At 34.0% G+C, this 66128-nt stretch overlaps 12 protein-coding genes and 3 long non-coding RNA genes across 20 annotated transcripts; 6 read left to right on the plus strand and 9 right to left on the minus strand.

Annotated features, from left to right (window-relative positions):
- The first annotated feature begins 883 nt into the window (after positions 1-883).
- Positions 884-4338, plus strand: LOC120280536 (protein PTST, chloroplastic). Its single transcript, XM_039287392.1, has 9 exons — positions 884-975; positions 1109-1149; positions 1287-1611; positions 2021-2110; positions 2630-2698; positions 3374-3479; positions 3732-3820; positions 3906-4018; positions 4112-4338. The coding sequence occupies exons 2-9, from the start codon at positions 1121-1123 to the stop codon at positions 4209-4211; spliced, it is 921 nt and encodes a 306-aa protein (XP_039143326.1). The 5' UTR covers positions 884-975; positions 1109-1120; the 3' UTR covers positions 4212-4338.
- LOC120280537 (uncharacterized protein At2g34460, chloroplastic) lies at positions 2719-9248 on the minus strand. Of its 3 annotated transcripts, XR_005542353.1 has the most exons (7): positions 9104-9248; positions 8819-9019; positions 8617-8733; positions 7390-7662; positions 7084-7275; positions 5882-6122; positions 2719-3180 (listed from the first exon to the last, which is right to left on the minus strand). XR_005542353.1 is itself a non-coding variant. In XM_039287394.1 (6 exons), exons 1-5 carry the CDS (start codon positions 9197-9199, stop codon positions 7111-7113), a joined length of 852 nt encoding a protein of 283 aa, XP_039143328.1. In that variant the 5' UTR covers positions 9200-9248; the 3' UTR covers positions 5605-6122; positions 7084-7110. The 3 variants fall into 3 exon arrangements, 2 of the variants coding, with proteins under 2 accessions (XP_039143328.1, XP_039143327.1); XM_039287394.1 differs by lacking the exon at positions 2719-3180 and having other exon boundaries at positions 5605-6122; XM_039287393.1 differs by lacking the exons at positions 2719-3180; positions 5882-6122 and having other exon boundaries at positions 6850-7275.
- Positions 9249-10178: 930 nt separating this feature from the next.
- LOC120280783 (P-loop guanosine triphosphatase YjiA-like) lies at positions 10179-16821 on the plus strand. The gene is made up of 10 exons (XM_039287729.1): positions 10179-10494; positions 10559-10650; positions 10973-11139; positions 11983-12305; positions 12871-13021; positions 13372-13615; positions 14800-14871; positions 15277-15355; positions 15514-15631; positions 16384-16821. Exons 1-10 carry the CDS (start codon positions 10224-10226, stop codon positions 16409-16411), a joined length of 1545 nt encoding a protein of 514 aa, XP_039143663.1. The 5' UTR covers positions 10179-10223; the 3' UTR covers positions 16412-16821.
- Positions 16822-21160: 4339 nt separating this feature from the next.
- On the minus strand, positions 21161-23758 carry LOC120280565 (cytochrome P450 CYP72A219-like). Of its 3 annotated transcripts, none has more exons than XR_005542356.1 (5): positions 22740-23758; positions 22133-22657; positions 21792-22036; positions 21335-21721; positions 21161-21252 (listed from the first exon to the last, which is right to left on the minus strand). XR_005542356.1 is itself a non-coding variant. In XM_039287436.1 (3 exons), the coding sequence occupies exons 1-3, from the start codon at positions 22292-22294 to the stop codon at positions 21634-21636; spliced, it is 495 nt and encodes a 164-aa protein (XP_039143370.1). In that variant the 5' UTR covers positions 22295-22320; the 3' UTR covers positions 21593-21633. The 3 variants fall into 3 exon arrangements, 1 of the variants encoding a protein (XP_039143370.1); XR_005542357.1 differs by having other exon boundaries at positions 22133-22353; positions 22740-23756; XM_039287436.1 differs by lacking the exons at positions 21161-21252; positions 22740-23758 and having other exon boundaries at positions 21593-21721; positions 22133-22320.
- Positions 23759-24256: 498 nt separating this feature from the next.
- On the minus strand, positions 24257-26510 carry LOC120280564 (cytochrome P450 CYP72A219-like). Its single transcript, XM_039287434.1, has 5 exons — positions 25985-26510; positions 25691-25911; positions 25362-25606; positions 24904-25291; positions 24257-24819 (listed from the first exon to the last, which is right to left on the minus strand). The coding sequence occupies exons 1-5, from the start codon at positions 26259-26261 to the stop codon at positions 24394-24396; spliced, it is 1557 nt and encodes a 518-aa protein (XP_039143368.1). The 5' UTR covers positions 26262-26510; the 3' UTR covers positions 24257-24393.
- LOC120280567 lies at positions 25811-27761 on the plus strand. Its single transcript, XR_005542360.1, has 3 exons — positions 25811-25936; positions 26014-26183; positions 27687-27761. It is a non-coding gene; the product is annotated as an uncharacterized LOC120280567 (long non-coding RNA).
- LOC120280563 (cytochrome P450 CYP72A219-like) lies at positions 27645-29756 on the minus strand. Its single transcript, XM_039287433.1, has 5 exons — positions 29435-29756; positions 29140-29360; positions 28811-29055; positions 28353-28740; positions 27645-28270 (listed from the first exon to the last, which is right to left on the minus strand). Exons 1-5 carry the CDS (start codon positions 29709-29711, stop codon positions 27845-27847), a joined length of 1557 nt encoding a protein of 518 aa, XP_039143367.1. The 5' UTR covers positions 29712-29756; the 3' UTR covers positions 27645-27844.
- Positions 28471-28898, plus strand: LOC120280568. Its single transcript, XR_005542361.1, has 2 exons — positions 28471-28612; positions 28737-28898. It is a non-coding gene; the product is annotated as an uncharacterized LOC120280568 (long non-coding RNA).
- LOC120280566 lies at positions 28911-30161 on the plus strand. 2 transcript variants are annotated; one of them, XR_005542358.1, is made up of 5 exons: positions 28911-29045; positions 29134-29224; positions 29313-29386; positions 29464-29578; positions 29972-30161. It is a non-coding gene; the product is annotated as an uncharacterized LOC120280566 (long non-coding RNA). The 2 variants fall into 2 exon arrangements; XR_005542359.1 differs by having other exon boundaries at positions 28922-29045; positions 29162-29224.
- Positions 30162-33084: 2923 nt separating this feature from the next.
- On the minus strand, positions 33085-35582 carry LOC120280794 (cytochrome P450 CYP72A219-like). The gene is made up of 5 exons (XM_039287740.1): positions 34785-35582; positions 34490-34710; positions 34109-34353; positions 33646-34036; positions 33085-33545 (listed from the first exon to the last, which is right to left on the minus strand). Exons 1-5 carry the CDS (start codon positions 35053-35055, stop codon positions 33120-33122), a joined length of 1554 nt encoding a protein of 517 aa, XP_039143674.1. The 5' UTR covers positions 35056-35582; the 3' UTR covers positions 33085-33119.
- Positions 35583-35745: 163 nt separating this feature from the next.
- Positions 35746-36312, minus strand: LOC120280097 (11-oxo-beta-amyrin 30-oxidase-like). The gene is made up of 2 exons (XM_039286827.1): positions 36256-36312; positions 35746-36171 (listed from the first exon to the last, which is right to left on the minus strand). The coding sequence occupies exons 1-2, from the start codon at positions 36289-36291 to the stop codon at positions 35746-35748; spliced, it is 462 nt and encodes a 153-aa protein (XP_039142761.1). The 5' UTR covers positions 36292-36312.
- A 4263-nt stretch (positions 36313-40575) lies between these two features.
- Positions 40576-44115, minus strand: LOC120281384 (probable folate-biopterin transporter 4). Its single transcript, XM_039288228.1, has 7 exons — positions 43920-44115; positions 43018-43145; positions 42674-42895; positions 42117-42578; positions 41809-42006; positions 41133-41270; positions 40576-40990 (listed from the first exon to the last, which is right to left on the minus strand). The coding sequence occupies exons 1-7, from the start codon at positions 44001-44003 to the stop codon at positions 40726-40728; spliced, it is 1497 nt and encodes a 498-aa protein (XP_039144162.1). The 5' UTR covers positions 44004-44115; the 3' UTR covers positions 40576-40725.
- Positions 44116-56908: 12793 nt separating this feature from the next.
- LOC120280057 (transcription factor bHLH149-like) lies at positions 56909-57725 on the minus strand. The gene has a single exon (XM_039286763.1). The coding sequence runs from the start codon at positions 57635-57637 to the stop codon at positions 57080-57082; it is 558 nt and encodes a 185-aa protein (XP_039142697.1). The 5' UTR covers positions 57638-57725; the 3' UTR covers positions 56909-57079.
- Positions 57726-59026: 1301 nt separating this feature from the next.
- LOC120280056 (probable indole-3-pyruvate monooxygenase YUCCA10) lies at positions 59027-61495 on the minus strand. Its single transcript, XM_039286761.1, has 4 exons — positions 60542-61495; positions 59849-60082; positions 59496-59618; positions 59027-59369 (listed from the first exon to the last, which is right to left on the minus strand). The coding sequence occupies exons 1-4, from the start codon at positions 61160-61162 to the stop codon at positions 59178-59180; spliced, it is 1170 nt and encodes a 389-aa protein (XP_039142695.1). The 5' UTR covers positions 61163-61495; the 3' UTR covers positions 59027-59177.
- A 1434-nt stretch (positions 61496-62929) lies between these two features.
- On the plus strand, positions 62930-65895 carry LOC120281016 (pentatricopeptide repeat-containing protein At5g46460, mitochondrial). Its single transcript, XM_039287968.1, has 3 exons — positions 62930-65268; positions 65417-65549; positions 65622-65895. The coding sequence occupies exon 1, from the start codon at positions 62930-62932 to the stop codon at positions 65021-65023; it is 2094 nt and encodes a 697-aa protein (XP_039143902.1). The 3' UTR covers positions 65024-65268; positions 65417-65549; positions 65622-65895.
- The last annotated feature ends 233 nt before the right edge of the window (positions 65896-66128 follow it).

Here is a 66128-nt window from a genome sequence, read left to right on the forward strand (position 1 = left end):
TAAATCTTTAACTTTAATTATTAGTTATTATTATTTCATTTTAATTATTAATTATTATTAAAATTATCTACTTAATTATTATATTTAATTAAATTTTTATTGTTAATTTTATTTTAATTAATAATTATTTTTATAAATATTTATTTATTTATTATTTAAATCAAATTATTATTTTAATTATTAATAAAAAGATAAATTGATCATGGAGTGAGGGGGGAATGAGCAATCTTTTTATTTTTGGGAGGATTGCTCACTCCCCACCCACTTCTCTCTCATTCTCATTCATGGTCATCCAAACAAAGGTTTGGGTTTACTATATTTTCATTTCCATTTCAAGCATGTCAATTAAACACCCCTTCTAAATCAGTTTTTTTTTGCTGAGGTGCAAATTTCAAATTCTGGGAAAAAAGACAATTAACACTATGACATATCCGAAATTAACATAATTTAGAATACTACTCAATTTATAACATTCAATTGAATTTCCAACTATTTCTGCAGACTTGTAATTCAGACGTATCCTTTTCAAATATATATATATATATATAACTTCAAAAGCAATAATATTTTACTGACAATCAGATAACTTAATAATAAACAACTTTTTTATTTTCCACCTTACTCAATTCAATCTCTATCACCATCAAGAATACCCACCAATTTTGATGTTTTGCACGTACATCTCCAACGAGAGAATTTAGAAATTAAATTGAACGGTTGAGATTTGCTGCGCACTGTAGCACTCATGATTTGGTTAAAAAATTTGTTTTTTTATTAATTTTTTTACAATGCAGTACTACTTTATACTATTAAATATAATTTAAAATTTAGCAAGGGGGTACATATAAAATAATAAGATCTTGAGCAATCTTTTGAGGGCCCTCTCCGACCGCAAATGAGTGAAACACTGGAAAATTTTTGTGGTTGCTGCCTCTCTTTTCTGTTTCACTTTTTGGTTCTCAATCCCCACAAAAGGTTTGCAATTACTTCGAAAATCTCATTGTAATTTTTCTTTTATGATTGCCATCCATTTTCAGTTGTTGTTGCAATTGCTCTGTGATTTGGAAAGTTCTAGTTTTTGATGTAATTTGATGCTTCTTTGCTGTAGGGTTTGTTAACCATGGAATGCTTGAATGGAAGCTCTTTGAGGTAATATTTCTCAATGATTTGTTGTGTGTGTGTGTTTTTTTTTTGGTGCAATGCTGAAATCTTGCAAAATGTAGTGGATTTTTGTTGTTGTTTGTGTGTTATTTCAGTGTTCATGTTGGAATTGTTTCACAATTTAGGAACTTGGGGTGGGAGCATAGTCCTATTCTCAATTGGAATGCTCATGCTGATAGATTGCATTTGGAGACAAGAAAATTAGGGTTTTTATCATGTGCTTCAGCCAGCTTTCCATGGAGTGGTAAAATTAGGGTTTCAATGTATCCGATCAACCGGTTTTTTGGAAAGCAGTCATCTTGGAGAGTCTTTGCTGCACATGTTGGCTTGGATGGGGATCCTTCCTCATTGTCACATGAAGATCAATTAAGTAATATTGATGAGCATGCACAAAGGGATGATGATGATGCATCTAATGGTGTCCTCCCAAAAAAATTGGGGCCCGATGAGGTAAATCATTGTTTGAGAAAGCATATCAAATTCATGGTTTGTAATATCAACGACTTAGTATTCGGGTCATTATTAGAATTATTCACAAGCGGTGAAAGTTCGAATTTTGGGTGAAGGCATATTTCTAAGAGTGTGAGTAGTGGTTGTGTGTGGGTGATATATCCTGCCCCCACTTACTTCACTGAGACTCATGCGTAATCCTGTTTTGTTCAGCAGCGAGGTCACTCATCTTGGCGAAATAAAAAAAAAAACTTATGGTTTGGAATAGTTATTGTGCGCATTTGTAACTTGAGGATTCCCCAAAAAATGGTTTTTTGTGAATCTAGGGCAGAATTTAGATTCTGTTAACATGCAAGCATGGTGGATTAATCTCATTGATACTTGACATTGTTTTAGGTTTTCTTGACAGTTGAAGTTGCTGCTTGTTGACTCTGAAAGAGCTAAACTCATAAGGAAGCTCAGTGAAGCTAACCAATATAACAGATTTCTCAAACGTCAGGTTGCAGTGATTCATTTATTTATATAGCTGCAATGTTTTATCAGTTTAAAACTCTCTAGATTTTGTTCCAATATAACAGATTTCTTAAGCAGCATGTTTGTGGTTATTCATTTATTTATATATCTACAAACATGTTTCATCAGTTTAAAGCTCTTTAGATTTTGTTCTGAATGTGATTGGATGTATGCTAGATATGTTTATTCATAAGAACATTCATGCAAATTTGAGTATTCTATGCATAGTTTATGCATGTTAATTTCAGTATCATCTTCAGTTATAATATAGTGATTGGACTGTAATGCATATTTTATTTAATTGTTAGTATGTTATCTTTTGTGGTTTAGTTAAGTTGGCATCTCTTTTCATTTAAAAAGATACATAATTCATCTCTCTTTTTGTAGTATAATTTCTCATTGGTCAAATGATGATATGATGTTACAAATATGACAATGGGTTCTTTATGCAGTTAGGGTTTTGTTTTATTTACTTTTAATTCATTTTTCTTCATTTGTGCTGCAGTTGCAAATCAATGACACTGCTCTGGTGGACATCAAAGATAAACTTGCTTCTTTAGAATCTGAGCTTCAGGTTATTTGTTTATTTATTTCTGATAACTTGTCTTTTTGTTTTCCTGCTTCATCTTTTCATGAATGCTCCAAACTGAAGTGTTCGGTTCCAGCAGTATATGATCCAATTCATAATTTGAATTGAGGCAACCATGAATTGAAATAATTGAAACAAAATAAAATTCAAGCACTGTGGTCAACCATTAGAAGAATGTGTAACCATGTACCGAGTTTACGAGAAACAGAGATTTCAAAGAGAGGATATTGTCTGTCCAATAGCATTTGTGCAGATTGATGCAGCAAACCACAGTGGCATTTATAGGATATCATATTTTTTGATATTTCTGAATCCATAGTTCATTTTGTCACTGTGGTGTCTAGGAACAAAAGCTTGTTCTGTTCCATTCGCCTCGACACCTCATTAGCGCCAAGTTTACTTGAAGAAGTTTGAGGTCCTCTTGGTCGAATTTCGGATCATATTAGCTTGATACGAAAATAGATTCCCTGAAACACCATTTCATAAACCAATTTAATGAGTAACCATAGTTTCATCGTATACTTCTGAAATCATCATCCAGAAAAGATATACTTAAGTGTTAACTATTATGAGACAAGCAGTACTGCCTATTTTCGACGTTGTTTGCATTAATCTAAAGATTTGCTAAAATTTTTTAAGATTTTGATTCTTTTTCGACAGGTTTTGGTTGCTCTCGCGGAAGAGATTGCTGATTCTGGTGTTCAACCTGGTACTAGAAAGATTAGTGGAAAATACATTCACTCTCATCTTGTCTCCAGACTAGAAGGTAGCATTTCTTTTTCATGCTTATACTGGTTTCTGAATTCAGAATTACCTCCCTTGATGATATTTGATAACCATATCACCTACCGGTGTAATTATGAAAGAGTGATCAGACCTTTACTCACATCAAGTATGCTCATTATTCGAACATATCTCTTCGAGAAGGCATACCTATCTCAATATATTTGCACTTAATTAAAGAAAAAACCTATTTGTCCTTTATTGTTCACTATGAAATGCCGAATTTCTGATGCAGCTATGCATGAAAAAATAAAGAATGGATTGACTGCCGTAGACTCTGTAAAAGTTGAGGAAATTTTCTTGTATTGGATTGGCATGGCTGAGGTATGTACAGTCTACTCTCGACCGGAGACCGCGATTATGTTCTTTACTTTGCAATTGTTATGATTTTTTGTTCGATTTCTATCAGAGTGTGCAAGTGATGGGTTCCTTTGATGGGTGGTCTCGCGGAGAGGAAATGTCACCCGAATACAATGGCGCCTATGCTCTATTTTCTACTACTCTGAAACTTAGACCCGGACGGTAATGCACTTGTTACTTCTCGCATTTTTTCCTTTCGATATTGAAAATACGACTCACAGCTACACGCCATTCTATTTATTTTTCTCTATACAGGTATGAGATAAAGTTCTTGGTTGATGGAGAGTGGAAGTTATCACCTGAGTTACCTACCGTTGGTGAGGGCTTACTCAAGAACAACCTTTTAATTGTATGATAATATCATGGCTTTATCAAGCAAAGGGCTTTTTATAGCTAATGCTTGCAAACTCAAGTTCTATATATATCTCTCTTAAATTTTATGAGATGCTGAGGTTTATATATATGCATAGATTGTTTCTCTATTTTTGTATATTTTTTTTTTAAACATGTAAACCATATAAAATTATGCAGTTAGTACTGCACTTTTGTATCATATTAAAATTTTTCTTTTCATGTGCCCACCTACAAAATTATCCTTTGAATCAAGTAAACCTTAATGTCACTTAAACATATTTTTTAAATTACATATTAAGGTTCCCCGGGATGACCATGGGTTAGCAAGGCACTGACAGAATACAGCTGAGGTTATATTACCAAATTTTTTTTTTTGCAAATATGAATTTTACAAATAAACATTTAATAATAATTTTGTAAATATAATTTTAATATTAAAACATAAATTTTACTTCCTCCGTTTTTTTTACTTGTCACATTTATCTATTTTACACCGATTAAAAAAAACGGATTGAAATTAATTGGTTACTTATATTTTATAAAAAAGTTCACTACTTTTAAAAGCTATTCGTATTTAAATCTCCACTAAGTGAAGTGTATAATTTAATAGTTAGTTGATTGTGATTTATTGAAAATAGTACAAGTACATTAAATTAAAAGATAAATTAAAAAAAATTATTTAATGTTGCATAAGTATTCTTTGAAAAAAAAAAAAACTACAAAATGTGACAAATAAAAAGAAACAGAGGGAGTAATTAATATCAATTAAACATCCAAAGCTGGCCCAACACCCTTGATCCACCAACTAGACATAATCCTATATATAATGTTTTGACCATTTTCTTTTTAGCATTTTAACCCCTTCAAACAAACATTTATATTCTCAGAATATGTTATCCATGCTGTTATATTTTTACCTATAATCATAACATATGAGAGCATCATGCATTTTCTTAAAAAAAAAAAAGATAAAACAGGAGAAACTTCATCAATGCATACATCAGTTCACCCAGTAATAATATGAAATCATTTTGAATTCTACAGTAAAACATAAAACTACATATATTGTTTTGCATTCTTTTGGACTCAATTAGGCCAGGGAAGGTGGGTGTGTATGAATGCAGAGATAAGCTTGGACCCAGTGCAGTTCATTGATAATTAGAGTCTAACAAGCAAATGTAAATAAATAAACAAATAATGTAGTTAAGATGCTCATATGCAAGAATCATAAGATTGAGCAATGGCACCAAAATATTGGTGGAACTAAGGTTTTCAAATACCTCTTAAATACACACTGCACCTACCATTAATTTGTATCATTTCAACAGGTTGAGCTGCATTCATTTAAGATGACCAACACAATAATCTAACAAATTGCACAAACATGTGTCATGTATTAGAGTAAGTTATGGTCCACATCTGTTACACCCGAAAAATAGATATGAGAATCTAAACCTGGGTCTCTCATCCTAGCAGCTTATAGCTTATCCTTTTGAATCAAGTCCGAATTACATATATCACCACAAACACAAATTCAGTGCAGAAAGAAGAAGCATTTAGCAATTAGTGTCTTACCGCCACAAGATAATATTGTTTGTTGGATGTCTCAACATCAAAGAGTTGGCAAGTAATGCATTCCTTGATCTTATAAAGAGAGTTCTGAATGCTTACCTCTGTGTGGAAGCATGAAGAGTCTCATGTTGGCTGTGGTGTTTATTGTCTGCAGCTTGTTTTTCCTCAGCTACAGGACTGCAGCTGCGGTGGTGGAGTTTGACAACATTGCGCCATCCCCGGCCATGGGTAGTGGTAGCGGTAGCGGTGCTGCTGCTTTGGCTCCACCCATCTTCATTGCTGTGTTGGCCTCTTTCTTTGCATGGTTCAATTGAGAGTTTTGATATCTCTGATCATCTCCCTAAACATTTAAACCATATTATGCTATAATGTGTGTGCTTTTGTTTTCAGTGAGTGTCTTCACTGTCTTGGCATACATGACTATGTAATTTTTGTTTCAAGGCATGGAATTATTTCTTATGTTGGTCATCATCAATCAGTTTGGAGTCATCAATCAAAAGAGTAAACAATGTACGAAAACTTTTATGGAGATACAACTCAGGGCACAGGCTACAAATATGGCAGATATTTTCAGGTGCTAATCTACAACATCCTCGATTAAATTCTATGCTTGGGGAAAAAGGCAAAAACATAGACAACATCAACTGAAAAGTAGTTATCTTCAAGAACAGGAATTCTATTTCTCCCAAACATACTACGAGTATCATTAGATAATACAGAATATAAAATTTAAAGGGTTGGTGAGTATAGACATAATACCAATGTTGTACTTTATATTGATAGGCATGCCTTAACATAAAAAACTTGAGCAATGCATAATGCTAAAAACACTTAAAGAAAAAAAAAATTGCAACCATAATTACATTCAGAATAATTGAAGCTTTAACAACTGAAGAAGTAAAGAATTATATTTCAAAAACTCCCTTGTTCTTATTAATTGGCCACCTGGATGAACATGCTTAGATGACTAGGAGCCTATGCTTCCATACTAGGTATCACTTCATTTTTACATTTGATGCAAAGAGAAGGAACTTACAGGTAAACAATAACTGAAGGTAATTATCACAGATCACATTCCATTATCATCATGGTCTTCATTCATTAGAAGTTCAATCCACATTTGCAACAACAACAGCTAGCCTAGATTTTATGTGGACATAATAATGTAGATAAGATCTCAATATGTGATGGTCAACATTACATTTTCCTTTTTCAAGAATAAGACATGGAATTTACAAATTTAAAAGAACTGTATATGATAAAATTTGTTTGAAAAGAATTAAAAACAATATAGTGAATACCCTAGTTGGGGAAACCTCATGCATAAATTACTTTTGTTGAATTGCACTAAACAAATCCTTGATTGGACGTCTTGGGCCATCGGAGCGTGAAACAATCTCAACAACTTTAAAATAAGACTCGGGGCAGAGAATTGCTTCAACAGCAACTTCTGCAACCTGATCTCTAGATACAGAACCCTCATAAAGAGTATCCTGCAAAACACATTCAAAGAAAGAGAGTAACAAATTAAAAGAAAGAAAAAAAGTCATCTGCATATGTAGCTGCAGATAAAACAAAGGCACTAGGTCAATTATCAACATTGTTACCTCTGGCTCCATGATTATATTTCCACTAGGTGGATCATCTCGCAGTCCACCTGGCCTTATAATTGTGTAATTAATGCCGGACTTTCTAATATATTGCTCTGCCTGTAGCTTTGCTATCAAAGTAAGTCCAAACGCGTTGAGAAGCACGTAAGCCGGGTTAAGGATTTGACCCATTGCAGCCCCATTTACCAAAATGGAACTTATAAGTATAAACCTTTTCACCCCAATCTTGCGACATGCTTCAACAAGGTTTACAGTACCAAAATTGTCAACCTGCATTACAAGGCATTTAAGTTACTGAGTCACAAGAAAAATGCTGATGGAATTGGAATCTAAAAAAACCTGGCACGAAGAAGAATTAATGAGATTACATTTTAATATCCAAATTTTAAATATAAAAAAGGCTGCCAGGAGAATATGATAGTACACTAAAACATTTCAGCCATTACTAACAACATTATTTTCCATACATGCCCAGTTAAGTTAAAATGATGAGTGAGGTTAATCATGGGGCCACAAACAGTAACTCAAATATTCAATTACTTAATAAATAAAAGTCAACAGAAAATCTAAACCTAGAAGAGAATAGAACTCAAGGTTAACAAAAACAAAACTGTTGCAATTTTATTAGCACACTGCACTAAATCAAGCATAAGTGATTTGCACGATGATCATATCTTAATGATTCAAAGTCCAAACTTTGAAGGAACCACGTAAACAAGAAAACCTATCATCAGCATAATCTGAAAACCTAAAGATCACGATGATCTTCAAGTAAATTATAATTTGTAGCCTCTTTCCAAGTGCATGCTTTTTCAAGACCTGATGCTCCATGATAAGTTTCATAAATTTTCTACATCTTGTAAAATCCTTTTAACACTAATACAATCCTGAGATGTTAATCTTACATTTCCTAACACTATGTATTACAATTGTAATATTGTACACTAAAAGATCAAAGCAATACATTGAGCATTTGTACCTGTGAGAATTAAAAATCACACAATGCATGTAGGATTAGAACTAGTAAACTCTTACATGAATCAAGTGTCTTATGAACTGAGTTACCAACCAAAGAGAAATGATTGTATGACTTGCAGTAGCTAATTCATAACACATTTTACTCATCAACAAAACATATGTATAAATTCCACAACATTTGAATGCAATGAGTTGAAAATACCAAACAAACAACCCCAAACAGAGGAGGAAAAAGAGTCATTAAACCTTCCAAGGCGCAAAGACATCCCACGAGTACCGAAATCCCGTGGTACATATCACAGCTTCAGCATCACCAATGGCTTCCACTAACTTCTCCGATCCCTCAGTAACATCAGCCTTCACCTGTAAAAAAATTTCAAACTCACAACACATCAGACATGAAAACCAAACCAAAAATCCAGATAAAATTCCTCATGTCTCCACTCACAATATCCAAACTAGAACCTAAAGGCAAACTTATCCTCGCCTTCTCCAAATCAAGAGCACCAGCCCTAACAGCAAAACCCTTAGCCAGCAACTGCTCAACAATCTTCTTCCCCGTTCTTCCTGTAGAACCAGCAACAAAAACCTTCTTTTTCCCATCATCTGATGAAGCCCCCATCTCCGCGCTTGTGCTCGCTGAATCCATCTGAGAAGCAGCAACAAGAGCCAATGGTAAGCAATATGATCGGAGAAACCGAGAGGAATGGGGTGAGAATGCTTGATTTGATACCTGGGAAGCTGAAATGGAAGAAGAGAAGAGATTTCTTGCTAGGGTTTTGAGAGCCGTGTGCGGAGGAGAAGGGACTCTGAGGAAAGACACCGCCATTAACGTCCCACGAAGACGAAGCTCTGAAGTGGATCACGTTTATTTACAGTGGTCTCGTGGAGTTTTTTATCCGAAAATGGAAAAAAAAGAGTTTTTGCACAGGTACCCCCACATCTTTTTGAATTTAAATGTTTGGTGTTTTACCCCCTTTATATTGATGCCTAAATAGTAAATAAGTAATTCATTTGAATAATCTGGAAGAAAAAAAATACTTAAATTGATAAATTGAAACTTTTGAATTACGGACTAAATATATTTAAATTATATAGTTGCTAATATTATTTACCCTACATTGTAATTTGTAATATTTATGTTGATCACTGTAATTTTAAAATATTTATTATCTTTTTATACATCCTTAAGTTTTATTGAAACATTTATTATCATAAATATTACAAAAAAAGCTACATGCCATGTCAATTGCCATGTTTGATTTTTTAATTTTTTAATTTTTTTAGTTGATGATTTCTGTTTTGTACTTCAGTTAATGATATAATTAAAAAAATTACAAAAAATTAGAAAACATGTTGATGTAGACAAACATGGATATCAATGGACTTTTGACCTATTGGTATCGGATCCATTCTCTAAGTTCTTATTTTGGAGAGATCCAAAATCAAAATCTAAACAATGTGAGGGCATGATATTGTTGAGCTTACGGATATGCTCCACATCAGTGCATTACTGACTATTAATCTTAAAATAAGGATGGTCTAATATAAAAGAAAAAACAAGCACATGCTAATAAATAATTTCATCAAAACATAAAAAAATCATATTAAATATTTGGAAATTATATATTGAAATAAATATTACAGTAAAATTTAAAGATGAATAGATTGGTGCCTTTAAACAAAAAAAAAAAAAATATATATATATATATATATATATATATTAAAAAAAGAAATTTTATAAGGGTGTGTATATAATTTCTCAATCCTACAGGGTGTATTTGTAAATTTAACCAGTGTTCACTTTCCGTTGAGAAGTTCTCTCACACCTTCGATAGAGAGAAAGAGCATCAATGGAGGGCAACGAGATGAGCGTGGCGTTCGAGAACCGCACGTTCAACCGGCGCTCCGCCCTGGGCGGCGGTCGGATGGCCTGCACCCTAGTGACGGGCTTCCTCGGCAGCGGCAAGACCACGCTTCTCCGCCATATCCTCGACAACCGTGGTGATCTCCGCATCGCCGTGCTTGTCAACGAGTTCGCCGGCTCCGACGTTGATTCCCTCCTCCTTGACTCTTCCCGCATCAATTCCGCTTTCAATCTTTCCACTGTTGCTCTCACGCATGGTCTTTCCAAACCCTTGCTTCGTCTTCTTGATACTTGTCTCTAATTTCTCTGATTTGTTGTTAGGTTGTGCTTGTTGTGATGTGAAGGGGCCGTTTAGGGATGCCTTGCAGCGGATCGTTGATAGCAAGCATAACTTCGATTGTCTGCTTATCGAGGTCTTTTAGTTTCAAGCTCGTCTCCTATGTTTCATTTATTGCAAGTCGTTTCATAATTTTCGTGAAAAGTTTATAGCTAGATATTCCTTCAGGAACACATTTGTAGGTTGGTTTCGAGGAAAAATGTTTCTTTTATTTTTTTTGTTATGAATTTTGAACTCTGCTTCTCTTCCTGAAGTTCACATGTGATATATTGATATGCTATGAAAAGGGATGAAATTCAACTTTAAAGCATTGTTTTAGTATCTAAAGTTTTTCTGTTGCATCGAATTGCTTACTGTTGAGTTGTGTATGATTTTTATGCATCAAATTTGTCATGTAGACTTCTGGGTTGGCAAGACCAGATATGTTTGTGGCACAACTGGAAGAAGTAGGCATACATTTGGATCTCACCATCACTGTGGTTGATGCTGAGTCACTTGATAAGGTTGTAAAAATTGATATTGTGAAGAAGCAGTTGGAGCATGTGGATCTTGTGTTATTAAACAAGTATGCTTTCTGAATATGGCATTTTCATGGTTGAGACATTATGCTTGGTGGAGTTGAGATCATTGTAGTAACATGTGTTATATTTTTATTTAGCATGATACTTCCCCAATCTATATACTGTTCTTGTGTTTTGCAAGATATTTTCTGCCCAAAATGTTGCTAAATAGAAGATTGTTTAGTAGACATGTATCTAGAAGAGAAGCTCCTTGCACTGATAAAATTTATGGGTGAACCTTATAGATTTGATAGGAAGGCCATTTCCTATCAAATCTATAGCCCCTGGTGGACAAGTTCCTTTCAAAGCTCCTTGCACTGATAAATTTTATAAAGTGAACCTTATAGATTGTTAGGAAGGTCACTTTCTGCCATCAGCCTATGGTGGACAAGTTCGAATGCAAAGTTATCACACGGAGCATGCCAGGCTTAAGGAACTTATATAATTGTCTTGATGACAGCAGAAATCTATAGCCCTTGCTTCATACATTCCCATGACATTGACCCAGAACACACTTGTACAAATTGTTTTTCACTTCAATGATTAGCTTAAATTAATTTCTGTTTGATTATGAAGTAATATTTGGCTGCTAAATTTTAGATATGTGAACTGCCAAATATTGTCAAACTTGTGGTTCTCAAGTGCCTTTCATCCATATGTTATTACAATATTGGAGGATTACATTTTCTTGTGCTTACACAATCACCAAAAAGAAGAAAAACCTTTGATGTCTTATTTAATTTTTGAAATAAAATTTGACCTCTTGCTTTTTTTCTTTTTGTATCAACTATTCATGAAATGAAGATAAATTCTATACTTAAATGAAAATTGTGTTTGATCTCTTGCAGATGTGATTTAGCTACACTGGGACAGATCTCTGATGCAGAAGACATATTAGAAAGGCTAACAGGGAATGCCAAGGTTGTTCGATCTCAGTTTTGTAAGGTTCCTTTAGATCTTGTGATCGACTGTAGTAAAATTGAAGCTCTAAGTCTTCCTGAGGAAGAATGCAACAGTGTTTTGCCAGTCCTTTCTCATGAAGCTTTGCCTAAAATGAGGTTCCGGAGAAATGTGTTTGGCAACACTTCAGTGGCAGTTTCTTCTCTTAACAACACCAGCAACCACCCTGCTGTATCTAGTGATAAAAACAACGCTGATGATTCGGGAAGTGGTATGACATATGGCATATAAATTTCCTTGAAAATAAACATGTGGCTTGGTCTGAACATGTGTTCTGCAAATTGGCCAGCAAAGATCTTTGGTTTTAGTTACTTATCTTTTTCTTCCATGATCTGAAATATATGAGATACAAAGTGATGGCACTGCTGAACTTTTAGTTACTTTATTGTCTATAAGATTCTCTGTGACAAGTTATTCATCGCTGCAACCTTGTTTTCTTTTACACACACACACACAAAAAGAATTTCAGAACTAGCTAACAAGTATTTTAGCTGCATTGATCTGAATTTTGCCAGACATAAAATTCTGTAGCCTTGGTGTATCCTACATAATTGGCACTATCTTAATATCACATACTTGAGTCCTTTCATGGGAAAACTAGGGCCAAGAAATCATGCATTAAATTTCATGATATTTTTTGAGCTCAAGGCACAAGAGACATCACTCGTGCTACCAATGAATCTGCATCACTTTCAAGAAGGCATACCACTATTTGGCATGGTGCAAAATGTCTTCATTTCAGTTGCTGAGTTTTTTTGACTCCCTTTTGCTTTTAGGTTTGTCACATGGGGAATTCTTTTCATCTGTTACATTTCAAAGTGAGGTTCCCTTGTCTTTGGCCATGTTTCAATCTGAAGTCCTGCCAAGGATGAGAAACTCATGCAGGCTTCTTAGAGCTAAAGGCATTATATGGTTTGCTGAGGATAGGTAAATCTTTCTTTTATTTTAACTTGCTATCTTGGCTTTGAGCATCAAGATTATAATATTGAAGTATCTGAGACGGTAGAGAAAAAGTCAAATTCTTGTTGGAGAATGTCATTTTGGAAACCTGTCTATATGAGATCAATAATTTTGAATGAATGACTGCAATTTTGGGAATCACAGTCTTCCTCATTGTGCTTATCCACTTTGTTATGATCTTTTCTGTTTGATTCAATTATTTCTGCAGCCATGCAAATTGCATTGCCATTCATGGAATCAATTTCTAACTGCATCAATCTGTTTCTAGGTTTGTTGAATATTGACTAAGGATGCTGCTCATCTTTATTTCATTTCAGAGGAACCCGCTTTGTTTTCCAGTGGAGTGGGGTTAAAAGGATAGAAGCTGTTAGTGGACAGCCTTGGGATACTGTGCCAAAATCTTGTCTTGTACTCATTGGAATCGATAGTTCTGAACTTGAAGATATCTTTGTGTGCCTATCAAGGTCAACTGATCCTCCTAAAATATTTTTGGATGGCGGTCTTGCTAAAGAATATGCTAGACAATTCTTCCAGTTGATTTCAAAAGATGGAAGATTTAAGGTAGAAATCAATTAAAGTTTTCATTATTTGTTACTGAAGCACATCCATTCTCTATTGATGTTATTTCAAGAATTTTTGATTTTGGGAATTTGTTGGAATGAAAAGAGGTAGGAGTTTTTATTTCAAGATTCAAGGTAGGAATTTTTTATTTTTGGAATTTGTTGGAATGAAAAGAGGTCTGGAAACTGGACCTGTCGAAGTGTATAAAATAAAGAAATAGATCTTTAAAGGTATGAATTAGATTAATAGCCTTTCATATTCATTACTTTGTGACATAGGGGTGAATGATCTTCATGGGATGGTGTCCATCAAGTCAATGAATTTTGTAGAAAATTTCAGAAGAAGTGAAATGTTCCTAAAATTCGAGGGAATTGAGGAATATAACACATACTCTTGCTAATAAAGAAGTTTCTCGATAGGTTTCTTTGTAATGATGGACCTCTTTGTAAGGCTCAAGACTCAGTTTTTACCACTTTTGTTCTGTTGAAATTCATTCTGAAAGAAAATAATTGTGGGAAGATTTCGTAAGCTAGATAACCTTTGTCTATTTGAATTAATCTTTATTGACTTTTCAGTTTTACTAAAGAATGTTCCAACCTGCATACAGACCTTCTTGCCCAAACACATGAAGCTTACTTTTTTGTGCATTTGTATCACTGAGCTTGTGCTATATTCAGGAAGGATATAATCAGGACACGGCATGTCTTTGGGATGTCAAAGCGAGTTATTTCATATCTTGGCGCAACATTCTGTAATATATTAGTGACAATGATCAGAATCTTGACAGAATATTTATTCGTGTAATATAGATGTTTTGTGTTTATAGTTTTATTTTGCTTGTTTTTGTAGTCCCAAAAGATGTTTTAGCATGCATAAGACGATATTTTATCTAGGAACAGTTTGGATTAGACTCATGATCTCTGAGTTTTCTGCTAACAATTACAAATAACTTACTAGAACTATCTGATTTCATGCTGTATTTTATTTATTTAGTTATATTATTGTTTTCATGTGTGAAAGATTTATACCACTTTTTTTTTTTTTTGTGAGGAAGTGCCTTTCTTCATTTTCTTATTTGTAACAATTTAGATGGAGCCTGAGGTTTGTAACGTTTGTGAATCTTTACATTTTGGAAGTTTGTTAGTATATTTACTATGTAGAAGTTTTTTGTGATTATTTTGCAGGAGCCATCTCTTGAGAAGGAACCTCTTGTGATATTTGGTGTGAAAGGTTCACCCTTGCGTGGAATAAAAGAGGTAAATGATTACTGGACATTTTCTTTCAAGCCCATTGTTTATGATTTATGATCATGCTTGCCTTATCAGATATTGGATAGTGTTCACCTTCTTTGCGAGAGCATGATGCATTCTTGAACATCATAAATTGAAAGCCTTTTTACAGTATGGAATACAACTATTTTAACCTATTTTTTATTTTAACATCCATGTCCCATAGCCATATTTGACATGCTTTGGATTTATCAATCATTTGTTTGTTTAAACTGTATATATCTAGAGCCCATGGTCTATGGAAACTATAGATTGTTTGTTTTATTTAAATAATTAACATTTCTTTAAATGTATCACAAAATTTGAATAGCTATATCTATCTGCCTTTTGTTCTCATGGATTTCCTGGTCCCTTTTTTGAGCACCATTACAGTCTCAACTCAGTGGAGCTTTGATGCGAATTGTAAATGCTAAAGGAAATATCTTCCTAACGGCCACTACCTCTGCCGAAGGTAATTGTCTCATTGTTTTGATTTCAATTTCTCTTCACTTTAAAGCAACAATGTTTGATAACTTTGGCTAGGCGTATAAGATTGTTCATACTGAATTTTTTGCAAGTTTGTTCATAGTTGATCCATTTTCCTGAAAATCCATTAAACTTTGTTTTCAGAATACAATTTGCAGCTCTTTTTTGATGGGGTTTCCGACCCTCAGAAAGCGTGGGATGAAGTTCGATTGGCTGCCAGCGCAGTCATATCCAAGCTTTGTAAAAACTTTTGCCCCTGCAGGTAATTTCCAAATTTAATTAATTTATACAAGATACGTCAAAATTTGTTCTTCCATGCTGTGACTACGTCATATAAGTTATAATTAAGGTTTTCTTCATATAACTTAAAACCTTCACTTGATCTGTAGATACCTCAGTGGGTTGGGAACATTCTTCCAAAATGTTTTCTGACATAATTAGATTGATTTCTTTTTCCCTTCAGAAACTATACCTGATGTGGTCTTATTCTTTCGATATAGACAATTAAGACTAGGGGATCCAATTCTTACCCCCAAACATCATAAAAATTTAAGAAGACATCATATTAAACATCATGGCAATGCTAAAATTTATGATAAACCATAGCAATTAAAGCAAATGCTTCAATTCCTATCATAAACATTTTATTGTTACCTTTATTCACTTCTCTTCAAATTCAAGATTATACGCTTGGCTCAAGCCTTTTAGTGTCATTTTCTATTTCTAATTCAAATTGTTGACATATTTCACACCTCTCTGAGGGTTCTAAACTAGGGAGGTACTTACAATAACAGTAAAGATTTTAAAGAATTATATCTAATTATGGAGAGAAAAGGAAGTTCTTTGCAAGAACAGATCCTTTCCATTATCTTTAGAAAATATTTGTTAAACTGTGTCATAATGATGGAAGAGCATAAAAAAAATCAATACTAAAGTGTTTCTTCACCACTGGGTCTTTTAAATTTTAAATTTTAAATTTTGATGTATTTGTTTTGTGTGAACATTTATTTTCAGGTCAGATCTTGCTGCTCATGTCCATTAGGCAGTAATTTTCCTTCTTAGACTGATCGGAGGCACCAGGTTTAGGCAAGAAGATAAGTTCTAATTTTATTGCAGGCTTTTGGTCTAATGATGTATGGTTTGCTTTTGCAATCTTATATTGAAGACATGTACCTGGCTGGCAGTGTGACATAAGCAATATATATATATATATTTATGAATATAACAGTGTATCATGGTGAAGATAGGTTTTACCTTTTTACATATACTTTATTTTGATAAATATGGACAAGCCACATGTTAGAGTCGGACATACATACATAAAAGGCTGAGCTCTGTAATACTTGCGGTTTTTACCTGCATTAGCTGGGATTTGAACCTGTCTTTTGAGCAGGATGAACATCTTATCTTGGCATATACAAGAGTGGGATGAACACCTTAGCTTGGCATATATATATATATATATATATATATATATATATTATTTTTGTAAAGATGAAGGATCTGAATACAAAGTTAATTTTTATTTGGTTGGGGGCTAAGACTGTTGGGCTAAGTTAATTCTTTTTTGTAAATATTGGTTAGAGGGAAGTTTTTATTTGAGATAACTAAGATTTATTTAATTAATATTAATAAAATTTAAATGTTTGGAAATTAAAATAAAATGTTTATTGATATTAATTTTTTTAAAAGTAGGTATTAAATGTATTTATTTAAAAATAAAAATTTTATAAATATATATGTTTATAATTTTTTTGATTGAGTACTAATCTTTGCTCTTATTTCAATTTGAGTACTAATTTTTAAATTGTATTAAAATGAGCATTAATTTTAAATTTGATTACACCGATATGATATTTAGGGCTTTTGGGTTAGGATGCGATGCATTAATGTGGATGTTAGAATGCTTTTGTGGCTACTAATAATTTACATCATTTGCACCCATAGAAGGCATTATGTCAGCATTTTAATGTCCATGTCAATGCATTCTCACCGAAAAATCTCAAATGTCATGTTGGTGTAATTAAATTGAAAATTAGTGCTTATTTTGATATAAATTGAAAGTTAGTGATCAAATTGAACTAAGACTAAAAGTTAATACTCAAAAAAAAAAAAAAAATCACCGGTATCTACCATTTCCCTTGAGATTTTGCAATAATGCACAAACTAAATGTGATTTTTTATTTAAAAAAACGTTGGTGGTGTTTGTTTCACCGGATTTGGAACTTCATGTAGTTAGAATTATAAAATCATTGAAAATTCTTTGTTTGTTTAGATGGATTTAAAAAAATCGAATTACAAAATCATTGAAAATTCTTAAAAAAGTCGAATTACAAAATCATTGAAAATTCTTTGTTTGTTTAGATGGATTTAAAAAAGTCAAAGGAGTTTGAACTCCAATGAAGTAAGGATTTGATGGATTTTGAACTACGTCCAATTTGGGCCTAGTTCTAAATGCGGGATTTTAATTTATAAAATATATCCACATGATTGTCACAGTGAGGTTTAGATGTTTGTTATTTGATCATCATTATAGCCACTTATCAAATATATATGTAGCAAATATTCTGATTTTGTTAACAGTTTAAATATATTTAAAAGTGTTAATTTAAATTTAAATCCTCTACAAATAATATCCAAACAATTATTTTAATTTTAAATTAAAAAATATATAGTTTTTTTTATCCTAAATTAGTTAATTTATCATTTTTAATTATTTAATTATTTTATTTTTTAAATGAAAATATGTTATGGATTATTCAAAAGAAGATATTTATTAATTTAATATATTTTTTTTATCATAAAATTACACAATATATGCTTAAAAATATTTTTTAGGGCTAAACTAAATTAGAGGGATAAGCATAATATATTTAACATAAATATTAGACAAATGAAATATATTTACTAAAAGATACTTATTTCTCTATGGTTTGATATTTTTAAAAATTATTTTATTGGTTATAAAAATATTTATATAAATTGAACTAATACAACCAAAATTTAATAATAATAATAATAATATATATATATATATATATAATTTATAATTAATAAATACTACTTATCATTGAATATAAGGTAATCTTATCTTAGGTGACCATATACCAAATCCATATTTATAAATCTCTCCAACCAAACACAAAATTTTATAATCCAACATTCCAACTACATCAAACCATAAACTAGATTTAACACTCCTCATATTTTTAAATACAGTAATTACAACTACATTATAATTTGAAATCCATTGTATTTTTAACTACATTTAACCAAACGCTACCTTAATAATTTTGAAATTTTTTATAAAAGTTGATTGCAGTTTTGCAAAAACAAAGTTTTTTTTTCTACAAATAGACGAGAAGCACCTTCCATATAAGAGAAGTAAAAAATGTTTATACAAATAGACGAGAAGCACCTTCCATATAAAAGAAATAAAAAATGTGTATAAACGTGAAATGCAACTGTAAATTTAGCAAGCATTTTATATTCTCATCTTGCGTAGATTTTGAGGTGGACAAAATTTTATGCAAGTTTTGCCTAAAAAAAAACCAGTAATTTTTAAATTTATTATAAAACTTTCCCGGGTTGTTCCTTCAAATTTCAGAAATATGATTTTAACCAAGTAAAATTCTTGGGTTATGTTGCAAAATCACAAATTGTTGAAAAACAACTCAGTTTGAAAAATCTATATTTAAGGTATCATGGGCTAGCCAAACGGTAACTATTCGTGTTTATGATTGAGAGTCTCTAGATTATAATTCACATTTTGGGTTTTGTATAGAAATTTTGTGTGAGGAATACCTCTAATTATTTTCTCCAGGGTTGCATGGCAGAGAGGTTAATGCTTAGTTTGATACACTTTCGTACTCGTTTATCCTTCGTTTTGTCGCTTGACTTCATCGGAAAAAAAAAAATTAATGTTTAATTTTCCAGGTCTGTTTTTGCAAAATCATACAACTTTATAGGATTTTGGCGTAAACCCAATATTTCCTTAATTTTATATTTAATTTTTTAGGAGTGTTTTTTTTGTAAAAATGCACAATTGCACGCCACTTTTGCGAACTCACCCTGCGTTTATTACCAATTATTTCGGCGAAATCAATAACGTTTATTTGCCAAAGGATTCAAACTCTTCTTGCAAGGTGTCCGTGCATCCAGCTCCGGCGAACGGCCGCGGCCAGCACGTCCTCACGCTTCTCAAAACAAATATGCCCTAATTCCAATCCTGGTCAGTGCTATATGTGCGTATTCGGATCATTTGAGTTCATCTCGGCTTTTTTCTTAGCTTGTTTGATTGTGTTTGAGCTTTATTTGGGTACCAATCTTTTCCGCATTAATCGAAGTGTTTCAATTGAATTATGAATTTGAAATTTGATGATTGAATTTAGTTTGTAGTTTGTTCACTAATCAATTTCTGATCTTGAACTCATTTTGGTGTGGATTGTGGAATTTTTGTGAATGTGTGATTGAGATAATTATAGGGAAAGAAAGAGTCTTTTATCAAAATTTTTTTTTCCTTTTGGCTACTTATCATTGATCTTATTTTATTCACTCAACTATTTGCAAGGAAACAATTTTGCTGACATGATTTTCATTTTCTTGTTCTGGATAAAGTTCTTATCTTGATTATTCCTTACTGCCATTCTGCGGTACCTTGGTATTTTCATTCTGGTGCTTAAACTTGAATGCATCGCGTGATCATGCAAAGTGTTCTCTTCTTCATGATGGATGTCTTCCTTTTGTACTACTTGAATGAGAACCTTCATTAAAAGAATCAAATAACAAGTTTGTTTATATTTTATCCTATCATGGCTGCTGTTTATGGTTTTTGGGCTATTGCTTTATTGAGAACTTGCAAGAGAGGTGATTTATGATGTATGAATGCCACACAAAATATGCTCATCTTTTACGATTCCAGTTTGGAACACATGGATGAAAACTCAGCATTTGTGTGGTCAATTTAGTAAATTCTTATTGAGGAATGGATGTGCATATAAGATCTGTACCGAGCTTGTTGGTGTATGTGTCAATTCTTTCTTTAGTTCATCTTTGTAGTTATGTCGCAACTGCATCCTAAATAGAAAAGTGTAATAAATATTTAGAACTTAATTTTATGTTATTGTCCACTATATTCACTTGCTCGCGAGTTTTCACATACAAGCCTTTTTTTTTCATCATTTTAATGTTTTGCAATTTTATTGCTGTGCTGCTTTTCAAGTGCTGGTGGTGGATGATTTGAGGATCTTGTTTGGAGACACTTATTCTATAGAATTGTATAATTGATAGGACCAGGATTACATATACTCTGCAAAATAGACATACTTGCTTTCATATACAAGGGCTCACCTTTACCAACACAATACCGTCAGGTATTTGTTTTTGTATTTTATTTATTTCAGGAATTATTATAAGAAGCAGATGTAGTATATGGCGGCATATAAGTTTATACTCCATGACCTTAGAGTTGATGTAGGATAAGGTGTGCTCCATATTGCGGCTCAAGGGTTATTACAATGAAAGGAGCATGCACATAGGAAGGTGAGAGCTCAAAGGAGAAATGTTGAAGAATCATTGCCTGTGCTAGCTTTGCCTCTATCATAGCAAATGTTTGCCCTACACATATTCTTGGGCCCCAACCGAAAGGAAAGAATGCATTCTGTTTTGATGCATTTGAGACCCCTCTAGAAAATCTCTGTGGGTTGAACTCTTCCGCATCATCTCCCCAGAAATCTGGATCATGGTGGACTTGTAGGACAAGTATCATGACTTCAGCTCCTGCAGGTAATGCTATATCTCCTAATTTGATTTTTTGGTCTATGCGTCAAAATAGTATGACCAGAGGCAGATACAATCTCAGTACTTATGTAATATCATGTTTACCTGTAATTGTAAAGAGCATATTTCCACATCAGTTAGGTTAATAAATATGCATATGAATGTGTAAGACTACTCTGGAACTTACAATCTTAAGGTGACTGATGGATTCGAAGTCAGGTATGTTCTTCCCATAGACATCAAGGACTTCCTCCCTTGCTTTTTGCTGCCAATTTGGGTACATTGATAAGAGAACCAATGTCTAGGTAAGCAAAATCGAAGTGGTCTCTTGACCTGCGAAGTGGAACAACTTGCATTCCTCTATTATATCATCAATTGCAATTCTATTGTTCTTGTTTTTATCGTTGGAGGTAGCGTTCGGGTTATGGGATTGCAAAAGTAAGCCAAGTAAGTCATCATTAGCGCTTCCTCCCATTTTCATTGAATCTAGCTTCTTGTGGAGATCTCTCTCAATATCCTTTTAACTTGTTTGTCGATTAATGTTCTTCTCTTATTCTTTGCAGTTGGCAGGAATCTATACAATGTAAAACTATCAAGTTGGAGCATTCAGTTACACACAATAAATATTGAAAGATGGAATGTACCTCAAGCCGGGAAGATATATTGATCGAGCGGCTTCAATGACAAGAAGAGTTTGTTCCTTTTGAAGTTCGAAAATCCGTTTTCCTTCTTCGAAACTGCTACCAAATGCTGATCTCCAGATCACATCTCCTGTTAAATTCTGAAATTCAGGCCAGATATCCAGTTCATAACATCCTTTGGTACTCACTAACTTCTCCCACCTTTCCTCTAAACCAATGCAACTAATTTGAAAAGCAGGTACCATCTCCTGTTGTAGCCAATAACTTTGTTATATAACCATCAACATGTGCAGGCAAAAATAAATAAATAAATAATGAAATGTATCACAGGTTGCCAATGGGACCTTGAGTTTGTCCAAATGAAAGGCGTGATTGATCAACTTCCTCCTCTGTGCCCATGCTTCTCCGTCAAGAGAAGAGATTCCCGTTGCAAGGAGCTTTGTCAGAGGGTTCGATTTTTGCTGGATAAGGTGACCTGGCCTGTTAAACAGGATTTCCCTCATCATGTCTGGATCCCATATATTCGCTTCCAGGGTTGTTCCCTTCCATTTGAACCATATCTAGCCTGAACATAATGATGAATTTCTCCAGGTAAATAAACTAGCACTCTTAGACATTTAGAATTCATTAATGGACAATAAGGATACAAATAGAATTATAGAATGGAAGAAAATACTTACCGACGAGATAAATGAAAGGAAGAAATAGTTATGGGTGACTAATTAGTCTTCTTAATCTTCTATTCATGTATCCAAAAAAAAAAGATTTTTTCTCTTCTTCATCAAAGATGACTATTCCTTCATTTCCGGGTCTGCTGGGACTTCTTTCTTTTGTAAAAAGTATTGGATAAATAAATTTTTTTTCCTGATCTGGTTAGTTGAAAACTATATTCAATTTTATGCAAGGGCTTTATAAATTGATTAAATTATATGAGCAAATTATTTAGCTTACCTTATCTTTTAACCATATGGTGATGGTCGGGAATCACACAAGGCGCTATCTTGTGTGTAAGTTCCATCAGTTTAGACCAAGCGTCTCTGAAGGCAGCTTTCTCATCGTTCATATCCCCTGTCAACAGCCGGTACTTGTTCCCGGGGATCTTAGGCTTCAACCATACCAAGTATAACACTCTGCCTAATACTCCTATAATTACTGCACATACACACACTAGCACAAGTGTAACTAGACTCCTTCCCATTGCTTCTATGATTAACAATTACTACTGATTAACTAGAATCTCAATCTGTAGTTATATATATAGAGAAGTGAGCTTGTCTTTCTAGCTTTTCAAGTTGGCCGGGCTAGAGCCAAAGGCATGGAAATATCTATGTAGATTTTGTTGGCTCCGAATCTTTCGTAGTGTTCAAGGAATTAGAGATGTGGTTCTAAGTGTTACCAGGATTTTGGTTCCGCTTTTCATGACTTGGCATTCAATGGCTTGACAGCCGAGAGAAGACATGAATGAGTGATCAATGTTTGGTGCTTATCCATTAAGGTCCTACCCTTGATGTTTCTGTTCTTCATTGTCATTATTATTTTATGTTTACCTTTGATTTTTTTTTTTTATTTGCATGTTAATTTTTGAAATATTATAAGCGATTGTTTTTTAGATCAGTGAGCTAAAAATTCATAATCGGTGCCTGAAGTACACCCAAAAATATAATTTTTTGCTCTCATTACTTATAAGCGTCCAAACTGCTCTTCCCTTTATCTCATCTCTTTCAGAAAATATATTTATTTATATTCTTATCCAAACGAGTTATATAACTCCAAAAATACTTGTAAGTAATATGAGGGCTATTTAGACTTTTTTTCCGATGTTTTTTTTATATAAAAAATATTTATATAACAATTCAAGGGTACTTGGGTTGCTTTGTAGATTTTATTTATTTATTTGAGAAGGTATCATTACGGAGTTTTGGAAAAAAAAATACTCATCTAATTTTTTTTTTGTGATGGCTAATGTTCATGGTTCTTCAGCGAAAGATTTCTTGAGAATTTTCAAGAGAGATGATTTACGATGTATGCATTCCGCAGGCAAAATGCTCATCTTTTATAATTCAAGTTTGGAACAGGGATGAAAACTCAAGCCTTTGTGTGATCAATTTCGTAAATTCTTATTCAGGAATGCGAACGCATATGAGATCAGTACTGAGCTTGTAGGAGTATGAGTTTATTCTTTCTTTAGTTCATCTTTGTAGTTATGTCTCAACTGCATCTGAAATGAAATCTATAATAAATATTTAGACAGCTATTTTTTGTTATTGTCATTTATATTCACTTGCTTGTGAATTTTCACAGAAGGTTGGCAGTCTGATACAAGCCTGTTTTTCTCATCAGTTTAATGTTTTAAAACTTTGTTGTTGTCCTGCTTTTAAATTGTTTGGAGGCTTTATATATTAGAACGGTGCTTCAGTTAACCTTGTGCTTAACTGCATATGTAATGTTCTTGATGTTTAACAAGAACCTTCACCCAAAAATTTTCTTTATCTTTCTCTTATTTGATAAAACCAGCATTACATATTATCTGCAAAATAGAAATATTTGCTGACAGATAAGAGGACTATGTAGTATACCACAGCTTAAAATTTTATAGTCCATGACCTTAGAGGTGATGTAGGATAAGATGAGCTCCATATTGTGGCTGAAGGGTTATTACAGTGAAAGGAGCATGAGCATAGGAAGGTGAGAGCTCGAAGGAGAAACGTTGAAGAATTATTGCCAGAGCTACCTTTGCCTCTATCATGGCAAATGTTTGCCCTACACATATTCTCGGGCCCCAACCAAAAGGAAAGAATGCATTCTGACCCTTTGATGCCTTTGAAACCCCATCAGAAAATCTCTGTGGGTTGAACTCTTCCGCATCTTCTCCCCAGATTTCTGGATCATGGTGGACTTGTAGGATAGGTATCAAGACTTCAGCTCCTTCTGGTAATGTTACATCTCCTAATTTGGTTTTTCCGTTTACAAGTCGAACCAGATTGATAGCAGGTGGATACAATCTCAGTACTTCATGTAATATCATGTTTACCTGTAATGGTAAAGGCCATAATTCCATATCTCGGTTAAATTAGTAAATATACATATGTATGTAGAGGTCTAGTCTGGAACTTACAATCTTAAGGTGACTGATGGATTCAAAGTCTGGTAGGTTCTTCCCACAGGTATCGAGGACTTCCTCCCTTGCTTTTTGCTGCCAGTTTGGGTATATGGATAAGAGAATCAATGTCCAGGTAAGCAAAATCGAAGTGGTCTCTTGACCAGCGAAGTAGAACAACTTGCATTCTTCTATTATGTCATCAATGGTAATCCCATTGTTCTTGTTTTGATCTTTGGAGGCCGCATTTGGGTTATGGGATTGCAAAAGCAAGCTGAGTAAGTCATCATTAGCACTTTCTCTAATTTCCATCGAATCTAACTTCTTGCGGATGATATCTCTCAGCATTCTTTTAATTTCTTTATCTATGAACATTCTTCTCTTATTCTTTGCTGTTGGCAGAAATCTATACAATAAAAAATAATCAAGTCAGGGCATGCAGTTACACACAATAAATATAGAAAGATGGAATGTACCTAAAGCCGGGAAGGTACAGCGATCGAGCTGCTTCCATGACAAGAACAGCTTGTTCCTTTTGGAGTTTGAAAATCTGCTTTCCTTCTTCAAAACTGCTACCAAATGCTGATCTAGAAATCACATCTCCTGTTAAATTCTGAAATTCAGGCCAGATATCCAGTTCACAGGATCCTTCAGCACTCAATAACTTCTCCCACCTTTCAGCTAAACCAATGCAACTAATTCGAAAAGCAGGTACCATCTCCTGTTATAGCCAATAAGTTGGATACTTTAACATTGACATATGTAGATTAAAATAATGAAATATATCACTAGTTACAAGTGGAACCTTGAGCTTGTCCAAATGAAAGGCGGGATTGACCAACTTCCTCCTCTGTGCCCATGCTTGTCCTTCAAGAGTAGAAAGTCCCATTGTAAGGAGCTTCATCAGAGGGTTATCTTCTGGCTTGATAAAGTGACCTGACCTATTCAACAGGATCTCTCTCATCATGTCTGGATCCCATATATTCACTCTTGGAGTTGTTCCATTCCATTTGAACCATATCTTGCCTAACACAATAATGAAGTTTTCCAGGTAAATAAACTCACACTCTGAATTATCTGATCAAATTATTCAACTTACCGTAGCTCTTAACCATGTGGTCATGGTAGGGAATCACACGAGGTGCTATCCTGTTAGTAAGCTCCATTGGCTTGGTCCAAGCCTCCTTGAAGGCGGCCTTCTCATCGTTCCTGTCCCCTGTTAACAGCTGGTACTTGTTCCCGGGGATCCCCTGCCTTCTTAGCTGCATTTCCAGCATCTTAGGCTTCAACCATACCAAGTATAACACTCTCCATAATACTCCTATGATCACTGCACATACACACACTAGCACAAGTGTAACTATACTCTTTGCCATTGCTTTTATGATTAACAACTATTGCTACTGATTAACTAGACCCTCATCTATAGTCCTATATATAGATAGACACACACACACACACACACACACACACACACACACACACAGAGATATGTATATAGAGAGAAGTGAGCTTGTCTTTTTTGTGGTTCAAGTTGGTTGGGATGGAGCCATAGATATTAATTGAGCTTGTCTTTCTTGTGGTTCAAGTTGGTCAGGTTGGAGCTATAGACATGGCAATATCTATGAAGAATTTTTTTTGTCTTTGAAACTTCAGTAAGTGTTGTTTAAAGAATTAGAGACGTGTTCTTAGTGTTACTGTGACTTTTGTTCATCTTTTGATGGCTTTGGTCTTTGGTGTTCATTGGCTTGGCAGCCAAGAGAACAGATGAATGAGTGATCAATGTCTGGTGCTTCCATTAAGGTCCCCACCCACCATGATGTCTCTGTTCTTCATTTTCATTATTATTTTATGTTAAACCTTTGATTTTTTTTTTATTTGCATGCTAATTTTTGAAATATTATAAGCTGGTTGTTTCGAGATTAGTGAGCTAAAAATTCACAATTGGTTTCTAAACTATACCCAAAATTATATTCTCGTGCTCTCATCACTTGTAAGTCACCAAACTGCTCTTCCTTTCATCTCATCTTTTTAGAAAATATTTTTATTGTTATCATCCAAAACAATTATATAACTCCAAAAATACTTCTAAATAATGTGAGGGTTATTTGGATTTTTTTTTTTCTGATTTTTTTTTATAGAAATATTTATAAAACACTTCAAGGGTGCTTGGGTTACTTTGCACATTTATTTATTTATTTTAGAAGGTACAATTTTGGGATTTGGGGGGGAAAAAAAAGACTCATCCAAGTGTTTTCATGGTTAATGTTCATGGTTTTTTGGCTAAGGATTACTCGAGAATTTGTAAGATGGATGATTTATGATGTATGAAATCCACAGGCAAGATTCTCTTCTTTTATGATTCAAGTTTGGAACAGTTTACAGTTGGATGAAAAATCAAACATTAGTGTGATCAATTTAGTAAATTCTTATTCAGGAATGGCTGTGCATATGAGATCAGTACTAAGCTTGTACTTGTATGTGTCCATTCTTTCTTTAGTTCATCCTTGTACTTATTCTTGCATCTAAAATGAAATGTATAATAAATATTCAGACATGCATTTTATATTATTGCCTGTTATATTCGCTTCCTCGTGAATTGTCACAAACAAGCCTGTTTTTCTCACCATTTTTATGTTTAGCAATTTTATTTTTGTGCTGCTTTTAAATTGTTTGGAGGCAGTTATATATTAGAATAGTGCTTCAGTTATCCTTGTGCTAAATCGAACAGGTAATTTTCTAGGTGTTCAACATGAACCTTCACCCAAATTTTTTTTTTTTTTCTTATTTGATACAACCAGGGTAACATATACTACAGAAAATAGAAATACTTGCGACCGATACAAGGACTCACCTTCACCTACACAATACAGTCTGGTATTTGTGTTTTATTTATTCCAGTATTATTATAAGAAGCTGATGTAGTATACTGCAGCATAAAATTTTATAGTTCATGACCTTAGAGGTGATGCAGGATAAGATGAGCTCCATATTGTGGCTGGAGGGTTATTACAGTGAAAGGAGCATGAGCATAGGAAGGTGAGAGCTCAAAGGAGAAACGTTGAAGAATCATTGCCAGAGCTAGCTTTGCCTCTATCATGGCAAATGTTTGCCCTATACATATTCTCGGTCCCCAACCGAAAGGAAAGAATGCATTCTGACCCTTTGATGCCTTTGCAACCCCTTCAGAGAATCTCTGTGGGTCGAACTCTTCAGCATCTTCCCCCCATATTTCTGGATCATGGTGAACTTCTAGGACAGGTATCCAGACTTCAGCTCCTTCAGGTAATGTTATATCTCCTAATTTGATTTTCTTGTTTATTTGTCGAGCCATTAGAGTCACAGGTGGGTACAATCTCAGTACTTCATGTATTATCATGTTTACCTGTAACAATAAAGAACATATTCCATATCGATTAAGTTAGTTAAATTTGCATATAAATGTATAAGTTTACTCTAGAACTTACAATCTTCAGGTGACTGATGGATTCAAAATCAGGCGGGTTCTTCCCACAGGTATGAAGGACTTCCTCCCTTGCTTTTTGCTGCCAATTTGGGTATATGGATAAAAGAATTAATGTCCAGGTAAGCAAAACTGAAGTGGTCTCTTGACCGGCAAAGTAGAACAACTTGCATTCCTCTATTATATCATCAATCGTAATCCCATTGTTCTTGTTTTTATCTTTGGAGGCCGCGTTCTGGTTATAGGATTGCAAAAGCAAGCCGAGTAAGTCATCATTAGCACTTGTTCCCATTTCCATTAAATCTAACTTCTTGCAGATGATCTCTCTCAGCATTCTTTTAATTTCTTTATCAATAAACATTCTTCTTTTGTTCTTTGCTGTTGGCAGAAATCTATACAACAAAAAACTATCAAGTCAGGGCATTCAGTTACACACAATAAATATAGATAGATGGAATGTACCTAAAGCCGGGAAGGTACAGCGATCGAGCTGCTTCCATGACAAGAACAGCCTGTTCCTTTTGGAGTTCGAAAATCCGCTTTCCTTCTTCAAAACTGCTACCAAATGCTGATCTAGAAATCACATCTCCTGTTAAATTCTGAAATTCAGGCCAGATATCCAGTTCACAAGATCCTTCAGCACTCACTAACTTCTTCCACCTTTCAGCTAAACCAATGCAACTAGTTCGAAAAGCAGGTACCATCTCCTGTTATAACCAAAAACTCAGATATTTTAACATTGACATATGCAAATTAAAACAATGAAATATATCACAAATTGCAAGTTGAACCTTGAGTTTGTCAAAATGAAAGGCGGGATTGATCAACTTCCTCCTTTGTGCCCATACTTCTCCTTCAAGAGCAGTAAGTCCCATTGTAAGGAGCATTATCAGAGGGTTCACTTTTAGCTTGATAAAATGACCTGACTTGTTCACTAGAATCTCTCTTATCATGTCTGGATCAGATATATTCACTCTCGGAGTTGTTCCATTCCATTTGAACCATATCTTGCCTGAACACAACAATGAAATTTTCCAGGTAAACAAACTCACACACCGAATTATATGTTCAAATTATTCAACTTACCATATCTCTTAACCATATGGTGATTGTAGGGAATTACGCGAGGTATTATACTGTGAGTAAGCTCCATTGGCTTGGACCAGGCTTCCTTGACGGCGGCCTTTTCATCGTTCATGTCCCCGGTGAACGGCCGGTACTTATTCCCGGGTATTCCCTGCTTTCTCAGCTGCAATTCTAGCATCTTAGGCTTGAACCATACTAAGTATAACACTCTCAGTATTGCTCCTGTAACAACTGCACACACACATACTAGCACTAGTGTTACTAGACTCTCTTCCATTGCTTTTTCTGATTAATAACAAGTGCTACTGAGTAACTAGATACTCATCTTTAGTGGTATATAAAGAGAGATGTGAGGTTGTCTTGCTTGTGGTTCAAGTTCATTGGGATAGAGTCAGAGTCATGGAAATATCTATGAAGGTTGTATTGTTGACTTTGAATCTTTGTTAAGTGTTGTTTAAAGACTTAGAGATGTGTTATTAGTATTACTGTGATTTTGGTTACATTTTAATGGCTTTTTGGTCTTCATTGGCTTGGCAGGCAAGGAAAGTATTGATGATATGGGTCAGGGATCAGAGCTCAGTGTTTATGTCGGTGCATTATTTTATTATTATTATTATTATTTTATTTTTAATATGTGTGATTTATTTTGTTTGCATATTATATCTTTCAAATATTATAAGCGGATTGTTTTGAGATCGGTGGGCTAAAATTCTTCATTAATTTTTAATTATACTCAAAAAGTATTCATATGGTAAGTCACTGTAACAAGTATATTTTTATATTTGTTTGTTTTTTTACCACTCTTAAAATTTGAGTGCTTGTCGTTATTTGTTAATATATATTTGAATAGTATGAGGGTTATTTGAAATATTTTTTTATTTGATAGAAAAATATTTTTAAAACAATTCAAAGGTGTTTGGGGTTGCTTTGTAGAATTTTTCTATGGGCATATCATTTTTACATGTTAGAAAAAAAGTTAGTAAAAGATTAGTCAAAATGATAGAGATTTAATGTTAGGGATTTGGATGGTTAATAATTGGTTTCTAATTATGTATAAAAAATTATTTAATTTGAGAGATATACTTTTCTATAGAGCATTCAATATTTTGTCATGGTTGGTGTAAAACATGTGGCTCATATGCCTTTTAAATTTAAATAAAAAAAAACATTTATGTGGTCACTCGTCAAAACGCAAAACTGTTTTATCTATTCAAATAATTTTTTATTTAAAACTTTAAGTAAATGTTTTCTTAAAAATCATAATCAAACAAAATTTCTCCTTAATTAAAAAAAAACCTCTTAAAATATGTTCTTTTGGTCAAAAATCAAAATACAACTATAAAGTTACCACCAATTTGACCAAAGTGCGTCATGTGGTGCCGGTGATGCCAACAACCATTTAATCTATTAGTATCGGGTCCCTTGTGTAGGATATTCGTCTCGAGTTTCGAGCGTGGCTCCCCGAGTTTGATCCCCATCTTGCGCAAGGTAAGGATACGGTTCGGTGTTGAGCGCGGTTCCCCCACGTGTTCATCCCTGGATTCTGGCGTTTGTCGTCTTTCTTAAAAATATGGTGCCGGTGATTTATTTATTTTTCCAATTATTCTAATTAAAAAATATTTTTATTGGGACCCTTGTTTATTGTCCTTTTAAAGGATTAAAATAAAAATAAAAAACAAAACAAAAACAAAAGTTGAGGTGAAAATCATTAGATGGTCTAGCTGTAATTTATTCAAACGGAACGGAATGGTGGGTGAGTGATGCAAAGTAAATTTTTTTTTAGTAATGTATAATTTTACACAAAATATTGTATATATATTGTATAAATATTATGGTGGATTTTTTGTGAAAAGAGTTATTTGATATGGTTCAAGAAGTCCGAAAGAGAAGTTATTTCTAATTTTCTATAAATTACATGTAGTTTTAAAAAAATTATATTTTTAAAAAATATTTACAAAAATTTATTATTTGGTCACCATATTTTTGTAAATTTGTATATAAAATAAAAAAAATTATATTTTAAAAACATATTTATAAATATATTGTTTGATCTTTATTTTTTACAAATTTAAATATATGTAATATAAAAATTATTTTTTTAGAAAATATTTATGAAAATTATTATTTGACCCCTCATATTTTTTTTTTTAATTTGACCCTCTTAAAATTAACTTTTACCTTCGCCCTTGCAGTTCATGCAGAGAGATTTATTTGTGTAAAATTATAGTTTTCCATATATTATTTTTAGTACATATAACATATTATTATTATTTTACGTGTTAGTCCAGCCTACATATTAAATCTATAAAGAGTCATTAGGTCATTGTAACTAATGTATCACGGATTCACGGTATTTGTATATCTTTTCAGCAATCCTCTTGTCCTTTTATACCAAAAAGTGAGGGACTAATTCATTATTTCTTGATTCGTGACGGGGTTTTAGTAAAAAGTACCTTCGGAGCTCGAGTCCTCCATGGGAGGCCTCGCCGGCGAGGACCAGGGCACCTTCTCTTTTCCTCATTCTCCGGCATGCGATCGCTGGTCTGTGATTCCCCAATCTTTGAATTTTCCTTTTTCTTTGTGTTTCTTTGTATCATTTGAGTTTTTTCTCTGTGGTTAATTTGAATTGATTGATTGTTTTTGTGATTCATTTGGCTACCAATCTTGTCCTCATTCATTCCTGCGGAGGGGGATGCCCAATCTTGTTTTGCTAAATTTCTTCATTCCTTTTGTTTTAATTGAATATTAATCTTTAATTTTGATTTGTTTGGGATCAAAATTCGATCTGTTTAGCATCAAATTATGTTATTTTAGTGGCTGTATTAGATCATTATTTCATAACATTTGGTTACTAAGCTTAATGATTTTGGCTTGGAAATTTTTTGGAAGTAATCTCAAGACAGATTGTGAGCTGTATTTGACTAATAAATTAGTATGTCACTAATTTTAATTGATCATCTTTTAGTTAATGTTGAAAGATGACACTTTGGAAACTCAATTCACTGTTCTGTATGATTATTTCATCTGATTAATTGACAAAGTTTTATTCTTGACTGTGATTTTAAGGGAATTCTTGTGTATGCTTGCCTCTGGATAAATGACCTCTCTTTGTATGGGGCTCTGGTGATGATGGTACCTATCATTTTTAAGACTTTGGGTGATTAGTTCTATGGCTAGCATGTGTACATTTCTGGTTTTCTTTTGCTCATCTTTGTAGTTCTGTTTTAACTGCATCTACATTGAAATATGTATATCATTCGATCACTTGCTTGGAACCTTCCAGTAAAGATGTCAGTCTTAAAGAAGCTTGTTTTTCTCTCTTATTGTTGCTGCTAAATTGTTAATCATGTCATAGTGAATAGTGATAGGTGAATGCTATTCTTTTTGGGAGCATATGTGTTTTAATGTATTTGGTTCTTCAGTTATTGTTGTTCTTAATCAAATAGATTCTTTGCTTGGTCACCAACATGAACCAGGATTACATATGCTTGATAACTTATAATGCTTGCTGACAAAGGCAAGGATTCACCTTCACCTTCACCTTCCCCTTCACCTTCACCTTCAACTACACAATATAGTCAGATATTTGTATTTTATTTTTTCTTGGTATCATTAAGAAACACACATAATATACTGTAGGCTAGTGGGAAGCTCAGTATGGGCCAGAACTCGCTAGTTGATGATCTCACAGTTGATGAAGAATAAGATGAGCTCCATATTGTGGCTGAAGGGTTACTACAGTGTAAGGAGCATGAGCATAGGAAGGTGAGAGCTCAAAGGAGAAATGTTGAAGAATCATTGCCAGAGCCAGCTTTGCTTCTATCATGGCAAATGTTTGCCCTATGCATATTCTTGGGCCCCAACCGAAAGGAAAGAATGCATTTTGACCCTTTGATGCCTTTGAGACCCCTTCGGAAAATCTCTCTGGGTTAAACTCTTCAGCATCTTCTCCCCAGATTTCTGGATCATGGTGGACTTGTAGGACAGGTATCAAGGCTTCAGCTCCTGCAGGTAATGTTATATCTCCAAATTTGATTTCTTTGTTTACATAGCGTAGCAGAAAGACGACTGGTGGATATAACCTCAATACTTCATGTAATATCATGTTTACCTGCAATAACGAAGAAAATACTTTTTTTAGTTCGAAATATTTGAATCAATGTGATGGTACTCATAATATGTATGGTTCAAGTTTATGCGCCTCAACTTACAATCTTGAGGTGGCTGATAGACTCAAAGTCAGGTGTATTCTTCCCACAGGTATAAAGAACTTCTTCCCTTGCTTTCTGCTGCCAAGTAGGGTGCATGGACAGGAGAATCAATGTCCAGGTAAGCAAAACTGAGGTGGTCTCTTGGCCAGCTAAGTAGAACAACTTGCATTCCTGTATTACATCATCAATTGTGATCTCATTGTTCTTCTTGTTTTTATCTTCAGTCGCCAAATTCAGGTTAGAGGATTGCAGCAACATGCTGAGTAAGTCATCATTGGCGCTTCCACTCATTTTAATTGAATCTATTTTCTTGTGGATGATGTCTGTTAACATTCTTTTGACCTCACTGTTGATGAATATTCTCCTCTTATTCTTTGCAGTTGGCAGGAATCTGGACAGAAAGGCTTTTAATTCGATAATTGTATTCTTTTACATCATCTTTATCTAGCAAGAGAGAATGTACCTAAAGCCTGGAAGATATACTGAACGAGCAGCTTCAATGACAAGAGCAGCTTGTTCCTTTTGAAGTTCAAAAATCTGCTTTCCTTCTTCAAAACTACTACCGAATGCAGTTCGAGAGATCACATCACCTGTTAGATTCTGAAGTTCAGGCCAGACATCCACTTCACATGATCCTTCACTGCTCATCAATTTCTCCCACCTCTTGACTAAATTAATGCAACTAGTTCGGAAAGCAGGTACCATTCCCTGTCAGAACCAATTACACAGTTCTTTTAACATCAATATCTTAAACTTTCAGGTTTGAATTGAGTCCAAATAATATGTTCGCATTTGCATTTAACATAAATGAATCATGGAATTCTGCAAGAACATGCAATGGGACCTTGAGTTTCTCCATATGAAAGGCGGGATTGATCAACTTCCTCCTATGTGCCCATACTTCTCCTTCAAGGCTAGCAACTCCCATCACAAGAAGCCTTATCAGAGGGTTCACTCGTGGCTTGAGAATTTCTCCGGATTTGTTTTGCAGGATCTCCCTCATCATGTCCAAATCCCAAATATTCAGTTTCGGAGTTGTTCCAGCCCATTTGAATGCCATCTTGCCTGAACACAAGAACACATTTCTCCAGATGAACAAAATCACACTCTTAATTTTATCTGCAAATTACTTGACTTACCATGTCTCTTAAACATCTGGTGATCGTAGGGAATCACACGAGGTATTATCTCGTGTGTAAGCTCCATCGGCTTGGACCAAGCCTCCTTCAAAGAGGCCGCCTCATCCTTTATGTCCGCCAACGGTCGGTACTTGTTCCCTCGGAGTCCCTGCCTTCTCAGTTGCATCTCCAGCATCTTGGGCTTCAACCATATAGAATATAACACTCTCCCCAGCACTCCTATCACTACAAATACACACACTGTCACTTGTATAACCAGACTCTGTTCCATTGATTTATGATTAGCAAACACCAGACAGTGAGTTTCTTTCTACTTTCAAGCCAACTGCTAATTTATATATAGGTGGTCATGAAGTTTGGTTGTCTTGAAGTTTGAGTTAACGGCGATGGAGCCAAAGTTCATGGAGCCATGTATTTGAATTGTGCCGGCTTTGGATGAAGTTTTTTCTGTAAAAAAAGCTTCTGAGAAGGCACTACGTACAAAGTTGAACATTGGGCATCTAATTGGATTCTTTGTTTCACAGGATTCTTCTTCAAAGTCTCATTCATCTTGTAGTTTATTATTATTGTTTTTTTTTTGTAATATTTGTTTGTGTTTGTTTCACAGGATTCATCGGCTCGGCAACCACGAGAAAATGATGCAATGAAAATGATGTTGTGCATCTTCAATTGCAACCATGGAGATTCCTGTTTGTTTTCTTGTTAACTATTTTGTGTTCAGTTGTATGTACTTTGATGTATTCATGCAAGATATGTTAGTATATTATTTTGTATATATTTAATGTTTTTGGCTTTATTTCAATACATTCAATTCTACATGGTAGTTTCAATACATTTTCATATTTTTTATGAGAACAAATAACTTGTTAACAAATTAGAATGAAAACTCATCTCAACTCGAAGAACTTAATACTAAAATATATCGAACAATCCAAACATATTTCAATATTTCGGCAACTCATTAAAGTCGACGAAGAATAATATGAGCTCCAAACTGAGGCTGAAGAGTGATGCTAACTGAAGGAGCATGAGCATAAGAAGGTGAAAGCTCAAAAGAGAAATTTTGAAGCACCATTGCCAACCCTAACTTTGCTTGTATCATTACAAATGCTTGCCCTAAACAATGCCTTGGACCCCAACCAAATGGAAAGTATGCATTTTCACCCTTTGATGCCTTGGAAACTCCTTCTTTAAACCTCTCTGGATTAAACTCTTCAGCATCTTCCCCCCAAAATTCTTCGTCATGATGAACTTGTAAAGTCGGTATCAAAACATGAACTCCGGCCGGTAATATCATGTCTCCTAATTTTGTCTTCTTTTCTGTGTGTCGAATTTGTGCGATGACAGGCGGATATAATCTTAATACTTCATGTAGTATCATATTTACCTACGTATAAAAAACAATATATAACTATGTAAAATAACGATCTAATATAAATAGTAACATGATAAAAAAAAGTACGAAACTCACAATCTTGAGACGGTTGAGTGATTCAAAGTTAGGCATGTTTTCTCCGCAAGTTTGAAGAACTTCATCCCTTGCTTTTTGTTGCCAAATAGGATGCATTGATAAGAGAATTAACATCCAAGTGAGTAAATTTGCCGTGGTATCTTTTCCGGCCAAGTAAAATCCCTTACATTCCTCTATAACATCATCGATAGTGATCTTGTTGTTCTTCGTATTTTTATCTTCTCCGGCGATGTTAAGGTTAGCCGATTGCAACATCAAGCTTAGTATGTCATCGTCGGCATTTCCTCCCATTTTCATAGAGTCTAATTTCTTGTGGATAACATCTCTCAATGTTCTTTTGATCTCATTGTTAATGAACTTAATCCTCTTATTTTTTGTAGTCGGCACAAATCTAACAAAAGATTAAAAGAAAAAATTACATAAGCAATTGCATGATATAATAAAGATACATTAAAAAAAAAAACTCTTATCGAATTGTAGACATGCCACGAATAGGATTTGAACCTTCGAATTTTAAGTAGGAAAGAGAATAAAATACTAACTACCAACAAGGATGAGTATGAACCTGAAGCCGGGAAGATAAATCGAGCTTGCAGCTTCAATGGCAAGAGTAATTTGTTCTGTTTGGAGTTTTAAGACCCTCTTTCCTTCTTCGAAATTAGTACTGAAAACTGTCCGGGAGATTGCATCTTCAGTTAAGTTCAGTAACTCAGGCCAAACATCCAATTCACAAGAGCTTTCTTCACTCAATAACTTTTGCCACTTCTTGATCAGTTCAATGCAACTTGTTTGGAAATTAGGAACCATTTCCTGTTTTAACCAAGAACTCAATCATTTCAATAATCATGTGAAATTGGTTATAATGAATCAATTGAGATTCCAAAAATGATGAATTTCATAATTTATCTTTAAACAATACTCAAATGTTAATTTTAGCCCTAGTATACGAAGAAATCATGTCTAATAAATTATTTTAGTATTTAATTGATCATTAATGATGTAATACCTGGCACTCTGCATGTTTTTTTTTACAAAATAAACAAAACATGTTGGAGTATGCACATGCATGGAGTTAATACATCAACATGTATGTATGTGCTCTCATCCTATATGAGTTGAGATTCAAACCCGTCTATTTGATAAAAACACCAACATGCTATACATAAAACTCAATGCCAACAGACCAAGACTCTATGTTGAAATTAATAATTTAAAATAAAAGAAAAGATCAAAGTACAAAATCAACATTTTAGTATATTGACCAATTATGGATTTTATTTTTTTTGATAAATAGTGTTTATTTTATTCAGAAATGATTTCCTTCTAAATCATTTTGTTTGTAATTAAAAAATTAAAATTTAATCTCTTTTATTAACATTATTTAAATAATAATAATAATAATAATACTAATAATAATAATAATAATAATAAATTTAAAGGATGAAAGAAAAAAAGAACCTTGAGTTTGTTAATATGAAAGGCTGGTTTGAGCATCTTCCTTCTTTGTGCCCATTGTTCTCCTTCCAAACTATTAATTCCATTTGAAATCATTTTTATTAGAGGATTCACTTCTGGTTGAACAAAGTTCCCATCTTTGTTCAATAAGATCTCTCTTAATAATTTTGGCTCCCATATGTTCACTATGGGTGTTGTTCCAAACCATTTGAATGATGTCTTTCCTGCAAAATATATATATATATATATATATATATATATATATATATATATACAAATTCAATTGTCACCAAAGCTTGGAAATATTATATGAAGCCAAAGTTCAATGAATCTTAATTTTTTTTCCCAATAGATTTTCATAGTAAATTATGAAAAGTAAAGAGCTTGATGTCTATACACAAACACAGATATATGAGTTTGTGCAAAATAAATAAATTTAAATCTATTAATTTATCAAAAAGTGTTTAAGTAATTTTAGAATAAAAAACAATTAAAAAACACTTCAAGGAAACATTTTTTATTAAAATAATTCAAAATTTTATTTTTATAAATAAATACAAAAAATTATTATATCTTGAAAAACATATAAACCAGTCATAATTAAAGAGTTGAAAAGTATTTTAAACTTAAATTTTTATGTATATAAAAAAGGCTAATTTATTAAAATAATGTTATTTTTTTTTATTAATTCCCAAAATACGCATTTCTGTAACTATTTACGGAAATACGCATTTTGTATTTTTTTATTATTTTTTTTTTAAATTAGCGGGTCCCACGGTCATTTTTTAATATTTAAATTTATTTTTTTAAAAAAACAGAGGGCCGTTATATTTTTTTAATATTAAGTTTTTTATTTTTTAAAAGCTGCGAGTCGATAGTTTTTTTAAATTAAAAACATTTTACATCAAACCCTTATAATTTTTTTATTAATTTTTATAATCACTTCTATTATGTTATTTTTTTATTTTCACTAATTATGTAATTATGTTAATAATTTAAATAAATAATTTTTAATATTTTTTTCATAATAAGGGGTTGTTGAAATAAATTATTAGAGTGGCGTAGTAGCCTAGCCTATTCATGAGAGCCATTGGATGAAATTAATACTTAGTGTGTTTTAGAAAAGGAATTTGGAGAGTTTATACTCCGCACTCAGCTAACAAATGGATGGTAGTGTGTTTTAGAAAAAGAATTTTGGAGAGTTTATATACTGACTCCACGCTATAAATGGATGGTAAGATTAATTTCGTCCGATGGGCATGTAACGATAGGGAGTAGGGTCTTGACGTCTGCCGATAATTCATTTCGACAACCCTCCCTTTATGTGAAAAATATTAAAAATTATTTATTTAAATTATTAACGGAGGTTCTGATTAGTGAAAGTAAAAATAACATAGTAGAGCGAAAATTATATTAATAAAAATTATAAAGGGTTTGGATCTAAAATGTTTTAATTTAAAAACTGCAGGATTCCCGTAGTTTTAAATAAAAACTTAATATTAAAATATAACGGGCACCCTCTGTTTTTAAAAAAGTTAAATTTAAATATTAAAAACGACTGTGGGATCCCGCTAATTTAAAAATAATAAAATATGAAAATGCGTTTGCAAATAGTTACAGAAATGCGTATTTTGGGAATTAATAAAAAAAATAACATTATTTTAATAAATTAGCCTATAAAAAACATTTGCTACAAGAAAAAACATTTAATATCTCGTCTCTTGAACTAGTTTAAAGCCGGTAACTTTTAAAAAATTAGTGGGTCAAGAAACCGGAAAGAGATAAAACATAAAAAATAAAATAAAATAAAAATATATACCATAAGTTTGAAGCATGAGATGAGCATGAGGGAGTACACGAGGGACAATATTGTGATTGAGATCCATTGGTTTGGACCAAGCTTCATTCATGGCTTCAACTTCATCCTTTCCCCAACCAATATCTTATACTTAGTACCATTAATCCCTTGTCTTCTTAACTCTTTATCCAACTTCTTTGGCTTCCACCATATCCACCATGTGACTCTCCCTATCACTCCAACTATTAATAATAATAATAATAATATTATTATTATTATTATACTCACAAACAAGGCCATGATGATTAGATCTTTTAATTGATTAGAAAAATATTGAGACCTTCGTTCTCTTTATGTAGGGAAAGAAATGATGTATTTTGTTTTTCTTTGAAGTTTCTCAAGAACGCCTGATTTTAGAGTCTTGTTTGACTGGTTTTATCAGTTTGACTTCTTTTTATTTTTATTTTTTTTGTTGTTCAAATTCTAGTTTTCATCTTTGCTTGTTTGACAACTCTTGTGCTTGATTTGATTCCTAATTGATGTTCTATGTTTCCTTCTAGATATGGCAAAACTTCCTTGCCACCTTTGGAAAATAGTTAATTTAATTCAAGATAATATTATGATGTTTTTAACTTGAGTTAAAATGGTTTTTAACTTCTATGTTCATATAAAATCGCTTTTGTGGTTCGTATCTTGTTGAGGAGATGAGCTTAAACTTTAGTTTCCACATAATGATAAATTAATGATACAAATATATTGAAATAATAACTTTTTTTTTTTTTTGAAATAATAACTCTACACTTGTTTTGACATATAGCTTATCTACATTTTATTAAAAAAATTAAATAAAAAAATCTGAAGTTAGTCAAAACCTCTGGATAATATTTATTTGGTTCCAGGTTGATTATGTTAAATAATTTTAGCCCAAAGTGCACACTTGTCAGTATTCAAAAAGTTTTTTAATGACTTAAATTAAAAAGAACATGTTTTTTTTATAAAGAAAATGTCCAGATTCCTTGCATTGTCCAAATCATACATTCAAACTAATGAGTCATTCTGACCAGAAGTGAAATTCAACAAATTTTGTATTGTGAAAACTCTCAACTGTTCATAAGCAATTAATCCCAAAAAAAAAAAAAAACATAGTTGATACATCTTGTGATTTCCTTTAATCATGAATTCTATGACAATAAAGTGAGAATCAAATGGTTTTGCAACTAAGATGATGCTTGCCCTGTTGCATCCTTTGGTATCAAAAACAAGAAGGCAACAGGAATGAATGTAGAGATTAGTTGCACATTCAAGCCAAGCACAAGTTTGTCGAAGGATTCCGATGAAATGTTCAGCAGTGAAGCCAAAGCAGCTCCCAAAAATGATCCAAATGTGTTGCCGAGGTTGTTTATCGACATGAACAGAGCAAAGAGGGTTCCTTCGATTCCCGGCGGGCAAAGTTGTCCAGAAAGAATCAGAAATGGCATCATCCTACAGAACAAGAACACCATGTGTTAAATCGACGTCTCTCGTTTCAGTGCAAAAGGTTATTATCAACAACCAGTTAAAATGGTGATGCAATGATCACATTAGGTGAAAATTATACATATGTTCCGAAGATTAGAAGACATACTTGAATTGGTTAATTGCGTCTCCCAGAGCTGAACCAAAGAGAACCATGTACTTGTCAGGAATACCAAACTGAACATGCATTCGAGATACTAAAACTATATCCAGAAAATTCATGACGGCAAGTCCGATATGAGTCCACCTATAGCATGAAACTGAAAATATAAGTCGTGAACAGAGATACAAAATACTTGAAGCTTAGTTTGAAAGGATAATGAGATCAATGGCATATCGTCGGTTGTCATTGAACATGAGCTGTATGGAAAAACAAAATCTAAAACAGTAAAAATCTCCAAGAATGCATAGTTCAATGAGAATATTGCAAATTCAGTTACAGAAAACAAATGCTAATCAACAATCTTCAGTTCTAGTTCCCAATCCAAAAACCTGAAACCATGCAGACAATATAGAAGGTTTCACCAGATGCCAATTGAACCATAAATAATTTGCACCATCCTTAGCTAAATTACTTGTTTGCTCCTTCACATTTACTTCAAGCTTTAACTAGTACTGAATAAATTGATGAGCATTTGGATGATTTCAATACTCCATGGTCATGACTACCAAAGTTAACCCAGTATAGCTTTCCAATAAATTGCAAAATGCTATAAATTCATAAGCATAGGAGTTTTATTAGTTTAGACTATCAAGTCAAAACAATAGTGAATCAATTTACTCACATAAGGATTTTTCTTAGTCTCAAGTGCTTGAAACAGCGGTTGTAGGTGTATGTACCCACCATTAGGCCAAGCCACCCAACCACACGTGCATTACCCAAAAAGGCAGATTCCAGGTGCAAGACATCAGTCTGGTAATAGAACATGACCGTTGAAAGGTTTGGAACTGTAACGTGTGAAAGAAAAAACCATGCCATAGGCCTGGCATCACCGTTAGTTAACATATGGCGATGCCTTAACAAGAACTGCAAAATTGAATCTCAGAAGGAATAATAGAGACAGTAATAACAACGGAATGGAGCATCTGTTACCTTAAGATGATTGGCTTCTTAAATGCTTTGCACAAATCAAAAATAGATGTCTTAATAGATATAAAGCTCCTTGCTATGAGCGATCTTCGCTTTTGCTCAGTAATATTAGGCTTTGTGGTGATAGCTTGCCTTTGACCATGTTGTGGACCATTCTTTCTCCTCCTCAGACTTTCAGGCTTTGACTTCTCATGAGACATATAGTTCCCATTCGAAGGTCTACCATTCATATCATCTTTTAAATAGCCATTTTCTTTTCCATTTACAGTCTCAATATCTCCTGAAGGAACCTCACTGACAAAAGAACATGAAATCAACTGTATAGTTGGGAGAACAGAGAAAAGAAGAAAGATTGTTTCTATTTTAAGGTTGGATAAAGTGTATCCTCCCAATAAACTCCCACATATCCCTCCAATGGCCATTGCTGACCAAGACAATGACTGAAGATCACCAGCAAATGCTGCTCTGTCAAAAGAACAGGCTTTACCAAATCAGATTTAAGAATACAACTGCTATGAGAGAAAGAATAACAAAAGCACAAAGGCAAAAAGAGAACTTACAACTCAGACCGAACTGCTTCTGCAATCATTGCATCAATAACAACATCAGCCATTGCAGATCCTATATTTTGTAGTGTCAAGAGAATGGTAAGAAAATTGCGTGAGCTTCTCATAGGAGTTGGTGAACCCAAGATAACCCAAGGAACAAGTGAGAGTGAAGTCGCTATGACAAGGTAGGGCACTCGCTTCCTTCCTTTGATAGGTATACTATCAGACAGAATTCTGTACAAGTGAAATGCAGTGATGCAGCTATAAAATTGATGCATAATCAAAACAAGACAAATATAATGACCTTTTCTGTCATATTAACAATATGGAAAGTTCAAAAATAGAAGGCAAACTACCCATAAAGTGGTTTTATACTCCATGGAAAATATGCAATGGAAACAACAAATTGAGATGCCGAAGGGGATAATCCCAACACATCTTTCATCTGGTATGAAACTGCAGTCCATACAAAGGATCTGAACCCCTGTAGCCAAAAAATACAAATAAAATTAAAACATGTCAAAGGAGAACAGCGTTAACAACATGAGACCAACAAGCAAAAAGGAAGACTGAATACTGTCAAAGACTAGTAAATATGTTTAAAAAATTCAAATAACAACCAGCAAACAAGAGAAAAATTCTATTGCTTAGTTTTATCATGGGATTGTCTTTCTTTAACAAAAAAAACACAAACAGAAACCTTATTTTTGTCATCATACATCCTCAAAGCACAAAGTATGAATTGATTAAATTTTCCACCTTACTAATCAAATTCCTCCATGCAATTTCTGGTTCTAAGTTCCAATTTATGTATATCGCTTGCAAATAAGTTCCAAGATACAGATACTGTCATTTGCCCAATTATTGCATCAAATGAAAAATTCGTACATGTTTAAGCACCAAAAGATGCAAAACCTACAATCAAATTGCCAATTTGTGATAGAATTCAAGCTCTAACACTACTTTAAGTAAATTTCCTCTCATTACAATTCATAGAGGCATCTCTTGATTCAACAAATGGCTTATTTAAAGAAATCCTTTAGCCAAAACAAGTTCTTTTCAGACAAAAATGCTTTCTTTAACCTATAATCAAACAGCATCAGTGAAAATGGAGATCAAAATCCCTAATTTTATAAATTAGATCCGTTCTTTCGACCTAAAACAACTACGAAAAACAATACATCAAATCGAATCCCTAATTAAACAAATTCAAATAAAAAACCCCAAATTTGAATCCAAAAGAAGAGGAATTAGAAACCTGGGTGAAATAGATGAGACAAACGAGCCACAGAAACGAAGCACCGAAGTTGGATTTCATCTTTTTCATCCACCCGATCGCCATTATCGTCCTGGAATGCTTCTCTTCGAGATGCTTATCAATCAAATCGAGAATAGGAGCAGAGATTCGTTGCCGGGAACGGAGAAGAGTTCCCGCATCTTTCTCGCGCACCTTCTTTCCTTGATGCGTTTAACTTTGACCATTGGGGCACTATAGCGTTGACTTTTCTTGACTCGTTGACCAAATTTTTTTTTTGGTTTTTCTCCTTTTGTTTTTTTTTAAATGCACTTTTACTATTAATTCTTCCCTTGTTTTGCTCAACCAGCAAATTTAGTTAATTGATTTTTTTTTTAATTAATTTTTGAAATTTCGGGTTGAACCTTGTTGTTTTTGCTGTTTTTATAAAAAAATTTATTTGAGTGTAATAAAAAAATTCAAAATAATTATTCAAAAAAAAAAAAAATTTCAAAATAATAATTAAATATAATGATTTTGTTTCTTTTATAGTTTGATGCCAACAGAAAAAAAAAAAATGCTCCATGTGTATCACCTAAGTTCTAAATAAAAATGACCTAAATGATCTCCTCTCTCTCACATGTTTATATTGTATTTAAATATGAAATTATTTCAGTCATATATTTAGTATCACTGATTCCCCAAACTCTCATTATATTATGGGGTTTTGTTTTGGAGATCCAATCTTTGTACCTGTCTCAAGGAAACTTGATAACTCTTAGTTAATGCTATTGTTTAGAATATTTGATTGAAATAAGAAAATTATAATGCTGTAAGACCAAAATTAATCACATAAACAACCACTATTTGATGTATTTGGTGTAGTAGAATATTATAAGGATGGTGATTGGATAGACCCCAGCTCGAATCCCTGAGTTAGTAGTGATGTTACAGTATTGTTCATACACTACAATATACTAATTGTTTATAAGAGTATTTACCTTGTTGTTTATAATAAGTGCAACAATGATGAGGATGATAAGGAGGATGATGGAGACGATGATCCTAATTAAGGCTATGAAGATTATTACCCACATGCCGTAGATACTATGTGTATTAATCGTACAGAAAGTTTCATACTATTTAAACTGGATCAAGAAAAGAACTAATTCGCTGAGCTAAAAAGTATAAATAGTCATGTTTTATTTTGGGCTCTAGTCATGCAATGATATTCCAACATCTACGACAAATGAGACAAAAAATAATAATATTTATTTCAATAATGATTATATTTATGCAATTCACATATATGATTACAGGAATTCAGGTATCTATGATATAAGAGATGACAACATCACATTATTACCTTCATGCATCAACCAATTTTTATAGATGTCAACGAATGTTAATTTCACATTAGTTTGAATGCAAAAGAAAACACAAATCCATTTATCTTAACATATTTTCTAGATTTTTTTTTATATAAATTTCTTAATTTTTTTTAGTAGCTTGAAGCAAAACATATATTATTTATCAAATCTTCAAGATTGATTTGATTTTAAACTTCATTTAATTGGGTAAATGTCGATATATAAATTAGGATTATTTGATCATGTTTTCATAATATTGTTGTATGGATATCTAACTATAATATTTTATTCTTTTATGAAACTTAAATAACAATATTTATTCTAAATGTTTGTTAAACAAAATTTAGCTAATTTTTTTTTAATATAACAAAATAAATTGAATTATGACATCATTTGTGTAATGTGTAAATGTCTCACGGATAATGATTGAATATTTCAGATTATATTAAAAATTTTAAAACATTACTCTAAGTCATTTTGAATTTCAAAGTATTAAAATTAAATCATATCCCAAGCCCCAACCATCCCCCAAAATTTATTTGTTTATTTATTTATCATTTTATATTATACATATTAGCTTTCTACATTGTATTTCAATAATATTTTTTATTATTTTTAAAATATAGGGTTATGTAACTGAACTTAGCGTTTTGGATGCTTTCACACATTTTACAAAACATAATTTTTAAAAACATGTAAAACATACAAACTTCCTAGTTATTAAATTGGGGAGAATATTATTTTTATTTTATTTATTTATTTGAGGTAAGATGACAGCTACTAATTTTTAGAGATATACTCTAACAGAAATTACCACATACCCTCATCTTTATGAGAATGAGGTACTGTTCAAAGAATTGAACTCGTGTATCCCAAATGAGAGGATCTAGAATATTGTTGGGTTAGAAGTCTTTAGTTGATAATAAACGTATGTTTTTAATTGTTTCTCTAGTTAACTACCAAAATCTCTTTCCCTTATAACATTTTTTTTTTTATAATTTTCATATGGAATTCGTATTTTATTTCCTTTCTATACAGGAGATGTAGGTTTTTTCTCTACATTTTAAAAAAAAAATTATTCTTATATATATATATATTAACTTAATATACAAAACAACTTTTTCAAGAGCAAAGGCAGATATAATTTTGGATTTTTCTGCAAACACACATATAGGGATATATTGGTTAATCCAAACTAGTATCAATTAAAATTGGCTGTAAAAAACTAATATCAATTAAATCTAACACAAAGGGGAAAAATATCAAACAAGTCTGTTATTTTCATCAGTTAATGTAATTCTCAATTATTTTAAGATGAATAAATGAATGAATACAAATTTTTGTAGCAAGAAAGACATCAACATGTAAGTCTAGATTAAGAAAGCAATTGAATGAAACCATTTTGAGTAATAATAAGCATCAGGCAAGCTAACATGCATGAAGTAAGCTATTTTAGAAATAAGAGAGCCATTTGAGTAATTACACAAGCTACTTGCAAAACAATTGATTCAAAAAAGAAAAGAAGAGTAAATTTTTTTTGGGATTACCCAGGTTTGCGCTTATTTCTTTCAGGTAATCCAGCTTTAATTTGTATCAATGAGGATACCCAAGTTTGGTTTATGTTACTCCGATAGACCACTCTAGCTAATCAGATGAACCTAAGCTGATGTGTCTTGGAGCATGAATGTGCTAGGAACCACACCAATAGACATGTGCATGCAGATTGGATAACTAAAAACTATCTTGAACAATTTAGGGCAGATCCTAACTAGAAGATTGCTGGAATTGTACAAGCTGCCAAGATGAATCAAGCTGTGGACATCAACAGATTAAAAGCTTACAAGGCAAAATGTATTGCACTCAGATAAAGGGTTTTTTTTTAAATGCATCTTGTGCTTATTTTAATGGTGTTGTGCGTGTTTTTTGTATCTTATGGAAAACAACTGATATACAAACCCTAATTAAATCCTAATTTCAAATTAAATCTAATTCTAATGGGTTTCATTAGGTCAATTAGATCAAATTTAACTTCAATTACTAAATCCAGCCTTCAATCTAACTGAACTTGTCCAATTAGGCTTAAATTAACTTTAATTGAGCTTAAACCAACTCAACTTACGTTAAACCAGCATAAACCAATTCAAATGAACCAAACCAACTCGAACCAGATTCATTTTCGGTTCAAATTACTTGAACCAGATTAGTTTGACTAAACCCAGCTCTATTGAACCGGTTCAGCCCAATTAAGTCGAACCAAGCCCAAGCCAACTTGTACCACTCAAGCACTTACATCTAAACCCAACCATCAATTAAGATCTAACTCAACCAACCACTCAAATCCAAGCTTAACCCAAAGTAATTAAACTCCAACCCAATCAACTTAACACCAATCCCCTTTGAGCGATCACCGGACTGTCTCTTAAAGCCCACTTTTCCATAAGTCCTTTCATATTAGTCCTTGAAATTCAACTTTAGTTCTCCACGTCTAGAAAAACTCTATCAAAATAATCCTCAAGAAATTTCACAATAAGTCCCTCGAATCTAGGATGTTACAAGCCTTCTCATCCATTTAAATCAACCGCCAAAATCTTTGAAGTCGTTCATCACTTGCAATTGAGATTTCAGACAAGCTCTTGCCTTTCCTGCTTCCAAGCTGCCTCTTACATCTACATCATTAGATCTCTAAGGGCCTGTTTGGCTGCAAAATAAAAAAATATGGCATAATTTTATTATGTAAGAAGTGCAAGTGATTATTACAGAGATTGTGACATAATTTATTTTTACAGAATGAGTGTTTGATTAATAATAAAAATTACGGAGATTGGGCGATCGATGACCAGACCACCGGTGGATTGGTGGCCGGTCGTCGGAGGTCATCTGGACCATCGGCTGATGGTCAGACCATTGGTGGCCTGTCGTCGGAGGCCAGCCGGTAGGCGACCAGACCACCAGTGGACCGGTGGCCGGCCACCGGAGGTCGGCTAGACCACCAGTGGACAGCCGGTGTGTCACCGGAGGCCCCCCAGACTAGTGGCCGGTCGCCGATCGCCGCAAGCCAGCTGGACCGGTGGTCGGTGGCCGATCACCGGAGGCCGCCTGGACCGGTGGCCGGTCACGTGAAGGCCGGTCGGACTGCCGGTGGCCGGTCGCCGAAGGTTGGCCGAACCGTCATTAGACCGATGACTGGTGGTTGGATCAAAAAGAAGAGAAAGATTTTTTGCAATGAGAAAATATTCCACTCTTGGTGGAATATTTTTTTTTATGCCATAATACCTATATTATGCCATAATTTTATACTCTAAAATAAGTACCCAAACAACCAATATGACATAATTCTTAGAAAATGTTAAATTATGCCATATTGTACGGATTATGCCATAATTTCTAGTTATCCAAACATGCCCTAAGTGTAAGTCTTTCTACAATTATATATATTGGAGTTTCATCTGTTTCTTGATTTCTGTCATTTAATTTAATTTGTTCTTAACTTTTTCTTTCTATGGATATGTAATGTGAAAGTAATCCATGATATTCCACACTTGGTTACGTTTTTCATTCCAGAAGCTCTGTAATAGTTACTTATCTCTTTGATTATAATGCATTTCTTGGTTTAATTCAGATGCATTTGATGTTTTTTTTTTTTCTTTTTGATTTGATATAAATGTTTAATGTGAAGATTATTCATGTCCACTTGGTTCTTCAAGAAGCACTGCAATAGATCCTTATCTCTTTGATTTTCATGCATTTTTTGCCTATGAATGCATTTGAACCTTTATTTATTTATTTTTCATTATGTTTTTGTATTGTGGTTATGGATGAATGATGTGAAGATTAGCCATGATATTCACCTTGTTACCTTTTTATTCATTTTGAGCTGTATTAGATGAAGAATATTGTTAATATTGTTTTTATATGTTTTTTTAAGAACTTATTTAATTTTCTTTTCTTCTCTTTTTTAATAAGTTTTGAGCTTTTCGTTCTCATATATTTGGTAGATGTGAAGATTAGTTTTCTTGTTCAAGAATCTGCTTGATTCAATTATATTGAACTGATGTTGTTTTATTTTATTAATTTTTTTATTCTTTTTTAATTCTTTGCATTTTCATTTTTTTAATTTTTCTATCGATGCTTGATCAGATGATTTTCATAATATTCTTCTCGGTGATCAAGAAGCTTTTTGTGATTAATAGATTTGCAGTTCTTTTGAAGTGCATTGTTTTTTTTAATGTTTTTGGTGATTAATAGATTTGAATTTCTTTTGATATGCATTGGTTTTTTAAAACTTTTTTGGTGATCAATAGATTTGCAATACTTCTTTTGACATGCATAATTTGTTTTAAGCTTTGGATATCAATAGATTTGCAATACTTCTTGTGACATGCATTGTGTTTTTTAAGCTTTTGGTGACCAATAGATTTGCAGTTCTTTTGACATGCATTGTTTATTTTAAGCTTTTGCTGATCAATAGATTTACAGTATTTTTTTTCAGCATGATTAAAGAATTTGGATTGAGAGTGAAGTTTGGTTGAATGCTTTATGTTGAAGTGTTTTGAATGTATATTTGAATGTCTATTGAGTGTTTGAAGTTTTAAATATGGTTTAAAACATAATTTAGTCTTTTTATTACAGTCAGTCCGTCCCTTTAGTTCATCTATTATAATTTGTCCGCTGTCAGTCTCTCCTATTTTCACATTTGGGAAATATCAGTCCCTCTATTTTAGAAGTGATTTGCGCTACGTCAGCGTTTTGGATGGAAAAAGATATGATCATCTGAGAGAGGGATTGACATTTTTCAAATATAAAAATAGAGAGACTGATAGTGGATAAATTATAATAGGGGACTAAAAGAGCATATTAACTATAATAGAGGGACTAAATAAGATATTTACTAGTTAATCATGTTTAGAGATAAGTATATAAACATATGTGAAATATGAAATATGCAGTATTTCTTTTAACGTGCATTGTTTATTTTAAGCTTATAGTGATCAATAGATTTGCAGTACTTCTTTTGACATCCATTGTCTTTGACATGCATTGTTATTTTTAAGCTTTTGTTGATCAATTGATTTGCGGTTCTTTTGACATGCATTGTTTTTTTTAATACTTCACTTTATGGTTTTTTTTTTACTTGTTATTCTCCAGAAGCCACGGGTAAAGAAATTAAGGGTCTAAGATCATATGATGGTGATCAAAGGAAATGGATGCACCGATGGTGCTCAATATGCAATCAAACATTTGATAAAGGAAATGTCTTTGAATCCCATAAAAAAGTCGTGCATAAAAAAGAAAAGCATATATGTGGCAAATGCAACCAACCAATGTTAAACAAGGCTTCTCTCGTAGCACAATACATAGGTGTTGGTTTGTTTCTTTTTTTAGTTTTTTAAAATTAATTTCTTATATATTTTATTTGTGTTTCTAACATCCATTATTATATGTTTTTTTTTTGTCTATTGCTCATCTATACAGGTACCAAAAGACCATCTAGATACTTTCAGAAACTTGGGGCTGATAGAGTAGGTGCTCATATTCGCATGCAAATTTCTATCCATAAGAGTTGTGCAATGAAAATTGCCAAGTGAATAGATATCATTTATAGTATGGTATAAACATTCTCTAGCTTTACATTTGTGTGAGACATGTGTCTCACTCGCATTGTTCATGAATAAATTGCAGTGCAATGCTTTGAAAAACAAATGCATTTAAATTGATAGAGCTTTGGTGCAAATATCGGCGAATTGCTCATTTGTGCTGCAGAATTATAAACATATTAACCCATATGAGATTAAATTTCTTAAGAGTGGTACTTAATGTCAATACGCTTCGTTTAACCATGCAATGCAAGGTTCTTAGCAATGGAGATTGCTGATTTATTATCACATAAGATCTGAGTAGGTTTTGTTGATTGCTTTCTCAATCGCCTATCGATCTTCTCATCCACAAAGCTTGGCATGTTGTACTAGATGCAACCATAAGCTCAGCTTCGGTGGTCAAAATAGTTGTGATGTTTTACTTCTTTGAACACTAAGTGAGTGCACTGGACCCAAGCGTAAATACACATCTTGAGGTGCTTTGCTTATAGTCAAGAGATCCTCCCCAACCATTGTCCTTGAACACGATCAATTTGAAGTCCTAATGTGAGAGACTGCCCTTCTCAAGAGCGACAACCTGTCTCAATTGGTGAGAGGCGCTCGCCTTAAAAATGAGACAAAGGGTAGGTTGCGGGTTCAATCCTCAGAGGATGATGAATTTGGCGACTACCAAACAATACCTAGATTGTGTTAAGGGGGTGAAGCCCAATCTTCGCTCTTGAGGAGGACAGTCTCTCACACCTAGACATGTTCATAATGAACCCCAAATTCTATGCTTCTAACAACATAGTGCAAAATGTACTTCACTGCACCAAAGTGTTGCATTGTGGGCTGATTCATGAATCGAGATACAACCCTAACTGTGAAGGCTATTGATAAGTGCTTGAGTGAACATGTTTTTATGCATGTTTTACATACATTGAGCATCATATTTTATACGGTTTATGTCTCATTTCGTGTATTGGGTGTTCTTTTATGCATATAGGTTGTGAAGGCATTGGGATTTCAAAAGGGAGCGAAGATAGGCTATTATGGCATAATATTGGGAGTTCTTGTACAAATCAAGTTGGAAGACACAAGAGGAGTTCGTGTATGAGGAGATGTGTGCCAACTTCCATAGTTTTTGCAAGCCAAGTTATTAATGGAAGGGCACAAAGGCATCCATGTCTCCACATCCCTCCTCTTTGTAAAGATTTCAAGACCTTTCAAGACGCATTGATGAAGGAAAAGCCGTATAGCCTACCATATGATCGTGTGCCCGATCGTGTGGCCTTAAGAGGAGAATGTTTATCGTTGTGCAGCAGAAATACTGTAGTGGAATTACTGTAGCCGAATTACTGTTCATGCGCCCGCGCGGAAATTCCGCGCGACCGCGTGGAAATTCCTGCAGCCCACGCGGGCGCGTGGAAAATCCACGCGGGCGCGTGGGGGCACTTGACAGACGCGTTGTGAGGCTATAAATACACCTTTTGGCCGATTCTAAGGGGACTTTTTGCGGAGCTTTGAGCATAGACATTGAGAGAGAGACGGCTAGGGTTTGAGGAGAAGGTCTTCGCCGATTGATAGGGAGTTCTTCACCAACTTTGATAGATTCCTTCGACGTCATAGCATTTTGGGGAGCCATTGGCAACCTAGCTTCGGAGAGGAATCCTTCAAGACGAAGAACTACCAATCAAGGCCAATCCGCGCGAATTCGAGGGGGTTTTCTCTATGGGTTTTATTGCTTTTCATTGTATTGATTATTGTTTTGTAACTAGGCCCATGGAGGGCTAAACCCTAGTAGGTATTTGGGCATGTGAACCCTAAGATTTATATTTTTGGATTGATTCTCTTAATGTTTCTAGTTAATCCGAGTTGTCTTGAGTTTTAATCTTGTGATTTAATTGCTTGCTAGTGTTGTTAATCCTTGTGGTTGATTTACATTGCATGATTTAATACTTTAATGTGTGAGGTCTCCATTAGAGTTAGATTTCCAAGATTAAAGAGGGTTGAGAGGGTGAGCCTTGAGATGGAGGAATGTCCCCTTTCCCTTTCGATTGAGTGTTTCCTATCTCCGTATTCCATATTCTCTTTGCAACCATATTTGGTGTGAGGTGTGAGATTGCTCGATTTCTCCACCGGGACCTTGTAGGGGGTTAGGATCTTTCGCCGGGAATTAGGGTTGGATCTACATTTAGGAATCGGTTTCACTCTTAGGTTTCCTTAGAGCATATTGCGGTCATATGGGCTGTGAAGTGTTGAGATTGGTTGATTTCTCCACCGGGATCTTGTAGGGGACTAGTGCCTTTTGCTTGGAGACAAGGATTGGTTATCGTTGGACTACCTCGACTCATTAGACTCGATTCTAGAGCATTTAGTGAATCTTGAGCTTTAAAAAAGATCTTAGGGGGATCATTGCCCGAATACCTCATCCTTAGTGATTGAGACTCTTCTACTTTATTTCTTGCATACTTGTTTGCTTTGCTTGCAATTAGTTCACTCCATTATATTAACTGATTCCGACTAGATAATTGAGAAGTGGTTATTACTAGTACTTCCGTTCCCTGTGGATTCGACTACCCGACTCACCGGGTAATTATTACTTCGACACCCGTACACTTGCGATTCACGCACGCATATTCGGACGTGTCAGCTATATATGGCCAAGTATAAGTTAGGTAAAACAGTCTTCTCATCATGCTTCGATATCTCATAGTGTCATCTTCTCTTATGCCATCACATCGTTATAATTTCTCATTAGAGATCATAGGTGTTACAGCTTGATTGTAGTTTTTCATTCCAAACTTTTGGAGCATATCACTTCCATACTTTCTCCGTGAAACTGTGATTCCTTTTGCATCTTGATTAATCTCCAATTTGAGAAAATAGAGTAGGAGTCTGAGGCAGGTCATTTTGAACTTGTGCATCATCGGAATCTTGAATTCTTCAACCAACTTGTTGGAGTTCCTAAGTTAGTGGGGCTATACATGGTGATTGTATATCAAGTTTATGGGATGCATTAGTGCCTAAATTAGTGGTGCTGTATATAGTTAATTGCTATTGCATAAGTTTAGGCAATTAGAGCTGTGATTGTACTAAATTACAGGGACAATACTAGATATATGGTCATGTAATCTGTACATTGATAGTATGAACAAGAAATATTTACCTCTTCCAAAAAGTTTTCTCTTCAAAGGTTCTTATTTTTCTTCACAACTGTAGTAAGGTCCCCATAGATTATATATATCATCTACATAAAGACATGCAAGTAACATATTAGAGTCTTCCGGATTTTTCTTATATAGAGTGGGTTCATTCTCACTTCTCATGAACCCCTTATGCGTAAAGTATTCATCAAGTTTGACGTACCAAGCTTGAGCAGCTTAACGCAAATCATACAGAGTTTTCTTGAGTTATTTATTATTAGTCTCTCTTCTCCAATCTTGATGAACCCCTCGGGTTGCTCAACATACACATCTTTGTGAAGTTCCTCGTTGAGAAAGGTCGACTTGACATTAAGCTGAAAGACTAACCAACTCCTTTGCTCCGCTATAGCTAAGAAAAACCTGATTATTTCCATTATCACCAATGAAGAGAAAGTGTCTTCGAAGTCTATTCTCTATCTCTGTAAATACCCCTTGACCACAAGCCTAGCCCATCATTTGTGCATCTTGCCATCCAAATGAAATTTAGTCTTAAAGATCCACTTTAATTATTATAATATTAAAATGACTCAATTTATGTTTATTATAATTTAATTTAATTATTATAATTAGTTATTTGAATTAATTATTATTTAATTAAGTCTTAAGTAGTGGCAAAAATGTTATTTCACTTTATTTATCATAATTAAATACTTTTATTAATTATTTTATTTAATTAAATCTATGTAGGGGCAAAACTATCATTTCACTTTAATTATTATAATATTTAAATTACTCAATTTATGTTTATTATAATTTAATTTAATTATTATAATTAGTTATTCAAATTAGAATTATTATTTAATGAAATCTTAAGTAAGGGCAAAAATGTCATTTTACTATCAATAGTGTTTATTCCCCTCTATGCCCTCCAATTTTGGAATTAATCAAATTCTTTTACTATGCACCATATAATTATCTACAGTACTCATTACTAAGCTAATAATAAAATATTCAAATATGGGTATATATCCTTATTAGCAATCAATCTCATGCTAATAGTGCCCAATCCCCTCATCCAAACACTAAACTTGATTTGTAACTGGGGCTAATATCAGTGCAAGCATTAACCTTGGCAAGACTTTGAAACACTTGGATCACACTCATGGCCCATAATTCCCACTCATTCTATAAAGGGTATCAAAAGATAACTCTATTTTGGACTAACTAGATTTTGGACTAAGCTAATAGTAAAATATTCAAATATGGGTATATATCCTTATTAGCAATCAATCTCATGCTAATAGTGCCCAATCCCCACATCCAAACACTAAACTTGATTTATAATTGGGCCTAATATCAGTGCAAGCATTAACCTTGGCAAGACTTTGAAACACTTGGATCACACTCATGGCCCATAATTCCCACTCATTCTATAAAGGGTATCAAAAGATAACTCTATTTTGGACTAACTAGTATAGGGTGTCTGTTGATGCTTTAAGTACACTCATTTACTTTTGGTCTTTCCACTCTAACATAGCTTTAAGTAGACAAGGGTACTTACTACCTTGGAAGTATCTTGAAAGGAATCTAAGCAACTATTGCATGTTAATTAATTATTTGTTCTTAGGTACATACAGTAAATTTATTTTCAGTTTCACTTGGTTGATCGTCTTGGAAAGAGATAATAAGATATGTAAGAGATTCCTTTGTCCTTTTCCAAACACTAGTGCTACATTGATGATAGTCTCACTCTTGATTTTTAGTGATTAATAATAGTTTCATATTCCATTTGTTGGATATTTGTCGCCATGAATACTTTAAGATTTTCATTTGTTGTTGGTGGGAGGAATTTGTAGTAATGGAATCTTGAAGCGGATAATTGGATCAAAACTCAATGTCCGGTTGTTTGAGTGATGATGGATAATAAATTAAAATATTAATTAGCATATGCTCATTTTAGGACAATAATTATGATCATTCATATTTAAAAATATTTGTCTTGTTGATTTTTTGCTAATGATTTTAAGTGACCAATAAAAAAAAATATATATTTTGTCTATAATCTTTGCTTATTCTTGAATGTTATTAGGTATTTAAACCATGATTGGCTGAAAATCTAAATTTATTGGAAGCTTGGTACAAAAATTTTGAAAATTAGTTTTTTTTATTATTATATTAATAATAATCCAGTATGCAGTTTCATAATCATTAAATCTAATATTTTTACATAATTAAAAGATTACTCTTCATATATTAACATTAAAATCACAAAAACAATTATATTTTCAACTCCATTAATGTAGATAAAGATAAACAATTATTAATTGTTTCTTAATTTATTAGTATCAGATATTTGTACCTTGATAAAAAAAAAACGGTTTCAAATATGATTTCAAGCAAAGTGAAAACACTAGTTGAAGGATTAACTCCACACTTTGACGAAAACCCACAAGCGCTATATACATTAAGGACATGCACACTAACTGGGAATTAATCGTCCAACCCACACACCCTTAACCTAGACGAGGGGATTGAGCAGCTAATCTGCACTCACAACCAGTGACTTGTCACTCTTATTGTTTTCAACTAGTTTTGAACTAAAAACTTTTTAAATATCTTGCTCTTATTTTTCGCAATAAAATCAAGTACACCTAGATTACGAGCTTTTGGTGATTTTTGACACATTTGAGAAAAAAAATAAAGAATAACAAACAATTAAGCATAAAAATTTGTTTTCATGAGTTCTTCATTGAAAATTGAAATTTTGCATTCACATACACTTGCAAATCTCAATACTTTGAAACAAACAATACAGTTTACTCATTAAAACATGATCAAATAAATCAAATGGAAACTCAAAATCAATATCATAATAAAATATGAATCCAAAACTACAATTAACCAAAAAAATCAAAAGAACCATCTCACCATTTTATTTCATTTTATTTTATTTATTTCTTTCAAGAAACAATTAATTAATTAATTAAAAAGGCGGCAATGTACAAGTATCAATCTCAAACAATTTACACGCAATTAATTAAAAACACAAAAAAAAAGCACCATTTTATTCAACGATTCCAAACCGATCTTTGTTCTTAGCTGTCCTCCTCCATCGCCGGCGCCGGCGAGTTGATCGTCGCCGCCGATAGCGCATCAGCGAGCGCGCGCATCGTCTTCACCTGCATCTGCAGCGCGGCCACGTAGTCCGCCGCCTCCTCCAACAGCGTCGGCGCCGGTAGCCTCCGACATCCAGGAACTAGTTTTCCCAAAGCCCTAAGCCTCTCGCCCACTCTCCCGCCCTTCACAGCCGCTGGATCCTGCTTTTGCGGCGGTCTAGGGCGTCTACGGCGCCGGATCCGCCCTCCGGCCTTGACGAGAAGCTTTCGCCGGCGGAGCCGGGACGTGAGGATCGCTCGGCTCCACCGTGACTGTCCTCGCGCCGTTATGGCCAGGGCCGAGTCGGCGGCTTCCTTAACGGCGTGCGGCCCAGGCGCCGTCGCCGCCCGGGTGGCTCGTAGCGCCTCGATGAGCCGGCGGTTGTAGATCCGCTCCTGCGCTCCGGTTCGCCACTTGATCTGGGCCTGGTTCAGCGACCCGGTTCTTGGCTTTTTAACAGAACTGGAACCCAGTTCGATTGAAGCGAAGGTCGCCATGGTGATCGCTCTGATGGAATTCCAGCAAAGTCAAGCAAGGGAGAAGGAGAGGAGAAGCTCAAGGTTGAACCTTTGGTTCTTTATTTATCCAAAGTAAGTAGTGCCTTCTTCTTTAATTAATTCATTAACTTTAATTAAAACATTGATTATGATGGTATTAGGTGCCTTTTTAGCTGGCCATATTCATCCTAACTATTATAAATTAGAATTTTTTTGGGAATTAGGATGGAGATTAATGAGGTGAAATTGAAGTTTGGTGTTAATGGGATGAGGGACCCAAGATTAGGTCCCAATTGGAAAGTATCACATGATTCCTTGATTGATATATGGTATGGATGTTTGAGCTAAAGCCTAAAGGTGCATAATATTATAGATTGGTTAGTGAGTTGATTGGTGGTGGCACCCTCCCACTTGCTAATATTTGTAAGGTTGGGAAGGATTTGTGTGATCAAAACCACCTTGATGTGCACCCACATTTCAATTTTGATTTGTCAAGTAGTCATCTCATGATCTGATTTTGTGGTAGTTCTTAAGTAACATCAATTAATACCACTGATTTATGTACATGTATTTCAAAATAGTTATATCTGTCATCTTAATTTTTCTTCAGTTAATTAAACAACTGTTGATATGGGTTGTCAAATGTTCACATGGAGGGAAACCGACAAGATTTAATAGTTAATTTTTAGTTTAACTTATTGACTAACCGTTTTTAACAGCTAACTGCTCTGTTTATTCAAAGCAAGAAGCAAGAACTAGAATAACAGATATGCTTACATCTTTGTTAGATTTGAATATGGTTCATTTCATCCTCTACAGGACCATATCTAAGAAGTAGAAACAGTAAATGGTTTTATCTCTTAGTCCCCTCCCTGTTGCAAGAACAAAAGGGTTTGGTAGCTTAGTTATGTCAAGTATGATTAGGACAACACTGGCACGCTCATACACACTTATACACACGCGCGCGCACACACACGAGTGGGTTTCTTGAACATAACATTCAAAGAAGAGGGTGAGGGTGATGGTCTTATAAGACATCATTCATATTGTTGAAATGGAGGTGGGTCTGGTGGAGGTTCATGTTCACCTCCCACACTGCTTTCTATCTTCTTTTCTAACAATGGCAGTGCTCAAGTTGGCCCCATGATTCCCTTGTCTCTCTCTTTCTCTCTCTTTCCGTCTTTTTCTTATTTAGTTTTGTAGAAGAATAGAGTATGTGGTTGTGTTGGGATAAAGTTGGTGGTGTTGTTAGTGGGTTAATTACTATAAACAAGTGGATTAGTGGTTGTGCCCTTTTATTAGGTGCTGAGTTTCTGTTGCCTGCGTTTTTTTTTTCCTTTTTTCCAATTTTTTTATTTTTATTTGATTGCTTTTTTCTCAGTATGTTAACCTGCTGAAGTCGTCACTTTCATTCATCAAATCATGAAACTAGTATTCCATACACTTGGACGGTGCTTATCGATATGAATACTACATTATTCATATATCTAACTTATCCACTCATATACATGCATGTGTGTGTATGATTATATATATCTCTTCAGTTCATTTTCTTAGCATCGTCATCTTTCAATAGAGTATTTATATCATTAGCTATTTTCTCTGCATCATTGGCCAGCCCATAAATCCCTTTCCTTACAAGTCCTGCACAATAGAGCCCATGTCTCCCTTTCCAATGATTCGGAAATTTTTGCTTGCTAATTCCATCTTCACCAATAAGATAATCATCTCCCTGTGGCAAAAATTGAGGTTACACTGTGAGTTCAGATATTTGGAACACGAGTCAAGCTTTATAGAAAATTTACGGATAGTTAAAACTGGGAATGATCTTCAGTAAATTCTAAGATAAAGATCATACCTTAAGCCATTCTTTTGCAGAGCTTTTGTAACCAGTTGCAAGTATTATTGCATCAAATTGATGTGAAATTTCATTCTTGAACCTGACATTGTTACCTTTGATGCTTTTCACAGAAGGTAATACCTGCACATCCATGAATGTAAACCTAATCCTATCATTTGAAATTAGAGAGAGATTTCTTACAAGTTCACTAAGAGTGTGAATATGTGACTAGTTGATAGTGAAGTTTCTAATTTTATTACCAATTGTTGCTGTTAATAGTAGCTTAACTCTGCCACGTAATTTTAATTTGTTTGATAAGTATAATATTCTTCAGCATTTTGAATTTTGTTATGAGAAATCAATATTCATGCCTGGATATGTCCGGACTTGATCTTCTGAAAGGTGCCGACATCTATGACTGGATATATTGGTGTGGTTTCTTTCAGATGTAGAGGGCCCTGCTTTGGCCTTTGTATCCCATACTTAGCTGTATCACCATACTTAAAATAGCAGAGAAAAAGAAGTAGAGCATCCAGTAAATATATTGGCAGGAACTTCCTGAGAAGCATAATCCAGAATAACAACTCCCTAGGAACCACATGAAGCTGCACAAAATTAGTACAAGTTTAGATCAAGAGATTTCCTATATATGGTCTTTTTATCTACTTTACTTGCAAATCATGACATATATGCACTGTTACCAAATGGCTTCAATATTAGTCTTTGTCTTAGTGGTGTAAATGATAGTCTTACCAAATGGCTTCAATATTAGTCTTTGTCTTAGTGGTGTAAATGATAGTCTTTTATGTGGGGAAAACAAATCTAGCATCTCTTTTGTACAAGAAAAATGATTTTCTCAAATTATCAAGTAGATATGAAGAAAGGGCCAGACATACTTTCTTAAAGCAAACAACTTTTTAATTAGTCATCATATTATATATGAGCTGGTCATTTTGACTACATATGATGTATTATTGGTTCTGATAGATTTAACTGGTCACTGTGTGACACATAAGCCAGTCTGTTTTACTGATCATGATGCATTGATTCTAATATAGACTAACCTCATTCCTGACAACAATGGTTGCCTTTGCACCAAAGTTTGACAGATCAAGAGCAATCTCCATCCCAGAATTCCCACATCCGACAACAAGAACATCTTTCCCCTTGTACTTGGATCCGTTCCGGTAGTCCATGGAGTGAATGACTTCTCCAGGGAATGACTCAATACCAGGAAACTCCGGCACCACCGCCTTATCATTCTCACCAGTAGCAACTACAACAAATCTAGCAACATACTCCTCAACCTCACCAGTCTCCAGGTTTCTCACCACCACCTGCCATTTCCCATCTTCATCATCAAAAAAGGCTGATTCTACCTCGCATCGGAGACGCGGGCAGAGGTTGAAACAAGCAACATAGTCATTAATGTAAGTTATGAAGTGGTTCTTGGACATGAAGGTTGGACAAGAGGAAGGGTGGGGGAGGTGAGGGAGTTGACAGAATTGCTTGGCAAGGTGGAGATGGAGACGGTCATAGGATTTCTTGTGCCAAAGAGATGCAATGCAGTCTTCTCTTTCTAAGATCACGTGTGGGATTGCATGCATGGTAAGGCATGCAGCAGTGGCTAATCCAGCCAGCCCTGCCCCAACTATAACTACCTCTGTCTTCTTCTTCTCCATCATAAGCTCTTTCTAGTTTTGCTGTTGTGCTTGATTAATTAAGCTCTACTCTTACCGGCCTTTTATAGACTTCTTTTATTGATATGTTAGGATAACCCTGCTATTGCCGATAACACGGACAGTCAGTAGTTAAGTTTTTGTCAGGGCATTATGAGCATGGATCTTGATCTATGGAAATATCAAAATGGATATAGCTTGGAGACCGTTTGATGATTTCCTTCTGTAAACATCTCCAACAGTTGTAAGGAAATTGTTTCAATATCAGTGTTGTTAAAATTTTTTAACATTTCTGCAGTGTCTTTGGTTTGGTAAAGGATTTGATGGCATATGTAAAGACATGCATTAAAGATTTTTCTGTCTTCCATCCTACGGATTTCTTTTGGTGAAAATTCATTGTAGGTTCCATAATTGGTTTAAGATTATTATGTGATTGAGCCATTTGGATGGTGAAAGGTGGATAATGTATTGCTTCAAAATCATCAAATTTGATTGGATTGCTTTTGTGTTAGATTCTTGTAAAAATTTATTGTCATTGTGTTTTTGGGAGCTTAGTATTGTGTTAGATACTTGTAAAAATTTATTGTCATTTTGTTTTTGGGAGTTTATATACTAAGCCAAAAGTGGTCGAAAGTGGTGTTTTGGAGAGTTGCATTATGGCTGGTGTTTGGTTGGGTGTTTAAAAAGTCAGTTAGAAATTTATTGGATTGGTGGTTTTTACAAAGATAGTAGATGTTGTTCTTCGAGAGGATTTTCAAGCAATAGATATGTACGTTGGTGTATCAATTATGACGATTTGATTTATTTTTTAAGAATTTATTAATTCGGTTAGATAACTTAGATGTCACATGGGTCGATTAGAGTCTTATCATGTGTTCTGGAAGATTTTTAAGAACCAAATCAATGAATAATGAATGAACTGTATTGCTATAACATTTGTATAGTATTTACATAGTATTACAATAATATTGTCGACCCAAGAATTTAATTATGGGTCTGTTTATTTATCATTCAAGTAACAATTCACTGGATTAGGTGTTTGGTGGAAATTTTTTTTATTAAACTAATCAAATTTTAATCAATTAATATTGATTAAAATAAAATATTTTAAAATTAAATTAAATTTTATTAAAAGAATAATATTTTTATTAATACTAATGTTAATATTTTAAAAATATATTTATTAATAAATATATCTACTAAGATAATGAATTCATGTAAAAAGTTATAGTAGGTTTGTTTGTGGGAGATTGGGTTTAATTTTTTTTTTTTTTTTGAAATTAAAACAAGAAAGCCAAACCAGCTATTGCATTTATTTATTTATTTTTAAGAGTTTACCAAAGAACAACATCACATACCCATGTGTGGATCCAAAAAATTTATAAAAATTATAAAAACTTATAAAAATTATATCGAGGTAATAAATTCTTTCGAGGGAAGGAATACAACTCTTTCCCATAAAAGACTTTTTAGGACCATTGAACAGTTTTTAGACCAAAATCAATAAATAAATAGTATTATTATAGTCTATGATGCAAGATTTGATTATACGTCTACTCATTCACTGCTCATGCGACTGACCATTGCATAAGACAGTGGTTGTACAACTATTGCATTTATAAAGTTTAAACTTGCAAAATAAAAATAAACCCATTTTCAACTCATAATCACAATTTTCTCTAAATAAAAAAAATTAATTATAAATAAAAATTGACCTGTAAATCATCCCTATAATAACCAAGAAACAACTTATAACGGTCAAATCTTTCATCCATGAAGCCCTTTCCCGCGCTATTTTCAAACCTCAAGTCCGCGGGAAGCCTTGTCCTTCATCCTTCTCCTCAAACCCTCAAACCCACCACCAAATCAACCCTCCCTTCATGGAACTCCATCCTTCTCGATCTCATCCACCGCAACCAAATCAATGAAGCTCGCCATGTCTTTGCCCAAATCCCATCTCCTGATCTCCGTCTATGCACCATGATGATCAATGCTTACTCTCGAAACAACCGCATCCATGATGCACTCAACCTGTTCGACCATATGCCTCACAGAGACGCTGCCTCTTGGAATTCCATTATCAAAGGTTGCTTAGACTGCGGCGAGTTAGCTCTTGCACAGAGGGTTTTTGATGAAATGCCGGAGAAGAACGTCATTTCTTGGACCACAATTGTCGATGGGCTTGCGCGGTTTGGTCGAGTTGATGCCGCAGAAGACTTGTTTTGGAGGATGCCGAAGAAGGATAGTGCTGCGTGGAACTCGATGATTTCTGGTTATTGCTGCAATGGAAGAGTTCATGATGCACGGTTGTTGTTTGAGAAGATGCCGCTGCGGAATGTGATATCTTGGACTGCAATGATTGGTGGGTATGATCAGAATGGAGAGAGTGATGTGGCGTTGCGTCTCTTTTGCGAAATGTGCGCTTCTGGTGTCCAGCCTACATCAAGCACTTTTGCTTGTGTTTTGGCTGCGTGCGCTGATGCGTTGGATTTATGTTTGGGTATGCAGCTGCATTCGTATCTTGTGAAAGCTGGTTATCTGTGTAATACTTATGTTTCGACTTCTCTTGTTACGGTGTATGCATGTTGCAAGCAGATTGAGAGTTCGCGCCAATTGTTCTATGAGAACGGACATAGAAATGTGGCCTCATGGACGGCCCTGATAACTGGTTATGGTTTGAATGGTAAGCATTTTGATGCTTTGGATGAGTTTCAAAAAATGATTTTGCATGGGACAACACCTAATCAATCGACGTTTACGAGTGCCCTGAACTCTTGTTGTGGACTTGAGGCTCTTGACAGAGGAAGAAAAATTCATGCAAAAGCAACTAAGCATGGATTTGATATTGATGTCTTTGTGGGGAACTCTTTAGTTGTCTTGTACTCAAAATGCGGAGCTATATATGATGGGCTGAAGGTTTTTGATATCATGGAGGAGAGGAACCTGGTGTCATGGAACTCTGTTATTATGGGGTGTGCGCAAAATGGGTATGCATTGAATGCTCTGAAGTATTTTGATTACATGGTGTATCACCATGTACAACCTGATGAGATCACATTTATTGGGTTGCTGACTGCATGTAGCCATTCTCGAATGCTTGATAAGGCGAGGCAATTTTTTCAACGCTTGAGGGAGGATCCTTTAGTCAATACGAAGCTTGAGCATTATGTCTGCATGGTTGATGTTTTAGGTCGTTGTGGGCAGTTGGATGAAGCCGAAGAGTTTATTAAACACATGCCGATGAAGCCAAATGCAACAGTCTGGCTAGCTTTGCTCAGTGCCTGCAGAGTTCATTTAAATATAGAAGTTGCTCGAAGAACGGCCCAAACCATCTTTGATCTGGAGCCTCACACTAGTGCAGCTTATGTTTTACTGTCCAATATATATGCTTCTGCTGGCAGATGGAATGATGTCGCCCAAATTCGTGTGATGATGAGATGCCGAGGAATTGTGAAGTTGCCAGGATATAGTTGGATTACTGTCAAAGAGTCTAGACATGAGTTTGTTTGTGGGGATAGAACTCATCCTATGAGCAAAGAGATATATAAGAAGTTGGAATGGTTGAGTGGTAAGTTAAAAGAGTGTGGTTTTGAATCCGATAAGAGATACGCCTTGCATGATGTTGATGATGAGCAAAAGGAGGCTGCATTGGCCTACCATAGTGAAAAGCTCGCTGTCACCTTTGGCCTTCTCAGTACAGTAGAGGGTAGCACAATAAGGGTCATGAAGAACCTTCGGGTATGTGGTGATTGCCACTCTGCTATAAAGATGATATCAAAAATTGTTGACCGTGAGATTGTTTTAAGAGATTCAACTCGTTTCCATCACATGAGAGATGGGTGCTGTTCTTGTGGAGATTGCTGGTAGTTCCTATTGGATATGATTTGATAGTCTAAGATGTTGAAAAATTTATCCAATGAGAGAAAGTATGGAGTATGAATGCACAAAGCTTACCTGGGATTTCTATATTGGTCATTACATGGATAAGGATCACAAGTTGTTACCATAAACCCTGAAACTGACATCCACAAGTCCTTGTCATGCTGATGTTTCAATATCAACATTATCTGAACTAATTCAAATGATTCCAGCAATAAGTGCATGGAACTCAGGTAAAAATTGGGTTCCTAACTCAGTTTCTTCAATCCTCTGTGCAAAGTTTCTGATCTTTTTTTTCGTTAACTTGTTAAGGAATTCAATTTTAGTTCAATTAAGTTTCTCTTGTTGAACTTTGATCAGTATCTGATGAAATTGTTTCAGGATATCCCTCAGAGTTTAATGTTTCTGCTACTTGCTGGATAACCAAACTGCATAAGTAATATACACTATAGAGAGATTCTTACTAAAGTAAAGAACACTTGGTCGAATTTCCGAGTTCAGCCCATCATACACGGTAAACACCACGAATTTCTAGTTATGCGCACGTCATATATAAAACATGACCAGTTTTTTTCAATGCTTGCAGAAACCACCGAAAGAGTACTGGTTGAAGTGCAGTAGAGAAGGGTAAAAGATATAGCTCACAAACACAAGCAAAATATGGGGACTGGAAGGTGAAATACATCTTTTGCTTCAAAAATAATTATTCATTGATTATCAATACTTGTTATACTCCCCATCATATTAGCACTTAATCTTAAGCAGTGAAAAATTTATCATTATATAATGTTTAGAGGCCTAGAAAACACGGCTTTGACACGAGTATTTTTTGCGTAGTTTCTGTTGATGCTTTGATAGTATTGCAGTCATGTGTTAACAATTTAAAACTTCTACACTAGTGCTTCTTGACTTGTTCTTTTCATCTAGTCAAATTATCTGGTTGAATTGGAAAGCAAATTCATAAATACTCTTTTCATTTCTCATTAGTTGCAACCGTTGAAATCAATCTTGTTTTTTCATGCATTCTTTATAAAAAAATCCACAACAGTGAAGCTTCAGAGAACATACTTTAGAAAAATTTAATTCATTTATT

This window comes from Dioscorea cayenensis, chromosome 17 (genome assembly GCF_009730915.1).
Source record: "Dioscorea cayenensis subsp. rotundata cultivar TDr96_F1 chromosome 17, TDr96_F1_v2_PseudoChromosome.rev07_lg8_w22 25.fasta, whole genome shotgun sequence".
Lineage (NCBI taxonomy): Eukaryota > Viridiplantae > Streptophyta > Magnoliopsida > Dioscoreales > Dioscoreaceae > Dioscorea > Dioscorea cayenensis.

What these genes read in the sequence shown, in the direction of transcription:
- LOC120280536 (XM_039287392.1), top strand. Translation starts at nt 1,121, where the DNA reads ATGGAATGCTTGAATGGAAGCTCTTTGAG. An exon ending in AAAAATTGGGGCCCGATGAG is followed by an intron (nt 1,612 to 2,020) that starts GTAAATCATTGT and finishes TTTTCTTGACAG; the next exon opens with TTGAAGTTGCTGCTTGTTGA. An exon ending in CTTTAGAATCTGAGCTTCAG is followed by an intron (nt 2,699 to 3,373) that starts GTTATTTGTTTA and finishes CTTTTTCGACAG; the next exon opens with GTTTTGGTTGCTCTCGCGGA.
- LOC120280783 (XM_039287729.1), top strand. Translation starts at nt 10,224, where the DNA reads ATGGAGGGCAACGAGATGAGCGTGGCGTTCGAGAACCGCACGTTCAAC. An exon ending in CCTTGCGTGGAATAAAAGAG is followed by an intron (nt 14,872 to 15,276) that starts GTAAATGATTAC and finishes GCACCATTACAG; the next exon opens with TCTCAACTCAGTGGAGCTTT. An exon ending in GGCCACTACCTCTGCCGAAG is followed by an intron (nt 15,356 to 15,513) that starts GTAATTGTCTCA and finishes CTTTGTTTTCAG; the next exon opens with AATACAATTTGCAGCTCTTT.
- LOC120280564 (XM_039287434.1), bottom strand. Translation starts at nt 26,261, where the DNA reads ATGGCAAAGAGTATAGTTACACTTGTGCTAGTGTGTGTATGTGCAGTG. An exon ending in CCACATGGTTAAGAGCTACG is followed by an intron (nt 25,912 to 25,984) that starts GTAAGTTGAATA and finishes TTATTGTGTTAG; the next exon opens with GCAAGATATGGTTCAAATGG. An exon ending in CTGTACCTTCCCGGCTTTAG is followed by an intron (nt 25,292 to 25,361) that starts GTACATTCCATC and finishes TTTATTGTATAG; the next exon opens with ATTTCTGCCAACAGCAAAGA.
- LOC120281384 (XM_039288228.1), bottom strand. Translation starts at nt 44,003, where the DNA reads ATGGCGATCGGGTGGATGAAAAAGATGAAATCCAACTTCGGTGCTTCG. An exon ending in AGACTAAGAAAAATCCTTAT is followed by an intron (nt 41,271 to 41,808) that starts GTGAGTAAATTG and finishes TTCATGCTATAG; the next exon opens with GTGGACTCATATCGGACTTG. An exon ending in GACGCAATTAACCAATTCAA is followed by an intron (nt 40,991 to 41,132) that starts GTATGTCTTCTA and finishes CTTGTTCTGTAG; the next exon opens with GATGATGCCATTTCTGATTC.
- LOC120280537 (XM_039287394.1), bottom strand. Translation starts at nt 9,199, where the DNA reads ATGGCGGTGTCTTTCCTCAGAGTCCCTTCTCCTCCGCACACGGCTCTC. An exon ending in TAGGTTCTAGTTTGGATATT is followed by an intron (nt 8,734 to 8,818) that starts GTGAGTGGAGAC and finishes ATTTTTTTACAG; the next exon opens with GTGAAGGCTGATGTTACTGA. An exon ending in ATATAATCATGGAGCCAGAG is followed by an intron (nt 7,276 to 7,389) that starts GTAACAATGTTG and finishes TGTGTTTTGCAG; the next exon opens with GATACTCTTTATGAGGGTTC.
- LOC120280056 (XM_039286761.1), bottom strand. Translation starts at nt 61,162, where the DNA reads ATGATGGAGAAGAAGAAGACAGAGGTAGTTATAGTTGGGGCAGGGCTG. An exon ending in CCATTGTTGTCAGGAATGAG is followed by an intron (nt 60,083 to 60,541) that starts GTTAGTCTATAT and finishes AATTTTGTGCAG; the next exon opens with CTTCATGTGGTTCCTAGGGA. An exon ending in CTGCAAAAGAATGGCTTAAG is followed by an intron (nt 59,370 to 59,495) that starts GTATGATCTTTA and finishes TTTTTGCCACAG; the next exon opens with GGAGATGATTATCTTATTGG.
- LOC120280563 (XM_039287433.1), bottom strand. Translation starts at nt 29,711, where the DNA reads ATGGAAGAGAGTCTAGTAACACTAGTGCTAGTATGTGTGTGTGCAGTT. An exon ending in CCATATGGTTAAGAGATATG is followed by an intron (nt 29,361 to 29,434) that starts GTAAGTTGAATA and finishes TGTTGTGTTCAG; the next exon opens with GCAAGATATGGTTCAAATGG. An exon ending in CTGTACCTTCCCGGCTTTAG is followed by an intron (nt 28,741 to 28,810) that starts GTACATTCCATC and finishes TTTGTTGTATAG; the next exon opens with ATTTCTGCCAACAGCAAAGA.
- LOC120280794 (XM_039287740.1), bottom strand. Translation starts at nt 35,055, where the DNA reads ATGGAACAGAGTCTGGTTATACAAGTGACAGTGTGTGTATTTGTAGTG. An exon ending in GTATATCTTCCAGGCTTTAG is followed by an intron (nt 34,037 to 34,108) that starts GTACATTCTCTC and finishes CTTTCTGTCCAG; the next exon opens with ATTCCTGCCAACTGCAAAGA. An exon ending in CTATCAGCCACCTCAAGATT is followed by an intron (nt 33,546 to 33,645) that starts GTAAGTTGAGGC and finishes TCGTTATTGCAG; the next exon opens with GTAAACATGATATTACATGA.
- LOC120280565 (XM_039287436.1), bottom strand. Translation starts at nt 22,294, where the DNA reads ATGATGAGGGAAATCCTGTTTAACAGGCCAGGTCACCTTATCCAGCAA. An exon ending in TTCATTTGGACAAACTCAAG is followed by an intron (nt 22,037 to 22,132) that starts GTCCCATTGGCA and finishes TGGCTACAACAG; the next exon opens with GAGATGGTACCTGCTTTTCA. An exon ending in ATATATCTTCCCGGCTTGAG is followed by an intron (nt 21,722 to 21,791) that starts GTACATTCCATC and finishes TACATTGTATAG; the next exon opens with ATTCCTGCCAACTGCAAAGA.
- LOC120280097 (XM_039286827.1), bottom strand. Translation starts at nt 36,291, where the DNA reads ATGCCTAACTTTGAATCACTCAACCGTCTCAAGATT. An exon ending in CACTCAACCGTCTCAAGATT is followed by an intron (nt 36,172 to 36,255) that starts GTGAGTTTCGTA and finishes TTTTATACGTAG; the next exon opens with GTAAATATGATACTACATGA.
- LOC120280057 (XM_039286763.1), bottom strand. Translation starts at nt 57,637, where the DNA reads ATGGCGACCTTCGCTTCAATCGAACTGGGTTCCAGTTCTGTTAAAAAG.
- LOC120281016 (XM_039287968.1), top strand. Translation starts at nt 62,930, where the DNA reads ATGAAGCCCTTTCCCGCGCTATTTTCAAACCTCAAGTCCGCGGGAAGC.